Below are 72,089 nucleotides of genomic sequence, written 5' to 3' on the forward strand. Positions count from 1 at the left end.
AAAACTTTTTTATCAGTTTCTAAGTGACCTCTGATACAGCATGAAGCATGCAAACATACACATCGTGGAGGCCCCAGAAGGAGAAAAGAAGGGAAAAGGAGTAGAAAGCATATTTGAGCAAATAAAGGCTGAAAATTTCCCAATTCTTAGGAAAGACGCAAGTATACATTCCCAAAAGTGCAACATACTCCAAACAGAATAAATCCATAGATCTTCCCCAAGACACATACTAATTAGAATGCCAAAAGTCAAAGTTAAAGAGAGAATTCTGAAAGCAGCAAGAGAAAAGTGGTTCATCACATACAAGGGATCCTCAAAAAGACTTAGTGCCGATTTCTTATCAGAAACCATGGAAATGAGAAGGCAGTGGTATGATATATTTAAGGTACTGAAAAAGAAGACCTTTCAGTCCAAAATTCTTTATCTAGCAAAACTGTCCTTCAAAAATGAGGGAGAGTTTAACAAATTCACAGATAAACAGAAACTGAGAGCGTTCATCACCAAAAGACCTGCCCTACAAGAATTATTAAAGGGTGTTCCTCAGGTTGAAAGGAAAAGACAGGAGAGAAATGACTTGGAGCAATATATAGAAGTGAAGATCTTCAGTAAATGTAATGAAATGGGTAAATGCAAAACCCAATGGTACTGTATCCTCAATACATAATTCTACTCTAATTCCTATAAGAGTTAGAACTCAATTGAATAAAAAATAAGAAATAACCACATTCCCTGATAATGACATGCAAAATATAAAGAGGTAATGTGGGATGAAAACAATATAAATAGAGGAAAAGGATTTTTGGAGCACAGAAAATGTATGCTAGTGAAGTTAAGTTGGTATCTGTTCAAACTAGTAGGTAATAGACTTGGATCATATAATGCAAATTCCAGGGTAGCCACAAAGAACATATTTAAAAATATACAGAAATGGAACACGGTGACATAAACAGCTACTGAAAACTTCTCTCTAGAGATTCAGTGAAAAAAAAAAGGACTATTCTGAATTGTTTTAAACTCTGGAGAAGTATATAGACTGGAGAAAGGCCCTGCAAATGCTGAATTGAAGAAAGAGAAGAAATATCAGGTAGGAATCTCCCATCTCAGACCAGCCAGTCCTCTCCTCTCCCCCTCCCATCAGGGACAGAGATTTTTAAATCTCTCGTAGCAGTGAGACATACCTTCACTGTTTGAAGACCCAGTAGACAGGGGAGGACATTTCAAGTCCCAGATCAGTGAGGGACAAAGAGACTGAGAAAACATGAACAGAAACTATTTCCAGCCCCAAGTCTGAAAACCCTTACCCCACCCTTGAGGGAAGCAGCAGCCAGAGGCCTTTTCCTTGCCTTGGAGATGGCTGGAGTGCTGGTTTGGCTGAGGGAGTACTTTGCCACAGGCGGAACCCCACATCAAGCCAGATTTTGGCCATCAAAGTGACGGCATAGGAATCCCACAGTTTCAGCCCCACTGGGTCAGACATAGCCTGTGCACAGAGGTGAAGCAGCCTCTGAGGATGATTAGGTTATCAAACAGCACCATCTGCTGGACCGTCCAGAAAGTGCAAGGGAAGTAAAATACTTTTTGAAAAATGCTTCAGACTCTTTCTTAGCAGCACAGGAGTTGGTTTATATGCCCTGTATGGAAATCCAGCCCTGTTTGGGCTGAGAAATAGGGAAGACCCAACTGTTGAAGCAGGGCTCCAAAACAAACCTTGGTCTTGCTGGCCAGTGGAAAGTACAGCACCACTGGAAGCCAGAAGATTTTTATTACCACACACAGTGAACTTTCTGGGGTGCCCAGTGCCTACCTCCCATCCCTATGGCAGATCACAGTGGGAAATTGATTTTGGGGGCAAGACAGGGTCAGAGCCAATCTGACAACTGGCCAGGGAGAGAAACAATGAAAAGATAGAGATCAAAGACTACCAACAAGAAAACCGTAGGCAAAAGAGACAAAACAACATGCAGAATAAACCAATCAAGAAAATCAGATGCCTAGATGGCAAAAAATCATGAGCCACATCATGAAATGGGAAATATGACCTAATCAAAGGAAGAAACTAACACCTCAACTGGGATTCAGGAGTTGAAACAACTAATTATAGATGTTCAAACAAATATTTTAAATCAAATCAATGAGTTGAGAGAGAATGTGACAAAAGAGATGAAAAATATAAGGGAGACACTGGGTGATCATAGGAAGAATTCATAAGCTTGAAAAAACAAATGGCAGAACTTATGGGAATGAAAGGCACAATAAAAGAGATGAAAAACACAATGAAGACATACAATAGCAGACTTTGAGAGGCAGAAAAAGGATCAGTGAGCTGGAGGATAGGACATCTGGAATCCTGCACACAAAGGAACAGTTAGGGAAAAGAATGGAAAAATATGAGCAGGATCTCAGGGAACAGAGTGACAACATGAAGCACACAAATATACATGTTATAGGTGTTTCAAAAGGAGAAGAGGAGGGAAAAGTGGCAGAAAGAATAATAGAGGAAATAATCCATGAAAATTTCCCAACTCTTATGAAAGACATAAAATTACAGGTCCAAGAAGCATAGCATACCCCAAACAGAATTGATCCAAATAGACCTATTCTGAGACATTTACTAATTAGATTTTCAAATGTCAAAGACAAAGAGAATTCTGAAAGCAGCAAGAGAAAAGCAATCCATTACATACAAGGGCAGCTCGATAAGATTAAGTACAGATCTCTCAGCAGAAGCCATGGAGGTGAGCAGGCAGTGGTTTGACATATTCAAGATACTGAAAGAGAAAAACTGCCAACCAAAACTCCTATATCTGGCAAAACTGTCCTTCAAAAATGAGGGAGAGTTTAAAATATTTACAGATAAACTGACACTGAGAGAGTTCATGAACAGGTAGACCTCCTCTGTAAGAAATACTAAAGGGAGTGCTACAGACAGATAGGAAAAGACAGGAGAGACAGGTTTGGAGAAGAGTGTAGAAATGAATATATTAGAAGATAGAAAGAGGGTAGAGATCAGACATTTGATGTTGAAGGAGTATAGAATGCTTTAGAGGATTGAATGTATAGATCAAGAATGAATAGCACAATACTGTGTGATGTAGCACAATATTATAAGTATACTGTAAAAAGATGACTGTGAATACAGTTGAAAGAGAAAGGTTAGGGTCCATATGACACCAGAAGGAAAGATAGAAGATATAGGTTAGGACTGTATAACTTAGTGAAACCTAGAGTGGTCAATGGGTGTGATTAAGTGCACAAATATAAGAATGTTTTTACATGAGTGAGCAGCAAGAAGGAATGAAGCTGTGCGGTATGCAACTAGGTGAATGGACTGTGAGGACAGTAGGTTGAGTGAAATAAGTCAGAAATGAAAAGACAAATATTATAATGCCTCACTAATATGGACTAATAATAGTGTGCAAACTCTGAAAATTGAATCTGGGAGCATGGGTTATGAGGGGAAGGCTTATGTAAAGTTTCCTAGATTGTAAGCTCTTACAGCGGTCACATCTATTCATGAGTTGTAAGAGTTATTTCTAAATTTTGAGATGCTGAGCTGTTTGTGTGTGACATGGTCGGTCCCTGGGGCTTTGGGTGTCTGTGTGGCACCTGGGACTTGGAGCCAGAATTTGGCAGCTGTGAGTGTTGGCATTGCTCCATGAATCAGCTGTTAAAGAGGCTGAAAAGGAGATCAGACTTTGATTGGAGATATAAATGAAATGGAATTGGATGAGATTGAAGTAGATCAGACTAAAGAGTAGAGGATGATATTAACTGTGTTTTAAAACTTTGACTTCTGTGTGGGACCAAAGGAAGAGATGTTTATTTGGTGCAAAATCTGTATTTTCTGTAGCACAGCATAAAATTTAACTTGTCTGGTCAGTTTACTCAAATACCATAATTACATGGAAACTTGATTAGGAAATGAGACCTTGTTGGTTTGTACAGGTTAGCATGAAGCCCTGATACAACCAAGAGTAATTTAGGCAGAGAATAAAAAGTATTTACAAAGCCCCATTGAGGGACTGGGGAAAATGTGGAAATATTAAACTTCCCCAGCTGGGGAATTCCTATTCCTGCAAACATTGGGGACTACCAGCTTAGTAGGCTGAGACCTCAATCTTGGGGCTTGCCCTTATGAAGCTTGTTACTGCAAAGGAGAGGCTAAGCCTACTCATAATTGTGCCTAACAGTCACCCCCATAGAACCTCTTTTGTTGCTCTGATGTGGTCTCTAAGATCTCTCAGCCAACTCAGCAGGTAAATTCACTGCCCTCTCACCTACATGGGACATGATTCCCAGGGGTGTAAATCTCCCTGGTAATGTGGGACATGACTCCTGGGGATGAGCCTGGACCCTACACTGTGTGTTTGAGAAAGCCTTCTGGACCAAAAGGGGGAAGAGAAATGAAAGAAAATAAAGTTTCAGTGGCTGAGAGATTTCAAATGGAGTCAAGAGATCATTCTGCAAGGAACTCTTACACGTTATGTTGATATCCCTTTTTAGTTTTTAGTTTACTAGAATAGTTAGAAGGAAATATCTGAAACTGTTGAACTGCTATCCAGTATCCTTGATTCTTGAAGGCGAGCATATAACTATATAGCTTGTATGGTGTGACTGTGTGATTGTGAAAACCTTATTGGACACAATCCCTTTACCCAGTGCATGGACAAATGAGTAGAAAAATAGGGACCAAAAGTAAATGAATAATACAGGGGAGGAGGGTTTTGGGATGTTTTGGCCATTCTTTTTATTTTTATTTTTGTTCTTATCTTTATTTTTTGGAGTAATGAAAATGCTCAAAAATTGATTATGGTGATGAATGCACAACTATGTGATGATACTGTGAACAGCTGTTTTACACTTTGGATGATTGTTTGGTATGTGAATATATTTCAATAAAAAAGAAGTAAATTAGAAGAAAATATACAGAAATGGAAAGGAGAGATTTCAAATGGAAAGGGATCCATCAGATAAATCACAAAAGATCAACTATACAGAAAAGGAAGCTGCAATAAAGGAAAAGACAGACAAAAATGATATAATGTATAAAAAACAAAGAATAATATGATAAATGAATTAGACCTAACACACATGTACAAAACATTGCACCCCAAAACAGCAGGAGATACAATCTTCTCAAGTGCACATGGATCATTCTCCAGGGTAGACTGCATATTGGGTCACAAACAAGCCTCAATAAATTTATAAAGATTGAAATTATACAAAATATCTTCTCTGATCACAATGGAATGAAGCTGAAAATCAGTAACAGCCAGAGAACTGGAAAATCCACAAATTATCAAAGTTAAATTACACACATTTAAACAATCAATGGGTCAAAGGAGAAATTGCAAGGGAAATCATTAAATACATTGAGACGAATGAAAACAAGAACACAACATATCAAAACTTATATGGGACACAGCTAAAGCAGTTCTAGAGGGAAATTTATAGCCCTAAATGCTTACATCAAAAATGAAAAAGAGCTCAAATCAAGACCTAACCACACATCTTGAGGAACAAGGAAAAGAACAGCAAACTAAACCCAAGGTTAGCAGAAGGAAAGAAATAACATAGATTAGAGCAGAAATAAATAAAATAGAGAATAAGAAGCAGTAGAGAGAATTAACAAAACCAAAAGTTGGTTCTTGGAAAAGATCAATAAAATTGAGAAAACTTTAACTAAATAGACAAAGACAAAAGAGAAAAGGTGCAAATAATTAAAATCAGAAATGAAAGGAGGGACATTATTACTGACCTGACACAAACAAAAATGACCATAAGATGATACTATGAAAACTGTATGCCAGCAAATTAGACAGCCTAGATGAAATGGACCAATTCCTACAAACACAAGCAACCTACACTGAATCTAGAAGAAATAGAAGACCTCAACAGACCAATTACAAGTACGGATTGAATCAGTCATCAAAAACTTCCCAACAGGCAGCTTTGAGTGAATTCTACTAAACATTCCAATAATTAACACCAATCCTACTCAAACTCTTCCAAAAAATTAAATAGGAGGAAACACTCCCTACCTTTGTTCTGTGAGGCAAACATCACCTTCACACCAATGCCAGACAAAGATATTAGAAGACAATAAAATTATGAGCCAATATCTTTTATCAATATAGCAGTAAAAATCCTCAAAAAAAAAATACTAGCAAACAAAATCTAACATCACATTAAAGAAGTATACATGGATGACTCAACATATGAAAATCAGTTAATGTAATACACCACATTAACAGAATGAAGAAAAAAAACACATGATCATCTCAGTTGATGCAGAAAATACCTTTGACAAAATGCAGCACATCTTTTTTTTGATAAAAACACTTAGAACACTAGGAATAGAAGGAAACTTCCTTCAACATGATAATGAGAATATATGAAAAACCCACAGCTAACACACTCAATGGTGAAAGACTGAAAGCTTTCTGTCTAAGATCAGGAGCAAGACAAGGATGCCCATTGTCACCACTGTTATTTAACATTGTGCTGGAAGTTCTAGCTAAAGAAATTAGGCAAGACAAAGAAAGAAAATGTATCCAAATTGGAAAGGAAGAAGTAAAACTTTCACTGTTTCCAGATGACATGATCCTATATATATAGAAAATTCCCAAAGCTAATAAACCAGTTCAGTAAAGTGGCAGGTACAAGATCAACATCCAAACTTCAGTAGTATTTCTATACACTTGTAATGAACAATCTGAGGAGGAAATCAAGAAAAATTTCCATTTACAATAACAACTAAAATAATCAAATATCTAAGACTAAATTTAGCCAGGGATATAAAGAACTTGTACACAGAGAACTACAAAACCTTGCTAAAAGAAATCTATGTTTCTCAATATTTGATATTTGGAACCCTTTTATGCACTTCTTTCCGATATGACAGCCAAGTCACCACCAGTGAAAGTTTTAACCTTTGCACCACCACCTTGTTCCAGAGGCTATGGATGCTCCATCTATCATTAGCAATGGGTTCTCACTCCCTGAGGCTGCAAGGATTCAGTGCTGGGAGCACCTGCTGATTTGGACTACTCCTGATACCAACCGTTGCAGATTGGGTTTCTGAGGAAGCAGACTCTGAGATGAAGACTAGCATGCAGAAAGTTTACTATGGAATGCTCTCAGGTATAACACCTGAAGGAAGGGGTCTTGGCAGAGGAAGAAGTCCTTAGTCAATCCCACAGCAAGTTCTGAGGCTGGAATGTCCTGCAGAAGTGTCCCAAGTTGGGTCTAGGGGACCAAATATGAATACCCCCACATTAGGCAGTGATTGAGATGCAGGCTGTGCCCAGGAAGAGGGCAGGACCCTGTGGTGGTGGTTCTCTGTGGCCAAGAACAATTCCTGGGGGGCTGAGAGCTCATCTCTGTCAGCTGCAGCACTCCCAACCTCCAGCACCTGCATGGCTCAACGGCATTGACTATGGTCCTTATGTCTGTTTCCACAAAGGTGGTAGAATATGATATTATATTATCTTTCCTGAGGCTCCTGTAACAAACCACTACAAACTAGATAGCTTAAAACTATAGGAATTTATTCTCTCACAGTTCTAGAGGCCAGAAATTCAAAATAAAGGTCCGTGATCTCAAGACCCTCTGGAAGAATCCTTCTCTGCCTCTTGCCGTCTTCTGCTGGCTGCTGGCAGTCCTTGGTACTACTTGGCTGCAGCTGGCTGCATTATTCCAATCTCTGCCTCCATTATCACATGGCCTTCTTCCCTGAGTGCCTCTGTCTCCTCTTCTCTAAGGACAACAGTCATTGGATTTACGGTACACCCTAATTCCGTATGACCTCATCTTCACTAATTACATCTAAAAGCCCTATTCCCAAATAAGATTGCATTCTGAAGTTCCGAGTGGACATGACTTTAGGAGGGACATTATTCAGTCCACTACAGTCCACCAACTGACCCTTCAAAATTCACAAATGTCCCATGTGCAAAGTACATTCACTCCATCCCAATATCCCCCAAAGTCTTAGCCCATTCCTTCATGAACTCTAAATCCTAAATCTCATCTAAATGTCATCAACTTAAAGAGTTTCAAATCTCATTATCTTAATCATGGGTGAGACTTTGGGTAGGATACATGCTAGTGCAAAATCACTCTCCCTCCAGAAACCAGTGAAATTAGAAAACAAGTTATCTTCTTCCAAAATAGTGATGGGACAGACATAGGATAGAAATTCCCATTTCAAAAGGGGGAGATTGGAAGGAATAAAGGAGTCACTTGTTTAAAGCAAAATTTCAACCCAGTAGGGAGAATTCCACTAGGTTTCAAGACCTGAGATTAATACTCTCTGGCTCCAATGCTCTGCCCTCAGAGCCACAAAGGTGCCCTTGCCCTCTAGATCTGCTGGAGACACTGGGGTCCCACCCTCCAGATCTGCTGGAGACACTGGGGTCCCACCCTCCAGATCTTCTGGAGACACTAGGGGTCCCACCCTCCAGATCTTCTGGAGACACTGGGGTTCCACCCTCCAGATCTGCTGGAGACACTGGTGTCCCACCCTCCAGATCTGCTGGAGACACTGGGGTCTCAGCCCCCAGATCTGCTGGAGACACTGGTGTCCCACCCTCCAGATCTGCTGGAGACACTGGGGTCCCACCTTCCAGATCTGCTGGAGATACTGGGGTTCCACCCTCCAGATCTGCTGGAGACACTAGGGGTCCCACCCTCCAGATCTGCTGGAGACACTGGAGTCCCACCCTCCAGATCTGCTGGAGACACTAGGGGTCCCACCCTCCAGATCTGCTGGAGACACTGGAGTCCCACCCTCCAGATCTGCTGGAGACACTAGGGGTCCCACCCTCCAGATCTGCTGGAGACACTGGTGTCCCAGCCTCTAGATCTGCTGGAGACACTAGGGGTCCCACCCTCCAGATCTGCTGGAGACACTGGGGTCTCAGCCCCCAGATCTGCTGGAGACACTAGTGTCCCACCCTCCAGATCTGCTAGAGACACTAGGGATCCCACTCTCCAGATCTGCTGGAGACACTAGGGATCCCACCCTCCAGATCTGCTGGAGACCCTGTGGTTGCACCCTCCAGGTCTGTGGTGGCAGTGAGGTCCCTGGCCCTCAGAAGCATTCTCCCTTTATTCTAGAAGGATAACAAATTACCACAAACTGGGTAGTTTAAAACAACAGAAGTTTATTCTCTCACAATTCTGGATGACAGAAGTCCAAAATCAAGGTATTGGCAGGGACATGCTTCCTCCTAAGGCTTTTGGGAAAAATCCTTCCTTGCATTGCCGTAGCTTCTGATGGCTCCCAACACTCCCTGGCATTCTCGGGTTGTGGCTGCATCACTCCAATCTCTGCCTCCATCCTCACATGGCCTCTTTCCTCATCTGTCTCTGTCTCCTCTTCTTTAAGAACACTGGTCATTAGATTGAGGGCCCACCATAATCCACGATAACCTCATCTTAACTTAATGAATTGCATCTGCAAAGACCTTATTTCAAATACATTCTGAAGTTCCAGGTGGACGTGAATTTTGGGGCAACAGTATTCAACCCACTACAAATATATAATATAATATAATAATATAATATAATATAAGTAATATAATAATATAGTATAGTATAGCATAATATAACATAACATAGTATAGTATAGTATAATTAATATACAACATGATATGTTATATCTCATTGAATTTTTTAAAATATATTTAGTTCTTAAAAATAAGATCTCTGAGATCTTAGGACCAAGGACATCCTTGAGTTGGACGTAGAGAGACTAATAATTGCACTTAACATCGACAGAGTCAAAAGGAGCATCAGCAATTACCCCCCATTTTCTCTTGATTTGGGGACTGGAGTCTGGCATGAAAACTTCCAGTTCCCTTATCTTAGGCAAAGCCTATGCTGGGTAGCCAACGAGAACACACGTTAGCACCTTTTTCAGACACCCTTGTTGGCTCCAACATTGGCAGTACATGGCTGGATCGTGGCAGTAAGTGTCTGGCAAGCTGCCAAGCACACGTTTCCTCAGACCCAGTGAAAAAGGGAACTTTATGGTCAACTGACAATGACCTGGAGACTAATTTTTTAAACACTCTACAGTCCATTCTCAGCATGCTTGGGAACAGAGCAGATCATCTAAAAGGCATTTATTTCTGGCTTTATGAGCCATCGGGCACATGGGGAAATAGATTTTTGTTTTGTGTTTTTCTGGTTTCTTCCAAATTTGACATCTCAATCATAATTTGCTTAGGCAAATTGTCAAGTTTGGGGTCACTCCCTCAGCGCTCACTGACTGGAAGATGGAGCAAAGTGGCCAGATGTTAGCCCGGAGTTACAGTTAGACAATGATTCCTCCAAGAGCAAATAATGCTCTGACTGATAACCAAGAGTTTGCTAAGTAATTTCTGGACTTAGTTCTTCTGGACGAGGGGAAGACTTTTATTTTTAGCTCACAGATGCACCTGTGTCTCTAGCCTGTCTTATATAAATTTTGCAGGTTTGCCACACAGTACAACTTGTGAAACTTAACACTGAGGTGTAGCCTGGGATGACATAACAAGGGCAGTGGCATCATTTTCCTTCCCTCCAACTTAGGTGATTGCACGATTTCCCCTCTGGTTCTTATTTTGCACAATAGGGCAAGGCAGTAGTGCGGAACACTGATTACGTGCTTCAACTTGGCGGGCCTGGGCTGGGGGACCTGATCAGCCCCTGGGGAGGGTGGTGGGCACGGGCGACAGCGCCCTCCGCAGCCCCCCGGGCCTGGGAAAGTGAGGCCGGAGGCAGGCCCCATTTCCTCACCCAAAATACCAATGTTAGGGGAGGCTTGCCGGAGGGAACCGCCTTTTCCCCACCCCCTTATCTTGCCCGGACACTCCCCGTTGCCAGTGCAACTCCCATTACCACCAGTGCGCATACATTGTTGCCAGACACCGTTACCGGAGCAACTCTCGCCCCTTTTCAATCAACCTCCGCGCCCTCTCAGAACCAATCCAAGCCTTTAACCCCTACAGCTACCCCGCCCTCTAAACGCCCAATATAAGCTTGTACTCTCCCCTAATAAAGCTCTCTCTCTCTTGGCTTCTTCACCCTAAAAGAACCGTGTCCCGCCTGTTCCTTTCTCGCCGCCCTCCATACTTTGCACGCCACCCCGCCGGGGACCTGGCCAAGTCCCCCGCCTCGCCTTCGCCTCCGGGAAAGAGCCCCCGCCGCCGGTACCCTCCGAGCAATCCTGGGAGCCTAGGATTTAGCAACCGGCCGCCACCCCCCCCCCAGACGAATCAACTGCGACCGCACAGTAGCCTCCAAGTGTGACTGGAATCTTCCAAAAGTGGCTGCAAGCACCTTTCTGAAAAATGACATCTCTTGAAGGCAGACTGTGCCCCTTTGCCCCTTTGTCCGTCCAGCACAATCATGTAGACTTCCTTTGCTGATACCTGGTCCACTCTGACTGGAAATATGTACAGATACCACAGACCAGGAAACAACACGTCCACTTCTGTCTCCCATCAACCCCCAGTCTTCCATTTAGTACTTAAGCCAACACACCGACTTTAGCTAAAGATACAAACTTCTATAGGATTGAGTGACAAGGTAATCATTCTACTTTTTTGTTTTTTCTTTTCAGTAACGGGACTTCCCCTTTAAAATTTCCTTTTCTTCTGTTTTCTTGTTTGAAGCCAAAATCAGTGTTCTTTATACTCAATGTCTACCTTTCTAGTTGCTTTTTTTTAACTTGCTGGGGTCCTAAATCAGTGAGTTACTTGGAAGGAGCTGGAGGAGAGGCTGATTGGTGAGTGGGTCTTAGGTTTGTTACATGGCATTGGACTAGAGAACAGGAGACAGGGAAACTCAGTGGTTTAGTGTCAATGATGGCTGAGTTGATTGTGGGGTACATTTTGTACCCATGCCCAGATTCTATACAATGGCATATTTTATAGATAGGAAAACAAATAAGGAAGCAATGAATAAATCAGGAGAGATACTATCGGTGCCCTTGGGCTTGATTGAAAAAACAATAGAATATGCAGGAACTCTGAACTCTCATGGTAAGTTCCAGACTGGGAAACCTAGTGAGAGACGGGAGAGCTGTTTTTGCTTGTCTTCTAAGGCATGACATGTTAAAAGCATCTCAGTATTTTGGCTTCTTTTTTTCTGTCCTTAATTTGCTTCTATTTGATTTCTCCTTTAACTTTGCCTTTGAGTACAGTTTTGTTTGATGAGAAATGAGTTTGAAATTATGACTCAGAAACAGAAGGATTCTCCACGTGCTTTGTTCCTGGTTCAAATAAAATCCTCCAATGGCTGTTGCCACGTGCTAGGGTTTCGGGTCTTCTCTGCTGCTCTCCGTTCTCCTCCTTCCTTCTAGTTCCTTCTCACATATTGTCTGAAATCCTGAATTTAGGAGACATCATAATTTCTCTATCAGATGTCTTCCACTTACTTTACACATTCCCCACAGTCAAATCAAATCAAAACCTTCCCTGAGGTAGAATTTCAGTAGATGCCTGTGCCTCCTAGGAAGGTTTGCCCAGGGCAGCTGCCCTTTTTCCTTCTCTGGAGGCTCTTAGAATGTTAAAGCCCTAGAACATTGTTTTCCTCATTGCAGCTAATGAAGTCTTCATTTCTCCCGCTCCCATACAAAGAGTTCAGAAATTAATCAATACATAAACACTCACCTAGTTCCCGGCATTTGCCCAGCCTTGTCCAAGATGCTGGGACTGTGTGGTTGTGCGAGGTGCCAGTCAGGGCAGAACACAATAGAAAGACATCACTGCTATTGTTGTTCCAGAACTTGCAATTTAGTGGGGTAGACAAGACGGCCACATTAAAGCAAACCAACAAACAGGGAAGAGCTGAAATGGGAGAGTGAGAAAAAGTGCAGCAGCAGCATAAGAGTTAGATGAGTGATTGTTAATAGCCAGGCACTGCACTAAGCAAATTATGTGTAATATCCATGCTTTTCATAATCTTCTACATTTGTTCTGTTATTAGTCTTACAGATAAGACAAGGAAGGCTCAGAGATGTTAAGTAACTTGGCCCAAATGGCACAGCTATGATTTACTGGCAGCACCTGGCTCTGGGGCCTGAGCTCTTAACCATCCCCATGTCGTTGCTGTAGATGCAAAAGTAAAGTCAGAGCAGGGGCAGGTCAGGAAGGAACCACACAAGTCAGAGCTGCAGACCTGAGCTGGGCTTTGAAAGATACGTAGTGTTCAGACGGAAGCAGGGGGGCTTCTTGGAGGTGGCAGGGGGAGCGTGTTAGAAAAGGAAAGTTCAGGCAGGGGTCAGGGCACGCACGGGAGGCAGGCACAAAGCTCCGGACTCCGTGGAGTAGGCGTCAGGCCCCAAGGAGGACAGACCGCAAGAAAGGGGGGCTTTGGTTTGGGGACAGACATGGACTGGGCTGGTGACCACAGGAAAAAGAAATGGGAAGGTCCCCAGTGTATTCCGATTTAGGTTTCTTTATCCTGTTTGAAATTCCTTTTCTTTTATGGTTACTTTAATTTTGCTCTCTTTTGTGAAGGATGATTTTTGAAACCATGACTCAGAAGGGCAGACTGAGAAGCATCTGGAGACAGGCTCACCAGCAGGGGCTGGGGAGAGATTAGATAGGAAGGAGGGCAAATCAAAGGTTTCCCCAAAGACCCCAGCCTGGGTGCACGGAAGGATCGTTTCCACCGACAGAATTAAGAAGAGAAGACAGTTTGGGGGAGGATGAGCTCAGTTTTGGATACTATGAGTTTGGGGTGACATCAGAAGAGCCAAGTGGCCTTGCCCAATCGGCAGCCTGGGGCACAGAGAAAGGTTAAGGCTGAGGACAGAGATTTGCTATTTTCCTTCTCTTCGTTTCCAAGAAATTCCACACTACCACCGCCCACATCCACACTCCCTTATTTTTTCTGTTAAATCTGACTCTCACATTTTTCCTGGACCATCTGGGCACTTCCACAGCCCAGCGTACTTCTATCTCCATCTCTACGCCTCTGTCTCCATCACAGTCTCAATAAATCCACCCCTCCGGAGAAAAATGCTCTGACTCCCCGCCAGGACGCCTCTTCCCTTGGCGGCCACAGACTCCTCCGCGTTTGGGAACGCGGTGCTCGTTATGCACTGTCTGAAAGCGCCTATCTGCAGAGGGGGAACTGGAAGTCCAGTTAGGTCTGCAAACGGCGTACCATCCCTGCAGGGTTGGCTGCCAAAACCCAGCAGAAACATACGGTGACAATTTCCACTAACAGATAATCCTGTGTGTGGCTGACTGCTGAAGGGAAATGTGTGTCTTGTCAGCCCCACTGAAGTCACCCTGGAAACTTGGCTGCAATGTGTGAGAGCCGAGATCCAGCGCTGGCCAGAGGCCGGGACCCCGTCCACAGGACTGTGGGAGCTGTGAACATACTGAGTGAAAATGTGGGTCCCGTCAGAAACACTTAATTCATTCAGAAAACATATGGGCCGTGATGGCACCTGGTCAGGCGCAGCCAGGGCCTGGACGGCTCGCGGAGTTGTGAGAGCCTTGCTTTGTGCTTCCCTGTGCTGAGATGCCACAAATAAACATGCTTATATGCATGGTCTCCTGTTTTCCACCCCAGCCGGGCAAAGACCGGGATTCCTCTTCTGAAAATGTGTTAGAAAAGCACCTGTTGGGTTTTTTTGTGGGTGATCTGGAGTTGGCGCTCAGGTTCCCTGTAGCCTTTGGGGACGACGCCTTCAAACCCAGGGGTGAGACCTTGGCCAAGGCAGGGTGCAGGTCTGTGGCTTCTGCAACATTGCGGTGCTGTCCTGCAACTAGGATAGCCCAGTCTGAGTTGTTACAATAGTAGCTGGAAGCAGCCTCAGAGGGCATCAAACCCAGACCTTTAGTTTCAAAGCTAAACAATTTGAAGCCCATAAAGATCTTGCAACTTGTCTAGCTAGGAGTTGCAGGGAGAACTTGGACTCAAATTTTTATCTAAATTCCCTGCAGTACATCCTAGCCACCTATTCAAATTCTTTTCAAAAGGATAGAGAAGGGAGGTTAACAAGTTGTTCCTTTTGGAAAATAGAACCTCTGAGTTCTTGGTGACTCAAAGGAAATTGCACTTTTCCCCTTTCTCTTAGCACTGCAACTTCTCTTTGCCATGTTATTTACAAACAGTAGACACTGCTTTTCTGAACTCGTGTGAAGCAAGCATTTCTGCAGAGCTCCAAAGTTTGGTTGGTGACTGTCTGTCTCTCTGCTTCAGGCAGAAGCCGCAGTTCCATCCTGGAAACTGCTGGTTCAAACGATCCTCTGTGATTACTTTTCTTCTCCTCTATAAAATGTAAGTAGTGGATTAGGGGACCTCTCATGTTTTCCTTGGCTCTCAAATTGTATTATTCCATAAAAGCCAAGTGGGCCTTCAGTCTCCGTGGGGAAACACTATTTGTGGCAGATTTTACATGTGACAGCATTCAGAGCTGTAAGAGTGACAGTCTCCCTCTTATAAACTGTGGTAGAAGTGTAAATGGATTCAGTCTTTCTGGAAATCAGTTTGGCAATGTGTATAAAGAAACTTAAAATGGCACACACATATTTTTTAAACTTCTAAGAGTGCATCCCAGGGAAACCAGATATACCTATAAGTATATTTGTTTTAACATTATTGAGAGAAGCAGAGAATTAGAAACAACTAAATATCCAAAATTGGGCAACAGTCAAATACAGCCATACTGACAACATTATGCAACTATTAAAAGATATATTTTCGGATTCTGTTTATAAGGAAAAAAAGTGAGTTTACAGAGGACCCCATTTTTAGAAAAAAGTTTATAATTTACATATGGGCATTAAAAAGCTGGAAATAAATAAGGCCAAATGCTAACAGTGCACATCTCTGTAATCATAGTTGACTATTGTTAAAATTCTCCGTGACTTCTGAATTTTCTCCAATAAATATGTATATCTTTTATACTCAGAAGAAAAAGGTGACAAAAATGACTTGATAGGATTTTTGTTTCTGGGAAGCTGGAATGATGTACTTTCCCCTATTCTATGCTCTAAGCACAACTAAAAATCCTGGACATTATACATAAAACAAATATAAGAAAAATCTGAATGGTGGGGAGAGGAAGTCAGATTAACTAGGTAAACTGAGACCCATGAGAAGCATGGTGGTGAGATCCCTGGGTTTCCTTTTTGCCTCATCCATCCCAGAGTTAGAGCTGAAGAAGCCCAGCAACCCAGAACCATCAACAGGCGCAGAAAAATAAGTGTGCCAACAAAATTGCTCTCTCTAGCCAAAGAACCAGGAAAAGGGCAGTCTATCATGACAGAAAACTTTCAGACAGCAACCACTCTACACCAGCCAAACTTCACATAAAAATCTTTGGCCCACCCTCACTCACATTAGTGAAGACTGAGTAGGGAGCCCAGACTTTCATCCTTGCCAAGGTCTAATGAGCCCCCACCTCCTGCTGGGGTGGTATCAGAGGAGACAGAGTGGGGGGCTGGTACTTTCACCCCAGCCAGGAGAATGAGCTCCCTCTCCATCTCCACATCCTGCAGGGTCAGTGGACAACATGTGGAGAACCTGGACTTCTACCCCACCTGTCAGTAATGAGGTAATCCCCTTCCCCTATTCCCTTCTGGAGCAGTGTCAGAGAAAGCCAGCTAAAATAGATGGTTTAAATAAGGTCCAGAGTCTCATAACATGATAACCAGAATGTCTGGGTTTCAATAAAAAAATTGCAGTCGTAACAAGAATCAAGAAAACAACAATTTGAATGAAAAGAAACAATTGGTGGATACCAAGATGACAGAGGTGTTAGAATTATCTGACACAGATTTTAATGCAGCCATCATAAAAATGGTTCAATGAGTAATTATTAACACATTTGAAATAAATAAAAAATAGAAAGTCTCAGAAAAGAAATAGAAAATCTAAGCAGAAAGAAAATACAAAATATAAAGGAGAACCAAGTGGATATTGCAGAACTGAAATATATAACAACCAAAAAAACAAAAAAAACAAAAAAAAAATCTCAATGAATGGATGCAACAATGACAGAATGGGAGGGACAAAGGAAAAAAATCAATAAACTTGATTTTAGAACAGAAGGTATAACAATAGTAATTATTTGATTGGAACAACAGAAAGAAAACAGGCAGAAAAGAAAGTGAAAAAGGCCTGAGAAACCTGTGTGACTATGACAAAAGATCTAACATTTGAGTCATCAAGCTCTCAGAAGGAATGACAAAAAGGCAGGGCTGAAAAAGTATCTGAATAAATAATGGCTGAAAATTTCCTAAATTGGGCAACAGACATAAACCTACAAATTTTAGAATCTGAGCAAATCCCAAACTGGATAAATCCAAGGACCAAGACACATCATAGTCAAATTTTTGAAAACTATGAAGAAGAAAATATCTTAAAAGCAGCAAGAGAGAAATGACATCTCACCTAGGGGAAAAGCAATGGAAATGTCGGTACATTTCTCATCAGAAACCATGCAGACCATGAGGAAGTGGCACCATATTTTTCAAGTGCTGACATAAAAGACCTGTCAACCCAGAATCCTATAGCTCATGAAAACATCCATCAGTAATGAACAGAAAATTTACACTTTCTCAGATAAAAGAAAATGAGACCTATCCTAAAGGAATGGGTAAAAGGAAATTTTCTAAACAGTAAGAAAATGATTATAAAACAAATCTTGAAACATCAAGAAAGATGAAAGAACAACGGAAAGAGTAAAATATGGGTTAGTGCAATATGTTTTCTTTTTCTCTGGAATTTTCTAAATTATCTTTGACAATCGATGTAGTTCTAAATGTATTTAGAAGAAATGGTTAAGACAATTACAATTACACTATAAATGAGGAAAGGTAAAGAGACATGAAAAAAAGTAAGCGTTTTGCACATAATCAAAACAATAAAATGTCAATACCATTGGACTGTGTTGTTATGTATATAGAATATAGTCCCTAAAGTAGCTACTAAAAAAGCTATGCAAAAAGAAGGATGTGGTCAAAAAAATTATAGACAAATCAAAATGGAATTCTAAAACATGTTCAAATAAGTCATGGGAAAGCAAGAAGAAGAAAACAAAAATGAAAAAGAGAGAACAAACAGGAAACAAAAAGTAAAATGGCAGACTTAAGCCTGATGTGTTAAAAATTACACTAAATTTAAATCATCTAAATACACCAATTAAAAGGCACAGATTGACATCCTGGATTTTAAAAAATCTAGAAGAAACTTACTTCAAAATATAAAAATATAGACAGATTGAAAGTAAAATGATGGAACAAGATATATCATGCAAGCATTACTAAAGAAAATCAGGGGTAGCTGTATTAATATCAATAAAGTAGACTTTAGAGAGAAAAAAATTATGAGAGACAGAGAGGGACATTACATAATGATAAAAAGGTCAATCCACTAAGAAGTTATAGCAATCAAAATGTGTACATAACAAAAAGAAAAATGTATACATATCAGACAATAGAACTGCAAAATATGTGAAGGATAAACTGATAGAAAGAAAAGGGTAAATAGAAAAATCCACTATTATACTTAGAAACTTCAACAATGCCACTTCAGGAATTGATAGAACACTAGATAGAAAATCAGCAAAATAAAAGAGACTTCAACAGCATCATCAACCAACAGGATTTAATTGACATTTATAGAACACTGCACTGAGCAATAGCAAAATACACATCCTTCTCAAGCATCCACAGTTTTATACTGAGACAGCCTACATGCTGGATCATAAAACAAGCCTCAGCAAATTTAAAAGAATTGAAATCATACAAAGTGTGTCTTCTAACCACAATAGAATTAACAACAGAAAGATAGCAAGAAAATCTCCAAACCCTTGGAACCCAAACAACACACTTCTAAATAAGGCATGAGTAAAAGAGCAAGTCTCAAAGGAAATTTAAAAATATACTGAACTGAGTAAAACTGAAAGAAGTGCTGTTAGGGAAATTTATAGTCCTAAATACTTATGATAGGAAATATGAAAAGTCTGAAATCAATAATCTAATCTCCAAGCTCAAGGACCTAGAAAAAATAAGAGAGAAATAAACAGAAAACAAGCTAGAAGAAGAAAATAATAAATATAAGAGAATAAATCAATAAAATTGAAAAGAAACAAAAAACACAGTAAAGTCAATTGGACAAAAAGCTGGTTCTTTGAAGAGATCAATAAAATTTACAAACCTCTTACCAACACTGACAAAAAAAGAGATGACACATATTACTAATATCAGAAATGATTCAGGAGATCACTACAGAGCCTACAGTCGTCAAAAGGATAATAAAGAAATACTACAAACAACTTGACAAATGGACTGATTTTTTGAAAAACACAAACTACTCCAACAAACCCAAAATAAAATAGGCAATTTGAATAGTCTTTTAACTATTAAGAAAATTAAATTCATAATTTAAAAACTCTACAAACTGAAATCTCAAGGCCCAGATGGTTTCACTGGAGAATTCTACCAAATGTTCAAAGAAGAATTAACACCAGTTCTTTACACTCTCTTCTGGAAGACAGAAGAGGCAGGAACACTTTCTGGACAGGCAAGAACTTAAAAAGGAGAAAAATAAAGACTAGTATCTCTCATGGATATACACACAAAAACCTTTAAAAAATATTAGGAAAGAGAATTCAACAATATATTAAAAGAATTATACACCATGAACAAGTAAAGTTTATTCCAGGGAGAAGGCTGATAAAATATTCAAAAATCAATCAATGTAATCCACCAAATTAACAGGCTAAAGAACAAAAAAATCACATGGCCAGATCAATCAATGAAGAGTAAGCGTTTATTAATTCATGATAAAAACTCTCAGAAATATAGGAATAGAAGGAAATCCTTCAACTGGATAAAAACCATTTACAAAAACCTTACGGCTAACATTATACCCAATGCTGAAAGACTGAATTCATTACTCTTAAGACTGGGAACAAGGCACGAATGTCCTCTCTCTCAGCTTTGACTCAACACTTTACTAGAAGTTCTAGGCAGTGCAATTAGACAAGACAGTGAAATAAAAGACATACAGATCAGAAAAGAAACAGAGACGTACTTATTTGTAGATGACATGATGGCATACCTATAAAATCCCAAGGAATCTACAGAAACTCCTAGAGTAATACTTATAAATTAATATATGAGTTCAGCAAGTTTGCAGGGTACAAGATCAACATACAAAAATCAATTGTATTTCTATATACTAGCCATGAACAAGTGGACACGAAATTAAAAATGCAATATTATTTACATCTCTAAAAAAGAGAAATATTTAAGTGTAAATACAACAAAACATACACAAAATTTGCATGCCAAAAGCCACAAAATGATAATGAAGGAAATCAAAGAAGATCTAAGTAAATGAAGAGATATATTGTATTCAAAGATTGGAAGATCCAATATAGTAAAGATGCCAATTCTCCCAAAATTGATATCAAGGTTGTGATGGGCTGAATAAAGTTCCTAAAGATATCCAGGCCTAAAAACATGTTATGTAGGAAAAGGAACTTTGTAGATGTGGTTAAGGATCTTGTATTATTTGGTGGGTTCTCAATGTAATCACAAACGTCCTTGTATGTTTGGGCAGAGGCAGATTTAGCACAGAAGGAGAAGTAGGGGATGTGATGATGAAAGCAGGGGCCTGGAGTGATGTGCTTTGAAGATACAGGAAGGAGCTACAAAGCAACTAATGCAGGCAAAATTAGAAGCTGAAATAGGCAAGGAAACAGATTGTACCCTCAGAGCCTCCAGCTGAAAACAGCCCTGATGACACCTTGACTTTAGCTCAGTGAAACTGGTTCCAGATTTCTGTCTACCAGATCTGTAAGAGAACAAATTCATGCTGTTTTAAGCCATTAAGTTTGTGGTAATTTGTTATAGCAGCAATAGAAAACTAACACACAAGTATACCAAAAACTCAGCAAGATTTTCTTGTAGATATAAAAGGCTTATTCTAAAACTTATATGAAAAGACAAAGAAATTAGAGAAGCTAAAAGATTTTTAAAAGACAAAAAAAGTGGGAGAAATCAGTCTGCCTGGTTTCAAAACTCATTATATAGCTAAAGTAATCAAACCATGTCATTTTAGAGGAGAGATAGACAAATAGATCAATGGAACAGAAGAGGGGACATAGAAATTAACCCAAACGAATATGCCCAACTGATTTTTTGCCTAAGTTGCAAAAGCAATTCAATGGAAGAAGGAGAGCTTTTCAACAAATGGTGCTGTAGAAAATAGACATCCATAGGCAAAAAAATGAACCTCAACCTAACTGTTGCATCTTATACAAAAAATAACTTAAAACAGATCACAACCTTAAATGTAAAATGATGAAATTTTTACTAAAAAAAAAAAAGAAAGAAATAGGAGAAAATCTTTGGGAACTAGAGTTAAGCAGAGTTCTTCAATTTGACACCAAATATGTGATCCATATGAGAAAATATTGATAAATTGGACTTCATCAGAACTAAAAACTTTTCTTTGAGAAAGACTCTCTTAAAAGGATGAAAAGACAATCTACAGACTGGGTTAAAATATTTACAAACAACATATCTTACAAAGGGCTAGTATCTATTACAAACTTTCAGAGCTCAACAGGGAAAAACAAACAATCCAATCAGAAAATAGGTAAAATCCATGAACAGAAATTCACCAAAGGGTAGACATAGATGGAAAATAAGCACATGAAAAGATGTTCAATATTATTTGCCATTAGGGAAATGCACATTAAAACTGCAATGAGATATCACCACATGTCCATTAGAATGGCTAACATAAAAAATAGTGACAACACCAAATATTGATGAGAATACAGAGAAACTTGATCACTCATGCATTGCTGGTGGGAATGCAAAATTGTACATTCTGGAAAACAGTTTGGCAGTTTCTTTTAAAAAATCTGAATGTTCAACTGACATACAACCAAGCAATTGTACATCTGGTCATTTATCCCAAAGAAATGAAAACTTACATTCACACAAAACAGCTTACATTCACATGAATATTCATAGCAACTTTATTTGTAGTAACTCCAAACTAGGATCAATCCAATGGGTGAATGGTTAAAAAAAACTGTGGTAAACTCAGGCCATAGAATACTACTCAGCAATTTAAAATCCAGACTATTGAATATGTATAAAAACCTCGATAAATCTCCCCAAAAATTGTGTTCAGTGAAAATAGATAATTCCAAAAATTATACACAGTTTGTTTCCATTTATATAATATTATTGAATAGACAAAGCTATAGAAATGGAGAACAGATTAATGGTTACGAGGGCCCAAGGTGGGGGAAGTGTGGGAGAGAAGTTCATGTTGCTATAAAAAGGCAACATGTGGGATTCTTGTGTGATGGAAATGTCCTGTAACTGATGTATCAATGTCAGTATCTTGATTGTAATGTACTATATAGTTCTACAAGATTTTACCATTTGGAGAAAATGTATAAAGGTACATAGGATCTCCATTTATTTCTTATGACTGTGTGTGAATCTATAATCATAAAAAATAATTTTATTAAACAAACAACAACCATAAAAACAAGTCAGGATTTCCAGTTTCAGCTCTGACATGTAAAGATCTTGGAAGTCATCACTCCTGCCCTTATTCTCAGAAAAGGCTGAACTGAAAACCAACAACTTTTCTTGGACCCATCAGAGAACTGACATCGTAGGACAAACCACCACCCCCATAATCTGGAGGGGCAGGCAAATCCAGAGAGATACAGCCAAGATCTGTTTACCTGGAGCAGAAGCTGCTGGAGTCATAAACTGGTAGGAACATGTAAATAGTAATTTTGATATATTGCTGGAGTCTGGGTATTGACTATCATTACATCAATGACAGCCTTCAGTGGGCTCATCAGTAGATTTAAAACAGCTAAAGGAAACAATGAACTAGAAAATAGGTCAGGCGAAACTTTCCAAACTAAAATGCAAAGAGAAAAAAGAATGAAGTAACAAAGATGAGAACATAGAACTGTGGGACAACATCAAATGATGTGACATACATATAATTGGAATAAGTAGAAGACATAACAGAGCAGAAGAAATATTTAAAGCAATAATGGCTGGGAGATTTCCAAACTTACAGAAATCAAACCACAGATCCAGGAAGCTCAGAGAACACCAAGTATGATAAATACCAAAGAAAACCTCCAACCAAACAAGCAAAAAAAGTAAAAATCCAGCATAGCCTATCCAAACTGCTGAAAACCAAAGACGAAGAGAAAATATCCAAGTCAGAGAAAAAACACCTCACCTACAGAGGTACAAGGATAAGAATTACAGCAGACTTCTCATCAGAAACCATGCATGCAAGAAGGTAGTGGAGTGAGATATTTAAAGTATTGAAAGAAAAAACCACCAACCTAGAATTTTATACACAGTAAAATTGTTCTTCAAAAGTGAAGGAGAAATAAAGACTTTCTCAGACAAGTGAAAATGAAGGGAATTAATTGCAAACAGACCTGCCCTGCAAGAAATTTTAAAAGAAATTCCTTAGGCATAAAGAAAATGATACAGATTAGAAGCCTTGATCTACATAAAGAAAGAAAGAATGTCAGTGAAGTAATAAATGAAGTTAAATAAAATGCAGTTTGTTTTTCTTAATTGATCTACAATTTTACTGTTTATTTAAAGCAAAAATGACAATGCAGTGGGAGAATATAACATGTGTAAGTAAAATAAATGACAGTAATGCCATAAGGTGTTAGAAGGAGGAATTTGGAATATTCTGTTGTAAAGTATCTTCACTATATGTGAAGCAAAATAGTGTTATTTGAAAGTGGACTTAGATTAGTTAAAAATGTATATTGTAAACTCTAGGACAACCACTAATTTTTTAAAAAAGAAATATAATTGAAACTGTAAGAGAGGAGATAAAATGAAATCACATCAAATCCTCAATTAAAACCAGACATCAAGAAAAGATGGGAGTGGGAGAAGCAAAGTACAAATGAAATAAATAGAAAACAGTTACAAACACACTAGATATTGATCCAACCTATATCAGTAATCACTTTAAATCTGAGTGATATAAATACACCAATTAAAGACAGACTGTCCAAGTGGATAAAAAATAAGACCCAGAGGCGGGGCAAGATGGCGGAGTGGTGAGGAGCAGAATTTCGTCTCTCCCCTAGAGCAGCTGGCAATTACCCAAGAACTATATGAAACAGTGTTTTCGGGGTCTCCAGTAACCAGTCACACATTGGACACAAGTTTGGAATTGGAGGAAAAGCTGAGATCGCAGCGAACATTGTAAGTTCCCCGGACCAGGGGTCTGGTGCCCCTCCCCACCCAGACCTCACAGACTGTCTTGCTGCCGGATCCCTGAAAGGGGGGAAAAAAACCCAAAAAACAGCAATCTGCTGAGGGCAAGAAGGGAGGCTCAACCCAGCCTCAACTGCAGAATTAATTAAAAAATTAATTAACTAACTTTGGGAGCTGGGGTGCTAAAGAAGGGCTGGGCTCCAAGAAGTGGGGGCACGTAAAAGCGGGCACCCATTCCCAGACTCCAAAAAAGCCATTTTTTTTTTCCCCTACATTTTGTCCCTTCTGGCTTCTCACTGATCCCTTATCTTTTTGCATTTCAATAGCCCCCGGCAGGGGTGGAACTGAAGCGGTTGGAGAGTAATTATCAGACAATAGCCCAAAGCATATCTTTAAATGCTCTATTCTGACACTGACAAAACTTCCAGGCTGGGGAAAGACTCTTAAAAGAGACTTTTTTTTTTTTTTTTAAATCTAAAAGTAATATATGTGGTTATTTTCTATCGGAAAGCCCAGGTTGAGGCTGGGCTTGAGGGGAGACAGAGTACCCACAGTGTCTTTGAATTCCGTATTCACTACTGAAGGCCTCCACCCCCGTCTTTAATTGGCAACTCAGGCTGACCAAGGAATCTACCTGGAGAGGCCCCAAAGAGGAGAGAGGAGAAGGGAATAGTGCCCCTGAGAGACAACTGGAATTCTGAAGATTGGGAGAGTGGAGGGAGGCCCAGCTCAACTGGCAGTCCTCCTTCTGGGAATTCAGACCCCAGGGGCTGGAATTCAGATTCCAGCTTCAGTCAGCCATGCCCCTGACAGGATCAGAGTCACCAGGAGAACTAAAGGCTCCATACCTCCTTACACTGGTGAGGGAGCTGCAGGCTGGCCAGCGCCACCTGCTGGACAGGAGAGGAAAAGCACCAATTCTAAAGGCCTCATAGGAGGGTCTCATTCTCAGGAAAACTCCATAACCTCCCAATGAGACCTGGGCCTCACCAGACTGGGAAAATCTGACTAGGGTCGACCATATCTGAGGAGACCCACTCACAAAAAGGTTACATAGAGGCAGAGCAAGAAACAGAAAAAACAAGAGGGGAAAAATTCTGATCAACTAAATAGAACCTAAGTTAGAGGTCTAGAATAAGCTGAACTGAATAACAGAGGCCAGAAAACAAAGCCAACCAACAAGAAAACCACTAGGTAAAAGAAAACAAGCTCCAAAATAAACTAATCAAGAAAATCAGATGCCTAGACAACTTAAGATAACAAGCCATACCAGGAAACACGAAAACATGGACCAGCCAAAGGAACAAACTAATAGCTCAGCTGAGACACAGGAATGGAGGCAACTAATGCTAAATAAATTTGATGAAATGAAGGAAGATATAGCAAAAGAGCTGAAGGATATAAAGAAGACACTGGCTGACCATAAAGAAGAATTCATAAACTTAAAAAAACAAATGGCAGAACTCATGGGAATGAAGGCCACAATGGAGGAGATGAAAAACACAATGGAGGGACACAACAGTAGATTTGAACAGGCAGAAGAAAGGATCAGTGAACTGGAAGACAGGTCATTCGAATTCATACACACAAAAGAACAGATGGTGAAAAAAATGTAAAAATATGAGCAGGGTCTTAGGGAGACGAGTGACAACATGAAACACACAAATATACGTGTTATGGGTATCCCAGAAGGAGAAGAGAAGGGAAAAGGGGCAGAAAGAGTAATAGAAGACATATTCACTGAAAATTTCCCAACTCTTATAAAAGACAGAAAATTAGAGATTCAAGAAGTACAATGTACCCCAAATAGAATAGATCCCAATAGACCTACTTCAAGACACTTACTGGTCAGATTGTCCAATGTCAAAGACAAAGAGAGGATTCTGAAAGCAGCAAGAGAAAAGCAATCCATCACATACAAGGGAAAGTCAATAAGACTATGTACAGATTTCTCTGCAGAAACCATGGAGGCAAGAAGACAGTGGCATGATATATTTAAGATACTGAAAGAGAAAAACTGCCAACCAAGAATTCTATATCCAGCAAAACTTTCCTTCAAAAATGAGGGAGAGATTAAAACATTTTCAGACAAACAGACACTGAGAAAGTTTGTGAATAAGAGACTGGCACTGCAAGAAATACTAAAGGGAGTGCTACAGGCTGATAGGAAAAGACAGGAGAGAGAGAGTTGGAGAAGAGTGCAGAAATGAAGATTATCAGGAAAGGTAAAAGGAGAGGAAAAAATAAGATATGACATATAAATTCCAAAAAAAACAAAATGGTAGTAGAAAGTACTGCCCTTACAGTAATAACACTAAATGTAAATGGATTAAACTCCCCAATAAAAAGACACAGACTGGCAGAATGGATTAAAAAACAGGACCCATCTATATGCTGTCTACAAGAAACTCACTTTAGACACAAGGACAAACATAGACTGAAAGTGAAAGGTTGGAAAAAGATATTTCATGCAAACAACAACTAGAAAAAAGCGGGAGTAGCTATATTAATATCAGACAAGTTAGACTTCAAAAGTGAAACAATTAAAAGAGACAAAGAAGGACACTATATATTAATAAAAGGGTCAATTCATCAAGAAAACATAACAGTCATAAATATTTATGCACCAAACCAGAATGCCCCAAAATTCATGAGGCAAACACTGCAATCACTGAAAGGAGAAATAGATACCTCTACAATAATAGTTGGAGACTTCAATACACCACTCTCATCAATGGATAGAACATCTAGACAGAGGATCACTAAAGAAACAGAGATGTTGAATTGTATGATAAATGAACTAGACTTGACAGACATTTATAGAACACTACATCCAACAACAGCAGGATACACTTTTTTCTCAAGTGCTCATGGAACATTCTCTAGGATAGACCACATGTTGGGTCACAAAGCAAGTCTCAACAAATTTAAAAATATTGATATTATGCAAAACACTTTCTCAGACCACAATGGAATGAAGTTGGAAATAAATAAAAGGCAGAAGGTCATAAAATTCACAAACATATGGAGGCTAAACAACACCCTCTTAGAAAACCAGTGGGTAAAGGACGAAATTACAAGAGAAATTAGGAAATACCTCGAGGCAAATGACAATGAAAACACAACTTATCAAAACTTATGGGATGCAGCAAAGGCGGTGCTGAGAGGGAAATTTATTGCCCTAAATGCCTATATTAAAAGAGAAGAGAGAGCAAAAATTGAAGAGTTAACTGCTTACCTGGAGGAATTAGAGAAAGAACAGCAAACTAACCCCAAAGCAAGCAGAAGGGAAGAAACATAAGACCCAAATATATGTTGTCTAAAAGAAGCCCATGGTCAATATAAAGAGTCAAATAGGTTAAAAATATATGGATGGAGAAAATATCCCATGCATATGGTAATCAAAGAAAGCTCTAGTAGCTATATTAATTTCATACAAAACAAGTTGCAGAGCAATGAAGATTATCAGGGACAAAGAGGAGCATTAGATAATGATTAAGCAGATAATGCTCCAAGAAGGCATAACAACTCTAAGCATGTATGCACCCAACAAAAAGAGCATCAAACTACATGAAGCAAAACTGGCAGAGAAATAGACAAAGTCACTTTTATTTGGAGACTTCAACACTCCTCTGTAAGTAATCAATAGATCAAGCAGGCAGAAAATCAGTGAAGATATAGATGACCTGAAGGGCACTATTAGTCAACTTGATCTAATTGACATTTATAGAATACTCCATCAAACAACAGAAGAGCACACTTTCTTTCCAAGCTCATATGGAACATTCACCAAGATAGACCACATTCATAAGGTACACCTCAACAAATTTAAAAGGATACAAATCTTATAAAGCATGTTCCCAGACCAAAATAGAATTTAAGTAGAAGTCAGTAACAGAAGAATAGCAAGAAAATCCCCCAATACTTGGAAATTATATAATACCCTTATTCTGGTTTGCTAATGCTGCCATTATGCAAAATGCTAGAAATGGATTGGCTTTTATAAAAGGGGTTTATTTGGTTACAAATTTACAGTCTGAGGGCCATAAAAAATGTCCAAATTAAGGCATCAACACAAGTGTACCTTCACAGAAGAATGGCCAATGGCATCTGGAACACCTCTGTTGTCTGGAAAGCACATGACTGGAGTCTTCTTCCTTTGCTCCCGGGCTATATTTCAAAATGACTTTCTCCAAGGACATTTCTCTCTAGGCATCTGGGGGTATTCTCTTAGTGTCTCCCAGGCAAACTCTGGAGTAGCAAAAGTCTACTTTCAATGGCTGTCTTCAAAATGTCTCTGTTGGCTGCAGCTAACATCAGGGGTCGGCAACTCGAAGCATGTCTAAGCATCAGCGTCAGCAAGCATCTGGGCCTATGTGGCTCTCTTTTAAAGTCCTACAGTAATTAAATCAAGACCCACCGTGAATAGGTGGGGTCCACATCTCCATGGAAATAATCCAATCAAACATATCACCTACAGTTGGGTGGGTCACATCTCCATGGAAACACTCAAAGGATTCCAACCTAATTAACACTAATACATCTGCCCCTACAAGATTGCATTAAAGAACATAGCTTTTTATGGGGGACATAATATATCCAAACTGGCACAACTCTTATAGACAACCCATGGGTCAAAGAAGAAATCTCAAGCAAAATTTTAAGATATTTTGAACAAAATGAAAGTTTAAATCCACCTGTCAAAATTTGTGGGATGTGGAGAAAGTAGTGCTTAGAGGAAAATTTATAGCATTAAATACATATACTAGAAAAGAAGAAAGATCTAAAATCAATAACCTAAGCTTCCACCTTTGTAAACTAGAGAAAGAAGATAAAATTAAACCTGCAGCAAGCAGAAGAAAATAAATAATAAAAATTATAGCAGAAATAAATGAAATTGAAAATAGGAAATCAATAGAGAAAATCAACAAAACCAAAAATTGGTTCTTTGAAAATCGTAATAAAATTGATAAACCTCTATCCGGGCCAACCAAGAAAAAAAGAGTTGAAACACAAATTAACCATATCAGAAATGAAAGAAGGGTTATAACTATTAGTCCCATGGACATCAAAAGGATAATAAAGGAACACTACAAATAACTCTATCCCCACAGATTTGATAACCTAGCTCAAACAGACCAATTCCTTGAAAGAGACAAACTAACAAAACTCACACAAGGAGAAATATATAACTTGAATAGCCCTACATGCATTAAGGAAATTGAAACAATAATTTATAATCTTCCAAAAAGAAAGCACTAAGCCCAGATTCTTTCACTGGTGATTTCTATCACATATTTAAGAAAGAAATAGTACCAACCTCCCACAATGTCTTCCAAATAATTTATGCAGCTACTTCCCCTCAAGGATGTGAGGCATGGCTCCCCACTCCTTAAGTGTGGGCTGCCTAGAGTGGTTTCCTTCCAAGGGGCACAGAATGGGGTAGTGGGAGAAAGAGTCACTTTACATTGAGAGAGCTGATGAACAGTGATCTGGTCAACATCAACAGTGACAAGTCATGTTGATTGGATGGACCTTTGATATGATGTGATGGGAAGGGCACTTTACCTCTGTGGTCTTTTTCCCTGAACATGTAACTCCAATTCAATCATGAGAAAAAGACCAGGCAAATCCCAAATGAGAAACGTTCTATCAAATACCTGACCACTACTCAAAACTGTCAAAGTCATCAAAAAGAAGGGAAGTCAGAGTCTGTCACAGCCAGCAGGAGTCTAAGGAGGCATGATGACTATATGCAATGTGGGATCCTGGGACAGAAAAAGGACACTGGGTAAAAGCCAAGAAAATCTGAATAAAGTATGAACACGAGTTACTAATAGTGTATCAATACTGACTCATTAGTCATTACCAATGTACCATTCTAATGTAACATGGTAATAATAGGGTAAACTAGATGTATTAATTAGGGTTCTCTAAGGAAAGAGAACTTATTAACTTATTCTATGAAATCAGCATTACCCTTATTCCAAGACCAGAGAAATAAATTACAAAAAAAGAAAAGAAAAGAAAATACAGACCAATATCCCTCAGGAACATAGACACAAAAATCCCCAACCAACTATTAGAAAATCAAATACAACAGTGAACAAAAAGTTATACACATGACAAAGTAGGATTTATTCTGGATATGCAAGTCTAGCTCAACATTCCAAAATCAATTAATGTGATCTACCATATCAACATGATATGATATGATTGTAGGATCATATCAATTCATGCAGAAAAGAATTTCACAAAATCCAATGCCCACTGATGATAAAACTCTCAGCAAAACAGAAATAGAGGAGAACTTCCTGAATATGGTAAAGAACATCTGTAAAATACTTACAACTAACATGTTAATGTTGAAAACTAGATGTTTCCCCTAAGACTGGACCCAAGGAAAGGATGTCTCTTCTCTCCACTCCTGTTCAACACAGTACTGGATCCTAACTAGTTCAATAAGACAAGAAAAGGAAATTAAAGGTACAGATGGAAATGTAAAAATAAAACTTTTTATTTGTAGGTGACATAATTATCTATTTAGATAAACCCAAATGCTTTACAAAAACTCTCCAGAAACTAATAAAGAAATATACCAAAGTTTCAGGATGCAAGGTCAATATACAAACATCAATTGCCTTACTGTATATAGCAATGAACAAACGGAATTCAAATTTAAGGAAACAATACCATTTACAACAGCACCAAAATTAAATTAAATATGTAGGTATAAATCAACAAAAGATGTACAGGATCTGTATGTAGAAAACTTTGAAACACTGATGAAACAAGTCAAAGATTTAATAAATAGAGAAATTCTTAATACCTTGATAAAATCAACCCAATCCAATCTAAATTCCATCTAGCTATTTTACAGATATCAACAAACTATTTCTCAAATTTATATGGAATGGCAAAAAGACCTAGAATAACCAACACAATACGAAAAAAAAAAAAAGAACAAATTTGGAGGACTCAACTACCTTATTTCAAGACTTATTATAAAGCTGTGGTAATCAAGATAGTATGGTAATGGCTAAGGAATAGACACATACATCAATAGAACAGAATAGCAGAATAGAGAGCCCAGAAATATATTCATACAAACATTTGCATGTGCTCTTTGATAAAGAAGCAAAGACAATTCAGTGGAGAAAGGATAGTCTTTTCAGCAAATGGTACTGGAACAATTGGACATCCACATGCAAAAAAAAAAGAACCTAAACACAGACCTTACACAAAAATTAAATCAAAATGGATCATACATCCAAATGAAAAATGCAAAATTATAAAATTTCTAGAAGAAAACATTGGAGACAACATATATGACCTTGATCAGTGATGAGTTTTCAGAAACAATGCTAAAAGCATGATCTATAAAAGAAAAAAAAAAAATAAGTTGGATTTTGTTAAAATTAAAAATATTTTGTCTTCAAAAAACATGTTTAAGAGAATTAAAAGACAAGCCATGGACTGGGAGAAAATATTTGCAGAACATGTATCTGATAAAGGACTTGTACACAAAACTAAAGAACTATTTAAATACCAACAATAAATACACACGTATACAAAATTAAAAAGTAGATAAAATTTCTGATGAGACATTTCACCAAAGAAGGTATACAGATGGCAAATAAGCATGAAAAGACATTCAACATCATTTGTCATTAGGGAAATACAAATATAAAACAATGAGATGCCACTACTCGTCTTTTGAATGGCTGAAATCCCAAAGCTGACAATATCAATTGCTGGATGCCGAGCAAAAGGAATTCTCATTCACTGCTGGTGGGAATGCAAAATGGTACAGCTACTTTGGAAGACAGTTTGGTAATTCCTTACAAAGCTAATATGATCTTATGACTTACGACTACCATATGATCCAGAAATCACACTCCTGGGTATTTACCTAATTGTTTTGAAAACTGGTGCCCACACCAAAGCCTGCACACAAATGATTATTGTGGCTTTATTCGTAATTGCCCCAAACTGGAAGCAATCATGATGTTATTCAATAGATGAATGGATAAACAAACTGTGGTGCTTCCATATAATGGAATACTATTCAGTGATAAAAAGGAATGAGCTATCAAGCCTCACAAAGATGTGCATGGATTTTAAATGCATATTGCTAAGTGAAAGACGACAGTCTGAAAATGCTACATACTGTATGACTCAATTTATGTCATTCTGGGAAAGACAAAACTACAGAAATAGACAGATCGGTGGTTCAGCGGCAGAAGAAAGTTGAATAGGTGAAACACAGGGAATTTTCTAGAGTGGTGAAACTACTCTGTGTTCTGCGTGATATTTTTTTTTTAATCTTCATTTTATTGGGATATATTCACATACCACGCAGTCATACAAAACAAATCGTACATTCTATTGTTCACAGTACCATTACATAGTTGTACGTTCATCACCTAAATGAATCCCTGACACCTTCATTAGCACACACACAAAAATAACAAGAATAATAATTAAAGTGAAAAAGAGCAATTGAAGTAAAAAAGAACACTGGGTACCTTTGTCTGTTTGTTTGTTTGTTTCCTTCCCCTATTTTTCTACTCATCCATCCATAAACTAGACAAAGTGGAGTGTGGTCCTTATGGCTTTCCCAATCCCATTGTCACCCCTCATAAGCTACATTTTTATACAATTGTCTTTGAGATTCATGGGTTCTGGGTTGTAGTTGGATAGTTTCGGGTATCCACCACCAGCTACCCCAATTCTTTAGAACCTAAAAAGGGTTGTCTAAATTGTGCATAAGAGTGCCCACCAGAGTGACCTCTCGGCTCCTTTTGGAATCTCTCTGCCACTGAAGCTTCTGTGTGATATTTTAATGGTGGCATATTAGTTAGGGTTCTCTAGGGAAACAGAACCAATGAGAGATATCTATAAATATAAGATTTATAAAAGTGTTTCACACAACTGTAGATATGCGCAAGTCCAAATTCCAGAAGGCAAACAGCAAACTGGCTACTCCAATGAAGATGTTCAATGAACTCTTCAGTAAAGAACTGGCAACTTCGATGAATGTATTCGATGAACTCCTCAGGAAGTGCTTCGCTGGTCAGCCAAAGAAGTGAAGGTCCTTTCTCTGTCTTGCTTAAAAATCTTCAACTGATTGGATTAAATCCAGCTCACTGCATTCTCTCATTGTGGAAGACACACCCTTCATTGAGGTCATCAGTCACAGCTGCAGCCAATTGACTGATAATTTAATAAACCAGCCTGTTGGTTTATTAACCAGCCACAAACGTCCTGGCAGCAATGGTTAGGCCAGTGCTTGCTTGACCAGACAGCTTGACACACTGGCCAAGTTGACACATGAACCTAACCATCACAGGTGGACAATGATACTTTTGACATTTGACTATACATTGGTCAAATCTTATAGAATTTTACAGCAGGAAGAGTGAAACATAATGTATGCAAAAATTTTAAGAATCGTTTAGTAGGTTGGGTGTCCTAGTTTGCTAATGCTGCGGAATGCAAAACACCAGAGATGGATTGGCTTTTATAAAAAGAGGGTTTATTTGGCTATACAGTTACAGTCTTAAGGCCATAAAGTATCCAAAGTAACACATCAGTAATCGGGTACCTTCACTGGAGGATGGCCAATGGTGTCCGGAAAACCTCTGTTAGCTGGGAAGGCACATGGCTGGCGTCTGCTCCAAAGTTCTGGTTTCAAAATGGCTTTCTCCCAGGATGTTCCTCTCTAGCAAGCTTGCTCTTCTTCAAAACGTCACTCACAGCTGCACTCCGTTCAGTCTCTTTGAGTCAGCATGTTTTATATGGCTCCACTGATCAAGGCCCACCCTGAATGGGTGGGGTCACACCTCCATAGGAGTATCCCACCCAAGTCACCACCCACAGATGGGTGGGGCACATTCCAAGCAAATCTAACCAGCACCAAAACGTCTGTTCCACAAGACCACAATGATAATGGCATTTGGGGGGCACAATACATTCAAACCGGCACATTGGGGGATCGTGGAATGGAATGCAGCCTGTGACAAAATAACCTAACTGTATTACAGAGATATGCAAGAACCTCACTGAAGTGGTGGGGTAAAAAGTAGCTGACCCAAGTAACTTTGGAAATAAGTGAAGTATGTAAGACGAAAGTCAAAAGAAACCACACATGTGCACTGTATTCTAGTTGATAAAGTTGATGCCCATGGGGGTATGGGTTCATAATTCTGAAACCACTGTACATATATCCTGAAATTGAACAGTTAAGTAAATGGATGGCAGATGACAGAGCCAGGTTTCTCACTAAGGGAGTGGGAGATTTTATAAACAAGCAAAGGGAGGAGGCTACAATGGGCCAGGTGATAATGGATTAGAGTTGGAGACATCAGTATGATTTCATGTTTCACTTACCATAGATACAGTGAGAAATAGTTATAAAAATGTGTATATATACATCCCAAAGTAATTTGGACAGAGAATAAAACTATATATGCAGGGCACCCCCAACGAGCTGGGGGAAATGCGGAGGTGTTGGGCTTCCTCACCTGGATTATTGTTGATATTCTCACAAATATCAAGGACTGGCAATTTGATGTGCTGAGCCCTCTATCACAGGACTTGCCCATATGAAACTCGTTACTGCAAAGGAGAGGCTAAAGCTACTTATAATTGTGCCTAAGAGTCTCCCCCTGAGTACCTCTTTGTTGCTCATATGTGGCCCTCTCTCTCTAAGCCAACTCAGTGGGTGAACTCAGTGCCCTACCCCCTATGTAGGATCTGACTTCCAGGGGTGTAAATCTCCCTGGCAACACAGGATATGACTCCTGGGGATGAGCCTAGACCCGACATTGTGGGATTGAGAACATCTTCTTGACCAAAAGGGGGATATGAAATGAAACAAAATAAAGTTTCAGTGGCTGAGAGATTCCAAATGGAGTCGAGAGGTCACTCTGATGGGCATTCTTATGCACTAACCCTTTTTTATGTTTTAATGCATTGGTATAGCTAGAAGTAAATACCTATAACTATCAAATTGCAACTCAGTAGCCTTGACTCTTGAAGACTACTGTATAACTATGTAGCTTACATGGTGTGACCATGTGATTGTGAAAACTTTGTGGATCACACCCCCTTTATCCAGTGTATGGATGGATGAGTAGTAAAATGGCGACAAAAAACTAAATGAAAAATAGGGTGGGGGGGGGATGATTTGGGCATTCTTTTTTACTTTTATTTTTTATTCTTATTTTCACTTTTTCTGGTACAAGGAAAATGTTCAAAAAATTGGGGTGATGAAGGCACAACTATATGATGGTACTGTGAACAACTGATTGTACACTTTGGATGATTTTATGGTATGTGAATATATTTCAATAAAATTGAATTTAAAAAAATGTGTGTACATATATATATATGTTAGTGTACCTATGTATATTTCCTTACTCTGTTTGCTGAGAGAGGCTGGAAGTAATGACATCACAGTAGCAATTAGCCCAACTAGTGTCTAGTTCTTGGTTTCTAATACCTTTCACTAATAAAATCAATTAGGGCCCCTTGGAGAAATGGCTGATTCTAAGACTGTGGCAGGAAATATACAAGATGATCCTGGAGCAAGTTGTAGTGCCAGAAAATAGGGAAATGCTAAAAAAAAAAGTTATGGAAGTATGTCAAAGGGGCACAGGAGCCAATCGAAAGAGCTCCCTATGGCCAAAATGAATAAAGTAATATTGGATTAGAACCCAAAGCATAAAATAAATACTGATGAGTCCATACTGACATAAATAAATGTTAGAATAAATCAACAAATCCCCCAAGCACAAGTATTCCAAATAATTTATGAGCATATCTTCTCACTCCTTAAGTGAGGATTGCCCACAGTGACTTCCTTCCAAAGAGGACAGTATGGAAAGGGGGAAAAATAGAGTGGTTTTGCAGTAGAAAGACCTGAAGCCGGCTAATCATGGCTAACACCCAGTGATAATTCATGGTGATAGCATGTACCTTTGATACGATGTGATGAGAAAGGCGCTTTACCTCTGAAGTCTTTCTCCTCACAACACATAACCCCAGTCTAATCATGAGAAAAAATATCAGGTAGATCTCACTTGGGGGACATTCAACAAAAATACCTGGCCAGTACTCCTCAAAGCTTTCAAGGTCATCAAAAAAGGAATCAAAAGACTGAGAAACTGTCACAGCCAAGAGGACCCTAAGGATTACATGACAACTAAATGTGATGTGGTCCTGGAACAGAGAAGGGTAAAACTAAGGAATCTAAATGAAGTGTGAACTTTAGTTAATGACAATGTATCAATATTGGTTCATTAATTGTGACAAATGTCATACTAATGTAGGATGTTAATATAGGGGAACCTAGGTATGGTGTATAGGGAAACCCTGTATTATTGTCACAACTTATCTGTACTCTAAATCAATCCTAAAGTAAAAAGTTTAATTTAAAAGTTAAAAAAAAGTCAATAAACTGTCCCTTTTCTGAAAAAATTATACTATTTTTGTTTTGTTTTATCTTTTCAAATGACCAGCAATTAAGATATCTTTTAATGGATGGATGATTACAAAGTTAATCACAAGTTTATCTTTTATGAAAGCATATATATATAGCTCCTACTGAGTCTGACCCCAATCTCAGGTACTATGGGGACAAAAATGAGTTAGAAATAATGTCTATCCTTAAGAAATTCACAGATTTCCTTAACCTTGTGTCTGAGTTTCTACAATTCTGGTTGTTCAGGGTTAAAATGTTGCATGTCCCTCTTCTTTTCAAGACCATAAGCTTATAACCCAGTTATAGGGACACATGCAGCATTCTGAGCCTGGAGTTATTTTGTTTGTTTGTTTTTTAATATATTGGTAGGAATTCCAAAAATTTTCAATCTGTGAGGCTAGAAACTTTGGAATGCCAGATCATAGCACTGCTCTTAGGTCTTGCATAAACTTCCTGCATCTCAGAAGGCTGTATGTTGTGATGGTCTCTAAAGGGCCTCCTATAAAGCTAGTTTGATTTTTACATCCATGTCTTTGAGATGTCATGGGGACCCTCAAGTTTCAGAGCAGTAAGCCTGGTCATGCCTGGCACATTTTCCCATGATGTCCTGAAAGGGTTTTCAGACCCTCTGCTTTGTCTGAACTTCTCAGGGGCCAAAGGAAATGCTTCATTCATTGAACATTTGAGTAAGATTTTGTTTGAACAACCCGAGCTCTCCTTTCATCTCAGATCCCGTGGTGTGCTGGAGCTGACCAGCGTTGCTTTTGGAAGCCTGTCATGACATCTCTTCTCAGCTCAGTGACTTCATGTTGGGAGCTTAAAATTGACCACAGTGGAAGTTTTACATGGAAATTGGCAAACACAATAAATCAGGGGTGCTTTTCCCCCACCAGAAAGCCAGTTGTTAAGGGTTTATCAGCACACCACTGCCAAGGTGCTGTAGCGCTAGCATTACTTGAGGCAAAGATCTATGAACTCTGTATGGTAACAGCCTCCACATTGTAGCTGGGTGAACTATTTGAAAGGTAAATCTGATCATGACTTTTACTTGCTTAAAACACTTTCTATTGCTCCTAGGATAGGATATTAACATGACTTTTCAGGCCCCAACTGGTCTCTCATTGGATCTCATCTAAGGTGGGGAACTGCCAACCTTTTCCAGCAACTCTAGCCCTCTTTCAGTTCCTTAAATGCTCCATGTTCCCTTCTGCAATAGGGTCTTTGCACATTCTGTACCCCTAAGTGTAGGTTTACCTGTTATCAGCCAGGTTTAGCATTGAAAGTCCTGCATCCTGGGAACTCTCTCAGTCGCCAGAAAACCAGGGCTGTTGGTCACCCTACTTATGAGCAAATGTCCTTCCCTCCTCAGTTCATGTAGCTATTTCTTGCTAGACCTCTGCTCAAGTATCACCAAGGAAGAGAAGTTTTCCCTGACTCCCTTAACTTTATCCATATCCCTCACTCCAGGCAAGGTTAATTCCACCAACATCATACGCTTCGATAACACCGAATGCTATCATAATACATCATGATACCTATTGTGGTTTAAATTATAAATTCATTCTTGCAATTATATGATTAAAGTCTGCCTCCTCCACTACAAGGGAGCAGAGACCATGCCCGGCCTGCTTACATTGCAGCTCTAATGCTTTGTACAGAGCCCAGCATCCAATAAGTAGCCAAATATTTGCTCAATATATGAATGAATAAAAGAACTCCCCATTCAATGGTCTTTCCACTATAAGATCCCCTTACCCCCCAATGGACTGGAGCAATGAACGGCTTCAAAGTGGGAGAGAGGAGAACGGAAATGATGGCTCTCATTGGATGGAAAAGAAGAGAACCAGGGCTCTAAAAAAAAAAAAAAAAAGTGTGTGTGAGAGAGTAAAGAATGCACCAAAAACAAAATTTCTGCCTCCTTTGCACTTTGGGGCATGTAGCAAGCCCCAAACATGGCAGGAGCCAATCCTGTAGCTCATTGTGTCAACATCTCACCATTTTATTTGGAACCTCAAACACATGCTTTCATTTTTGGTAAGGCTATACTCCTATTTGAGGCTTATCTTGTAATGTCTGATCCACCACAATGTAATTGAAATAGAAAAGCATCTCATTTGAGAACCACAAACCAATACTGAAACACATCATCCTATACTCCAAAGTAGCGTGTGATCAAGAGTTCACGCCGGCTGTGAGTAGTCTCCGAGTGCCATTCCCAGGCCCAGGCAATAAACACCATGCCCTCTTTTAGGCCCAGGGAAAGGCTCTGGAAAATGTAATCCTATGTGCACTTTCCGTTTAACGACAAGGACAATTAATTAGTGTTATAATGGGAACAGCAAATGTTCTTTGTTTGAGGCTTGTTCTTCATTAATTTTCCATGCCCCCCAGTTAGGCAACACTTGGAGGGGGGAGATGTTTTGCTTTAAAGAATTAGTTAAAAACAAAAGAGATCTTTTACAAAAGAGCAATGGTCTGGGGCATACTGCAAGGAAAAGCAGTTTTTCCCCAACAATCACTTCATACATCCCATCGCTGTCTTCTGGAATCACAGGACAACGTGCCAACTGGCAAGCTAGTGTCTGCATTTGTAATTCACTGGGGAGCAAAGCAAGGAAAACATTTTCGTAAGGCTGATTAAAAATTATTTGCAAGGGAAACAATTAAAAAAATGTGTGGCCATTTTCTGGATGTTGAAGAAATGCTATATTCAACGTCCAATTCCAGTGGGCTAATTTTCTCCTGCAAGATTTATGAAGCAAAAGCTGCCAAGCAGACAGAAATCTAAATAGTAACATGTTTCATTTTAGTAGAGCTTTAATTTAATAATAATAATACCCAAAATACCCAGACAGTTTTATAGCCCTCTAGTCGTGGTATCCCGCTTTCTCTTCGGAGCCCTTGGAATGATGAATATATTCTTGTACATCACCACCAGAAGCTGCCTGGTAACCAGCTGTCAGGTTGGGCCTGGCTGGGGCTTCAATCTTCCAAAATTAATTGGGAATTCCATTTCTCAACAAGAACACACAGACCAGGTCTCTAGGCAGATACTCTAGTTTCTACTCAGAAATTCCCACTTCTTGTTTGGTAAGTCTGAAGTTTGAAAATAATCCCCAGTCTATACATACTGACAGGCCCTAGCTCATTTGGAAAGTCTTGCAGCAATGTTGGGGGGAGTTATTATTTTTGTCGTTCTTTGGGAGAGAGTATCTGAGCACTGTAGAGATCTATAAAATGACAAATTGGAGAGTCTAGAGAGACACTGATATTCTCATGTATTGCCTCTTTGACTTTTCTGCTATGTCTTTTTAATATTTCAGGAACTAGCATTTGACCCCCAGTGTGCCCAAATCAGTGTAAGAAGAATCCTTGTTCCAAAGGGGTTCCTCTGTAGCTCACTTTGGGGGCCGTGGAGGTCTGCGTTTTGAGCTCTGCTTTAACTCTGCATTGATTCCCACTTGGGCTGTATCTACCTCAGGGTTGGCATGTTTGTGGTGTGCTTGCTTTATTTCCTCCACACCGAGCATCAGGGACAGACAATCACAGCTCCATTTCCCACTGAGACCAAATACAACCTCAGAATCTTTCACAACACAGCGCTTTGGAGAGCTATCACCAATCCACTAAATGAGCTCCGCATCAAAGCCTACTTGCTATTACCTGGTCTACACAGTTAGACTGTTTAAACCAAACAGGATGAACTACTTCCTAAAACAACTGGTATTTTGGGAAAAGAAACTTATAATCCATCATTTAAATAATAAACAATTATTAACTCCTTATGCATCATCCTATCTCCGTGTACTCCCACTGTGCTGACACTGAGCTGTTGATATTACTTATAATATCATGTAAAAGTGAGTGGACCTGCCTTTTCTGTTAGGCTGAATCCTTTGAATTCGGGGATATCAGGCTCCATCCCCATTCCCAGAGGGAGCCGAACGTTGTTGATGTTCAACTGATGCTTATTGACTTGAATCAAAAGCATCTCCTCAACCACACTCCAGTGAGGTCAGGCTTATCTGCCTCAATTCCTGGAAGGGAAGCTAAAAGCTTTAGGGGTTCCAGGAAGTACTTCTGCCAAACCGAGGAAGGCAAGATGCAAGCGTAGGGGACTGGGCTCCCAATCACTTTAATTGCAATTATAGAACTAAGAATCCACATCTCAAAGTGCAGTTGCTAATCCAAAGTTCATCCAAACTGGGGGAAAGCTTTGGTCAGCAAACTGGGCAGGAAAATCTCCAGAGAACAAGCTGTCTCCTAAAATTTCCGTTACCTGCTGCTTCCAGGACTGAAAATACCTCTGGGGCAGCCTGTCCGATGGTGGTTTTGGCACTCCTTCCCCCAGATGGAGCCCAGAAGTGCAAGAGTGCACAAAAATCAAATGTCCTGAGAGGGAAGTTGATTAAATATTTTCAAACCTCAAGAAAAAAAAAAAAGTGAAAAAAATCGGTTCAGGTAGAGTTCAAGTTTGGAGGTCAATCTTCAGGAACCCCTGAGACTCTTTTGTAGTGCGGCCATTAACTTGCTCCTTGAAATCATACCCCGGAGAGCTTCTCAAAAGCAACAGTGTCAGTTCCCAGCACTGCTGCCTCTTTGTTTTGTGTGGTCCGTTTGTGTGCAGCGAGCCCAGAATCATGCTGTACTCTGTCTGCTAAAGAAAAAACGTGAGCCAAGTCACAGAGGAATTTCGCCTTCATCCAGCGTCAGATGCCCTTCTTTATTTTCCACACTTCCTTTCACTTTCCTCTTGAAATCAGAACTTCAAATGACTGACCCTTGCACAGATCTGTTTTTCCTGTGGAGATAAGTATCACTTCAAGCTGCTTTTTTGCATGGAAATCTTTAGAGGTGCTTGGTGACACCGCCACCACACTCCCAAATGCTGATGGATGAAGCTTTTAAAAAAAAAGGCCAGTGCATATTTGAAAACTGAGAAATTCTGAGACTTTTACCCAGTTTTGAGCTCTTTGCAGATGTTATCTACTGCGGTTGACTTGAGGGATGGATTGTTATTTGTCCAAATAGGAAAGCAGGCTTGATTTTCACTTGAATGCAAGAATATTCATGAAATAACTGCCAGAGACATTTTAACTGCCTGAACATCAAGGAGATTCTCCCTTCTGCTCCCCAATCTTTTTCTCTTTGTGAAAGGGTCTGCTTTTTCCCCCTGGGAAAGAATTATGGATATTGATTATTCCTTACAAAGGGAGGCTAACAACTCAACTGGCTAAGAGGACAAGCTGATGAAACTGAAAGAGAAAAGGGGGTTGGAGGAGATGAGGAGGAGACCCCCAGAACCTCAAAGAGCTGCTGTGATTCAGAGCTGGCAGACAGCACCCCGTATGTGATAGAGGAAGAAAGAAGGGGTCAGAACAAAGACCTCCAAGGCTTCTTCAAACCTGGGTTTATTGCTCACTCACTAACTTATTCTCTGAATAAATATCCACTGAGAAATCAAGAGACGAACGTAGAGTCTTCTCCTCACACGTCATGAAAAAAGGAAAGTAATAACAGCATTGAGGCTGGGTCAGTGTGAAAATGCATCCTCATTTTGCTTTCAGAAACCAGTTCACCAAACTGAAAGCTGCTATTAGCGCTGGCAAATGGAGCTCCAATTTCATCTGTCCTCAGTGCTTGGAGGGAGCAAAAGGAGGGAGGGGAGAAAGGACCTGTCCTGAATCTTTGGTTAAAAGGATGGACAGATGATGAGGGCATGCCTCTTTCATTTTTATATTTTTGAATACACATACACACACATATGTATTTCACATATACATATATTTCACATATATATATTTCACATATATGTGTGTGTGTATATAATTTTTTCTGCCTTAAGCCCACAAAATATGATTCCAGCAAGAAGGGGAAAGGACTGTACAGCTGGATGACTTTATAGAATTCTCTATCTGAGCAAGCTCACAGCCTGTGACACCATGTGGCAAAAGCAGAAATGAAATGGAACTCAGGTATTCCAAAATTCCCAGCTCCCTCCCTTTCATTCCAGCCACAATAAAGCTTTGCTTTCCTTGCTAGATTAATTGAGGTTGTGTGGTTGAAATCTGAGCTTCATTTTGACAGGAGAGAGAGACAGTGGGCTAGGTGGAGAGAAGGAATTGGAATTTTAGAAACATTGACATTGACTTTGTCATATGGCTAATGCACCAGCCTACATGTCTGAAAAAGGCTGTTGTTTTATTCCGTGGCAGGTCCATGCAACACAGCTGCTGTGAGCCATGTTGGATCAATCATGTTATAACTTGGAGGGAGATGTGACCCTACTCCACGCAGTCCAGAATCTGCGGACTAAGCAGACACACAATGAGAGACGGAGAAACTTAAGCTAAAGGACTGCCAAGAAGTTGTCAACAAGATTTTCCATGAAATGCGGTTCCTTGTATGTTTAACATCCTCATACATCTAGAGACCTCTGGGATTTAAAAGAAGGTTGTCTTTTACAAAGAGGAAGCAAACAGAGACATACATATATCCCCAAACTCCTCACTGAGTTTGTTCAGGGGCTATGCTATCTCCACACTTTCTAAGTTGGCCTTGTCAACAGGGTTTCTTCTCATCTTGGGTCCCTTTGGATCTGTCAGAGCTCTGAATGCCATCCTTTAACCAAAGGGAAACAGAACCACCATGTTTTAGAGCAGGGGTTGGCAAATGTTTTCTGTAAAGGAGCTGCTAGTAAAGATTTTGGGCTTTGCAGTCTCTGCTGCAACTGCTCAACTCTGCCATTGAGAAAGCAGCCACCAAAAATACCTAAACTAATGGGCCATATTCCAATAAAACTTTATTTATAAAAACCGGCTGTGGGTCAGATTTGGCCCTTGGGCCATAACTGGCTGATGCCTGTTTTAGAGGACTCAACTTTTGTTTTGCTCTTTTGACTTGTAGTTTTAATAAGGAAAAATAACCGTGATGACAAATGACAGTTCTCCAAAGATGTCCATGTAACAACTACAAATAGCAATATTTTTTGTTCATAGGCAGGTATGTAACTCTTATTTCTTAATCCCCAGTTTGATGACAAGAGTGATTTGTTCAAGACCTGACCTCTGAAATGAGGGGAAAAAGTCTGAACATTTTTCTTCTGAGGCCTTGCTCCCTTGACCCAGCAGCCTCAAAGGAATTTTTTTTTTAACAAACACCCTCCCTTCCCTGCTCCTGCCATCTCCCAGTAACCTCTAATCTTTCCATCACTGCAGATTTGCTATTTCTAGTCGTCTCTTGTGAGTGATATCATGCAATATTTGTCTTTATGTTCATTGCTTATTTCACTGAATATAATGTTTTCAAGGTTTTTCCATGTCACAGCATGCCTCAGAACTTCATATTTTCTTATAGCTGAACAATAGTCCATTCTGTGTATATATCACATTTTGTTTATCCATTTGTTTCTTGATGGACACTTTGGTTGTTTCCACCTTTTGGATATTATGAATAATACTACTATGAATTCAAGGGAAATTTTAATTTTAATGGCTCAGATTCAGACCTGATCCACCCCTACTCCCTAATTCATTACAAAACTTCCTTTTCCCTTGACCCTATCCTGTTGGGACAGTGGACTGGACAACATATTCAGAACTATCCCATCTGAGACAAGCTGAGGACTTGCACCTGCCCTTCCTGGACCCAGAATCACTGTCCCCATGGTTGCTAGTTGGCAGGGACCCAGGAGGGTAAGTGATGGAAGAGATTGGTGAGAGGTCAGCTCCCACCCTCCTCTTGTCTGCTCACATTAGAGTGGTTCAGACAGCTCTCTGATTGCACCGATAGCTTTCATTGTGCTACCTTGTGCTCATTTAGCCACACCAGTGAGGCTGATTAGACCAGGCTCCAGGGATGGGGGAAGCTGCCCAAGCAAAAATGGGTCTTGTATGAGATGACCCAGAGTCCTCTGGTTTAAAATTGGTGAGAAGCTCAATGTGAGTGTGTCTCCTTTTCACCTCTGAGGCCAGCCCAAGGCCACCTGAATCAAAACCAGATGGCCTTTTCAGGCTCAGACCACAAATCGCAGTGGGAAACTGCAGGCAGAAGGCCACCAGAGCTAATGGCAAAAACGCCCTCTCGGGAAGCTCGGCCAGGTTCCCTCTCAGGAGACTGTACAGTCCAGCTGCAGCTATTTTTCTCCTCCCCAAAGCCCGGTAAAAAATGCATCATGGCAAACCGGTCATTAGAGACTGTTCCAGGGGAGCCCAGAGCCCCTGGGCCTCCTCCTTCCCGCCCCGGGGCTGACAGAGGCCTCTCTCTGAGGGTGCCCTTGCAAGGCTGGTTTGTTTTGGCGAGGAGAGCAGGTGCTGTCCGGGCCCTGAGATCCGAGCTCCATCGGGAGTGTCCGCGGCGACCCCTTAGTCTTGGGTGGCCGCCTTCACACTTCCACTTCCCTGTCAGCTGATACATCTACCACCCACACGCTGCAAGATTCCGGTGAGCCCCGAGATTCCTGCAGGAGGGAGCGCTGACCTCCCTGCCCCCACCCCTCCAGCCCGGCCCTCTGGAAGAGCCGGGGCAAACGCTGGAAACCTCGGCTTCGCTTTTTTATAAACAAACGAGGGAGGTGAGTATTTAAACATTTGGTCTGTGAAACATTAGCCTCCAACGGGTAATTAAAATAAGGCCTTGTGAACAAACGATGACTCAGATGCCTGGAAGTTTCTTCTGAGTCTCCTTTGGAAAGACAAGCGGGATCGCAGGGCTATTTTTCAGAGACTGGGTTTGTTTGGGGAATCCTGGGGGCAAACAGAACATCACCAGGGTGGCCTCATCTCTCGCTCGGGACTCTGAGGACTGAATTCACACTCATCCCGCGGTGGGGAAATCCCGCACCCCGGAAGTTTCCACGTGGCCGTTTCCACTGCCCTGAAAACAAGGCCTGGGAATGCCCACGGCCATGGGCTCGGTTGGTTTCTGTGTCTCTCTTCAAGGCACAAGGCATTCTCCAGATTGCAGAGTAAGATCCTCGAATTGACTTCCATCTATTTCCAGAGCGCTGCAAAAGTCCTGACCTTAGCCCCACTGCGGTGACTTCGGTGGGAAGTTGGGGGGTGGGGGCTGGGGTGCTGGTGCTGCAGCCTGGCCGTCTGGGACCTGTGCTTCCCAGTGAGAGAATGAAGGGTGAAGTGGGGCTCCCTGTTACCTCTCTGTCCCAGGGGCCACACTGCAAGCAGCGGGTCCTGGAGGACAGCCCCTCACCCACCCAAGGATGGTGTGGTACCCAAACTAGGAGAGGGAGCACCGTATCCCCAAGCACCAAGCTCGGGGCTCTGTTAGAGCTGGAGGTCGACTGACAAGAGTCAACTTTCCTCCAAGTCAATTCTATGACAGACAGAACGACTGCGGGGGGTGGGAGCTCCAGGGCACTCGTGGAGCAGGCGATCATTCTGCAGAGCAGGGGAAGCAGATTCATTTCTGTAGTGCTTCCTGCATACCAGGCACTCTGCTACATGCTTTGATACGTTCTCTCATTCCGTTCTCAGTGCTGCGTTGATGTACACCCATTCTCACCGGAATAACGGAGGCTTAGAGAGAGTGACCTGCCTAAGATCACAGGGTCCTGGGACAAGACTGGAGACGACTGAAGACACCTCCGTCTCCCCGCACCCACTCCCCGAGGTGCCCGTCTGCAGCAGCCAGCCACGAATTGGGCAGTCACATTTTCCCACCTGTTTCTCTTGTCTCCAAAGGGTTGGCGATCCATTTACGGCCACTCCTACACGCTGGAAAGCTACATGGCTGCTAAAGTCACAGGAAGGCGAGGGGAAGTCCGGGTGCTTTATCCAGGAGGAAATCTAAGCACAGGTAACTAGAGACATGACAGGGACTCCCGGGACCAAGGGCGTGGGTGCCAAAAAGCAGACACACAGACACGCACAGACACACAGAGATACAACCCCCATCCCCACCCCACCCCCACGCCATGATTCCACTGTGCGCCAGGCTGAGAACCATGGACAAGATAGGGTTCTGGGGCTCCATAAGGAATGGTCTGGCAGTCAGGAGCCAAGGGAAACACTTGGATAAGGAAAGAGCTTCAATTCCGGTCAGGACAGTTCTGGCAGTTTGGTCTGAGACCCTGAGCTGGGGAACGGATCCCCACCCAACCACCTCTGAAAGTCCATCCCGCTACCCCCACCCATCTCCCCACTGTTAATTCTAAGTAGAAGGCTTGTGTAACACCCCACTTGAGCTACAGAGGGCGCTAGAGAACCCACAGCAAGCAGCAAGGACAGCAGGATCCCTCAGGAGTTCGCAGCTTTTTTACTTTTGGAAGAAGGAAAAGGCAGGAAGGAAGGGTGGCAGGGAGAGAAGGAGAGAGAAAGAATCCCCTCGCAGAAATTCAGACCAATTAGCTTCCAGAAAGCTACAAGTTTAGTGAAAAGACCAGCTACAATGTGTGTCTGGGGGAGGTGGGGGGCCGGGGGTGGGGAGCGTGATCATCTCTAAAGAATCCCTGTCTGAAAAGTCTTTCAGGAAGTCCTGCTTTCAGCCCAGGGGAATTTAAGGCGCCTCCCTGGGAGGAGGGGCTAGACCCTGGAGACTGCGACTGATCAAAGGAGAGGCTTGTCTATTCCAGACTCGATAGCTAAGAAGCCAAATTTGTCTTTTAGTTATTTTAAGACGTATGTATCAGGTGTTGTTTGGAGAGGTAACATCTGTCAGAGAGCCTTCTATGTTCATTTTAAAAAGCATCCATACTTTGCAAGAGAGAAGTTGCCAAACTCAGTCTGTAGTGGTGACTCAGAGGTAGAAATGGCAATTTGTAAACCCCATCTGTGCTCTCATCACCCCATCACGAAGCATTTGCTTTGCGTTTTATATCAGCAGTGTACTTCACATTGCATCAATTTTCTTGAAGATTTACTATTTTAAAGATTTTGCTTGGTAAAATCACACAAGTAATTTAACAAAGCAGTCTCATATAACCTCCCCACATTCTGAATATGTCATGAGATATGTGGGCTTCTTTGTTATGGATAACAGAACTGAGGCCCCAGGTCGTTAAAGTGTTCAGTAAGTTTCTACACACATTAATCTCTAAACTGGGATTTGGAAGCTTTGGCCCCTGACTTTGTACTTTCTCTTTTCACTCATAGAGCCATCCATTCCTCTTTATTTTCCAAGGCACGGCCAACCAATTTTGCTTTTCTTTTGTACCTTTTATTTTGTACTTTTAGTCAATGCACAGCACCTTTATATTTTTCTGAATGCTACTTTGAATCTTTGAAGTGTCAAAGTGTCACCGATGAAAAGAAAAAGTCCCATTTTGATATCATTCCATAGTTTTAATATGCAGAATGCAATACAAATAGTACAAATTTTGCTATTTTAATTTTTAAATCCTCTTTTGTTGTTTTGCTTTTCAGTGAAATTATGATTGTCCCTGATGTGTGTGCCAACCACCTCAAACCCTTTTTATAAATAGGAGGTGTGTGTATGTGGGTGTGTGTGTGTTGTGTGTGCTCTGTTTTCAGACTGATTTGTTTGTCTTCATAATACCTCTGTGAGTGAGACTGGGAGAGAGTCATCTTCAAAGTTCAAACTGGAACTGAAGCAAAGATTGATTAGTCAGTGGCCAAGTTCGTGAAGGATCTTAGGGAAGCCTTGTGGTGGAGGGGAACACCATCTAATAACCAGTAAATGGGGCAGGTGACCTTGGTTGGCTCCCTTAACCTTGAGTCTCCTTATTTTCACCAGCAAAGCTGAAGTAATATCAGCCACACCTAATGTTCTGTTTTTATGATGATCAAAAGAGGTCAAGGTTGGAAATGTTTTGTAAACTACAACTGCATGCTTAATAGTTGCCCAAAAGTAATGCATTATGATTAAAAGTGGTACTGAAGTCATTTCATTTTAGAAACAGCAGATGCATTCTCTAAATCTGGTAAAAACAAGCTTTTGTGCTAGTCCTCTTGCCCACACTCTAACTGATTTTTTATATTATTTATAAAAACAAACCTCAAATAACTCCAACTAAAGGTTGTTGGAAGGAAAAAACACATTTCATCAACTGGAATAAGATTCCAAAGGACACTAGTCCTTCAAAGATGTGTGACATTAGATCACAAACAACTACATTGTTGAAAAAAGTCTTCTTTCAGGGAATAATATACTTTTCTTTCCTTTTATCCTTAGCTTATGGAGTGACTATTGGAGAAGTTCTCTCTTCTTTAGAAACCAAGGAAGTTAAAGAATTAAAAGAGAAGCTCAATGATTTTATGGATCTAGATTCTTGTGAGGCCTGAGTAGGGACTACACCCTTCAAAGGCGGCCTGGTGATACCCAATCATTGATCTTTGCAGCTTCACTTGAAGGGATGAGGGCCGTGTGTTCTGTTGATAAGATTTTCTACTTTCTGGGAAACTGCCTCAAGAAAAAAACCAGAATTTGGACAAGATTTACATGCAAGGATAGTCATCAGGGTGTTATTTAGAAGAATTTTTACATATGTTTTGTATATGCATATGTGCAGTTATTGATATGGTGTTTTCAGAGAATGTTTGTTAATATTGGAAAATACATTATGATAGAACTTTAAATGAAAAGGCTAAAATATAAAATTACAAAAGCAATGATTACAATTTTATGCATGTGTATGTGCATAGAACAAAACAGAAGAAAAGAAAGTATGTCTAAATAGTAGCCTTGGCTATCTCCCAGTAATAGGTATGAGGAAATTAAATTCCCTCTTGTTGCTTTCTGTATCTTATGCATTTCTGCAATAATCACTTATTATAATCAGAAAAAGTTTGTTATTTTTATCAAGAAAGTCTTTTCCAAGGAAGTGAGGTCTGTACTGATTAGGAATAAATCTATGTAGAATAAAAACTCAGTTTTTCAACCTTTGGTTACCCTTATAGAGCCATTATTTTGAGAAAATGATCCAGTTCCTGGTTATAACTTCTGCCTGTCTGTGTGCTGCAGCTCTAACCAGCCCACATCAATGTGATTCAACTTCAATAAGGAGGCAAGTAAAGGAAAATTTAAAAGAAAAGATGAATTCACTTGTTAACTAGTTCAAACAATACTCATTGATTGGCTGCCCTTGCAGGCCCGTTACATTCAGGAACTCACTCCGATGGCAGGGAAGAAGAGGTCTAAGGCCAGGCATTGGGGGTTCTTTCCTTTGGAAGCTGTGTGCAGCTAACCATTTCTCAAATCTGTCAGTTCTTAATCTGGGCAGACTAGGCAGACTCTCCAAACGGCGACTTTGAGTTTTTAAATCCAAAAAGCATTTATTAAGCATATTCCATGTGTCAAATACTAGCTAGGGACCTTGAATATGAAAAAGAAGTAGTGAGTGATCTCCTCTTTCAGGCAAGACTGCAATGTTTCCCCGTCGCTTAAACTGTCCAGTCTGACCATCATGAATAATTATTGCTTATTGCATAGATATGCTTAGGCAATATTGTTTGGTTCCTCCATTGGATGAGTCAAACTTAGCCCATATGAGTTTCTACTCTATCAATTGCTTGATATGCAAATACCCCCTTCTTAATTCTTTTGGTAAACTTTAAATGTACCTCAAGAAATAAAACAATGGCTGATTTCCCTTCCATTTCATGAGTGCTTTATAAGTTGTAGGAAGTCTATGTGGATCACAGAACATCACAATCTGGTCTTCTGACTGTTGTAAATAAAGCTGCATTCATGTAGTACATATTATTATTATGTACATATTAACATTAGATTAATCAAGATCACCCAAGAATTAAAGAATTTGTCCCAAACAGTATACAAAAGCAGTCCACAAGTTTCCCCAATACTGCCACTTCTTCAGAATTCTTGAGCCTAATCATTGATTCTGAGATCCAGACTCAATGTCCTTTATAGTATTACAGGTGGATGACAGTAAATAATGAAAACCTTCTGCCCCCATCTTACTACAAGCTAAAAAATATCTAGAGTATCAGTTACTATCCAGTAACCCAGAAAAGCTAACAAGCAAAATCTGTGGGATGAATGCTTACAACATACTGCATTTATCAACAAAATAAAAAAAAAAAAATTTCTGTGTGCATTAACATTTTTCATATATTTAGAACCATTATAATAGAACTTCTTAAACGTTAATATGCATATCACCTGGTGCTTCTGCTAAAAATGCAGATTCTCATCAGCAGATGTGGATGGGGCCTGAGAGTCTACATTTTAACAAGATTTCAGGTGATGCCAATGAGGCTGGCCCCATGGCCCACACTTTCAATAGATGAGATGTTTAAAGTTATTTCATAGGGAGAAATATGAGCATTGGGAGTAAACTTCTGAGCTAGCAACAATAAAGAAATATTATTTTACAGCAAAATAATATGCTTCAGATAATATTTTGAGGTGTGGATCTGAACCTTGTCTTTAGAAAACCATGCATGTTTCTTCAGACTGAAATGAAAGGTCACTAGACAGTAGTTCAATGTGGCATAAAGAAATAAGGACCACTGGTAAAGTTACCGTTTGGATATTATAAATGCCAGTACTATTGTACTGTATTTTTTTGGTATGCAACTCTACTTATTACTTCCTACAGCTGCTAAACTACAAATGTATAAGAAGTAATGATAAATCTATGGTTTGAAACATACAATGTACAAAGATATAATTTGCAACAAGGGCAAAAATGATACATGGAGGGGTATACGAAAACAGTGTATGTGTATGCTATTGAAGTCAAGTTGGTATCAAATCAAATATAATCATTATATATTTAGGATGTTAAATATTAACCCCATGGAAACACAAGGAAAATATGTGAAAAATATATCCAGATAAAAATGAGAAGAGCCTCAGTGTAGTTCAATACAAAACAACAAATAAATATGAAAATAAAAAATAGGCAATAATGGAAGAATAGAGAGACAAAAAAGGTATAAGCCTTACAAAGACTAAATACCAAAATAGCAGAGGAAAGCCCTGCATTATCAGTAATGACTTTAAGTGTAAGTGAATTAAATTCTCCAGGCAAAAGAAAAAGATTGGCATAATGGGTAAAAAAGCATGATCAACTATATGCTGCTCACAGAGGCTCAATTTAAATTCAAAGATATGAGTAATCTGAAAGTAAAAGGATGTAAAAAATATACCACACAAGTAGTAACTAAAAGGGAGCTGGGGTAGGTACACTAATATTGGGTAAAATAGACTTTAGTCAAAACAGTTACTAGGGACAAAGATGGTCATTATATACTGATCAAGGGATCAATTCAACAAGAAGACATAGCAATTATAAATACCTGTGCACCTAACAGCAAAGCCCCAAAATATCTGAAGCACATACTGACAGATATGAAGGGAGAAATTGACAATTCTACATTAATAGTAAGGAGACTTTAATACACCACTTTCAATAATGGATAGAGCATCTATCCAGAAGATCAATAAAGAAATAGAAGATTTGAATAATACTCTAAACCAACTAGACCTAACAGACATACATAGAAGACTTCATTCAACAACAGAATACACAATCTTCTTGAGTGCACATGGATCATTCTTTGGGATAGACCATATTTTAGGTCACAAAACTAATATCAATAAATTTTAAAATGTTGAAATCATATAATGTGTTTTCCCTGACTACAGAAGAATGAAGCTAGAATCCAATAACAGAAAGAAAAAATGGAAAGTTCACAAATACATACAACATACTCTTAAACAGCCAAAAGGCTAAAGAAGAAATCACAAGGGAAATTAGAAAATATCTTGACTAGAATGAAAATTAAAATACCACCTATTAAAACTTATGGGATGCAGCAAAGGCAGTGCCGAAAGGGAAATTTAATACTTATATTTAAAAAGAAGAAAGGTTTCAAACCAGAGACCAAACCTTATAATTTGAAGACCTAGGAAAAGAAGATCAAACTAACCTAAAGGTGAGCAGAAGGAAGGCAATAACAAGTATTACAACAGAGATAAATGAAATAGGGAATAAAAATACAATAGAGAGGATCAACAAAAGTAAAAGTTGGTTCTCTGAAAAGATCGATAAAATTGACAAAACTTTAGATAGACTGAAGAAAAAAAAGAGAGAGGACACACAAGACTAAAATTGGTAATGAAAAGGAGGGCATTCTACCAACCCCACCAACTAACCATGTACAACTATCTACATACTAAAAATGTGCAAAGACATAATTTGCAACAAGGGGAAAAATGGTACATGGAGGGATATAGGAAAACAGTGTATGTGTATGCTATTGAAGTCAAGTTGGTATCAAATCAAATATAATCGTTATATATATAGAAGATAAAAATATAAAATAAAAAGGACTATAACAGGATTCTATGAAAACTGCACCCCCCAAAAATAGATAACTTGGATGAAATGGATAAATTCCTAGAAATATACAAACCACCTACGCTGACTCAAGAAGAAGTAGAAGATTGCAACAAACCAATAATGAGTAAAGAGATGGAATCCATTATCAAAAACCTCATGACAAAGAAAAATCCAGGGCCAGATGGCTTCACATGGAAATTTTACCTACCATTCCAAGAAGAATTAACAGAAATCCTGCTCAAAAAACCAAGGAGAGAACGCTCCTTAACTCATCCTATGAGGCAACATCACCCTCATACCAAATCCAGATACAGATATCACAAGAAAAGAAAATTACAGACCAGTATCTCTTATAAATATAGATGCAAAATCCTAAACAAAACACCAGCAAACCAAATCCAACAGCACATTAAACAATTATCCACCATGATCAAATGGGATTTATACCTGGCATACAAGGGTGATTCAAAATAAGAATATAAATTAACGTAATACCACATTAACAAAATGAAGGTTAAAAACTACATGATCATCTCAATTGATACATAAAAGGTATTTGACAAAATCCAGTATCCCCACTTCATAAAAACACTTAGAAAACTAGGAATAGAAAAAAGCTTCCTCCTCGTGATAAAGGGCATATAAAAAAGACCCACTGCTAACCTCATAATGGTGAAACACTAAAAGCTTTCCCTCTATGATCAGGAACAAGTCAAGGATGCCCACAGTCACCACTGTTATTCAATATTGGACTGCAGGTTCTATCCAGAGCAATTTGGCAAGAAGAAGAAATGAAAGGCATCCAAACTGGAAAGGGAGAAGTAATACTCTCTCCATTTGCAGATAACATGATCCTATAGACAGAAAATCCACAACAAAGCTCCTAGAGCTAATAAATGAATTCAGCAAAGCAGTGAGGTATAAGATCAACCCCCCAAAATCAGTAGTGTTTCTATACACTAGCAATGAATAATCAGAAGAAGAAATCAAGAAAAAAATTCATTTATAATAACAACAAATACAATCAAATATCTAGGAAAAATTTATCCAAAGATGTTCTGATTTGCTAAAGCCACCATTTCGCAAAACACCAGAAATGGATTGGCTTTTATAAAGGGGGTTATTGGGTCACAAATTTACAGTCCTCAGGTCATAAAAGTGTCCAAACTAAGGCATCAACAAGAGAATATCTTCACTGAAGAAAGGCCAATGGTGGCCAGAATACCTCTTTCAACTGGGAAGGCATGTGGCTGGTGTCTGCTGGTGTCCTTTGCCCGTGGGTTCTGGATTTCAAACGACTTTCTCCAAAATGTCTCTGGGATTCTGTCTCTCTCAGCTTTTCTGTCTCAGCCTCTGTGCATCCTTTCTTGTTCTCCCAGGGCATTTCTCTCTAAGCATCTGGGAGTCTTCTCTTAGCTTCTCCAGGGCAAACTCTGGGTTTCACCTCTTAGTTTAGCATCTCCAAACATCCTTTTGTCTGTATCTCCCAGCATCTCCAAGCATCTGGGTCTGTGTCAGCTCTTAGCTTCTCCTGGGGGCAAACTCTGGATTACATATCTTAGCTTCTCTCCAAAATGTCTCTCTTAGCTTCTTAAGCTCTTTATTCCATGAGCTCTCTTAAAGGACTCCAGTGACCTATTTAAGACCTACCCTGAATGGGCAGGGCCACACCTCCATGGAAATTATCAAAATGTCTCACCTACAGTTGGGTGGGGTCACATCTCCATGGAAATATTCAATCAAAAGTTTCTACCCAACAAGAATGGATTAAAAGATCATGGCTCTTCTGGGATCCATAACAGTTTCAAACCAGCACAGATGCAAAGGTCTTGTACACAGAAAACTACAAAACATTGTTAAACATAATCCAGAAGACCTAAATAAATGGGAGGACATTCATGTTTATGGATTGGAAGACTAAATATTGTTAAAATATCAATTCTACACAAAGTGATTTACAGATTCAATGCAATCCCCCAATCAAAATTCCAACAACCTTCTTTGCAGAAATGGAAAAGCCAATCATCAAATTTATATGGAAGGGTAAGGAGCCCTGAACAGCCAAAGCCATCTTGAAAAAGAAGAATGAAGTTGGAGGACTCCTACTTCTTGAAGTTAAGACTTATTAGAAAGTCACATAAATAAAAGAGCAAGTTATAGCACAGAGACAGACATATACACCAATGGAATCAAATTGAGAATTCAGCAATCAACCCTCACAATTGTGGCCAAATGATACAAGGGGCAAATTTAGGAAAGAATAGTCTCTTCAACAAATAGTGCTGGGAAAACTGGATCTCCATTTGCAAACTATGAAGGTGGACCCTTAACTTATACCATATACAAAAATCAACTCAAAATGGATCAAAAACCTAAATATAAGAGCTACAACCATAAAACTCCTAGAAGAAAATGTGGAGAAGTAACTTCAGGACTTTGTATTATGCAATGGTTTCCTACACTTTACACCCAAAGCAAAAGCAACAAAGTAAAAGTATATAAATGGGACTTCATCATAATTTAAATCTTTTATAATTCAAAAGCATTTATCATGGAAGTTAAAAAAAGCCTGAGGAGAAAATATTTGGAAATCACATATCTGATAAGGGTTTAATATTCAAAATATATAAAGAAACCCCACAATTCAACAACAAAAAGACAAACAACCCAATTAAAAAATGGAAAAATGACTTGAATAGACATTTCCCCCAAAGAAGATACACAAATGGCCAAAAAGCACATGAAAAGATGCTCAACATCAAGAGCCATTAGGGAAAGGCAAATCAAAATCACAAAGAGATACCATTTCACAGCCATTAGAATGATTACTGTTAAAAACAGAAAAATATCAAGTGTTGGAAAGGATGTGGAGAAATAGGAACACTCATTCATTGCTGGTGGGAATGTAAAATGGTGTAGCTGCTATGGAAGACAGTTTGGTGGTTCCTCAGAAGGTTAAGTATAGAATTACCATATGACCTGGAAATCCCACTTCTAAATATATACCCAAAAGAATTGAAAGCAGGGACTCAAACAGATATTTGCACACCAATGTTCTGCGTGTCATTATTCACAATTGCCATTATTCACAATTGTCATTATTCACAATTGCCATTATTCACAATTGCCGAAAGGTAGAAGTGTCTGTCAGCTGATGAATGGATAAACAAAAGGTGGTATATACACACAATGGAATCTTATTCAGTCATAAAAAGGAATGAAGTTCTAGTTCACATGGCAACATGGATGAACCTTGAAGACATTGTATTAAGTTAAATAAGCCAGACACAAAAGGATAAATATTATATGATCTCACTGATATGAAATAATTAGAATAAGCAAATTCATAGACTCAGAATCTAAAATATAGGCTACCAAGGGATGGGGTGGGGTAAGGATAGGGAATTAAATCTTAAAATATGCAGAGTTTCTGTTTCGATCAATGGAAGAGTTTTGGTAATGGATGGTGGTGATGGTAGTACAACATAATGAACATAATTACCAACACTGAATTATGTATTTGAATGTGGTTAAAAGGGAGAAATATTAGGTTGTATATATGGTACCAGAATAAATTAAAAAAAAAAAAGTCCATGGAACTGCACAACACAAATAGTGAACACTAAGTTAAAACCATGGACTATAGTTAAAAGTACAATTACAAAAATGTGCTTTCATCAATTGTAATAAATGTTCTACACCAATGCAAGGTGTTAATAATAGGGTGGTATATGGGAATCCTGTATTTTATGCATGATTTTTCTGTAAACCCACAATTTCTCTAATTAAAAAAATTAAAGAAGGCTGTGCCGGTTTGAATGTATTATGTCCCCCCAAACGCCATTATCTTTGATGTAATTTTGTCTGGGCAGATGTATCAGTTTTGATTACATTGAAATTCTTTGAGCGTTTCCATGGAGATGCACCCCACCCAACAGTGGGTGATGACTCTGATTGGATAATTTCCATGGAGGTGTTGGCCTGCCCATTGGGTGGGTCTGAATTAAATTACTGGCGCACTATATAAGATCAGACAGAAGAAGCGAGCTTGCTACAGCCAAGAGGGACACTTTGAAGAAAGCCCAGGAGCTGCAGATGAGAGACAGTTTGAAAACAGCCATTGAAAGCAGACTCTTGCTCCGGAGAAGCTGAGAGAGGACGAATATCTCAAGTGCAACTAAGAGTGACATTTTTGAGGAACTGCAGCCTAGAGAGGAACATCCTGGGAGAAAGCCATTTTGAAACCAGAACTTTGGATCAGATGCCAGCCACGTGCCTTCCCAGCTAGCAGAGGTTTTCCAGACACCATTGGCCATCCTCCAGTGAAGGTACTTGATTGCTGTTGTGTTACCTTGGGGACTTTATGGCCTTAAGACTGTAACTGTGTAAGCAAATAAACCCCCTTATATAGAAGCCAATCCATCTCTGGTGTTTTGCATTCTGGCAGCATTAGCAAACTGGAGCAAAGGCCATGCATGGTGAAGTCATGTGTTGGTTTAGCATGTTACCAGGGACCCTGGGATGGCAGTTTCTGTGAATATGGGATGGCTTGGCAGACAAAAGCCTGCAGATGGGGTGTAGAAGCAACACATTTTGAAATAGGCCAAGTGAGATATGAAGTGTGAAAATGCTCCACAAATTACAGTATAAATGTCAGGTGATATTATCATCTTTATTTTGCACAACGTCCTGAATCCCAGGCCCAGACTTAATGGGTGCGAGAAATAAAAGAACATTATTTCTCTCCCAGAAAGCACTGGACAGCAATGAAGATCCCAAATGGAGTTTTCTTGGGGTGAAGGTGGGATGGAGCAGTGGAGCCCGGCCCATACTGGCTCTCACTCTCTCCCCACACTTGGCATCACCCCAGCCACCGCCTGCACCCTGTACCTACCTACAACACCTGTCCACCAACCCTGTCCAGCTCACAGTGAGCTTGTCCAAAGGAGATGGACTGAGCTGACGCACTGCATTCTTTACCCAAATTCTTTCTGCTGCTTCCGTCTTCTATCCCACTTCATCCAAGGCTCCTGCTCCCTACCTGTCATGGGGCACAAAGTGTGGAGAAAATCTGCTCATCTTATCATCAGCATCAAAAAAAAAAAAATGAATAAATAAATAAAGCAGGCTGGCTTCCCCATTATATTTTACATCTAACCATCTGTCTATCATCTATCTATCTATATTATGCTTTATCATGTATCCATCCATCTGTCTGTCCATCCATATCTATGTATCATTTATGTGTCATCTATCTATATGTCTATCTATGTTTATATACATGGATATGTGTGCACATATATATACATATCTACATATACATAATCTACATTTCCATCTTTCAATCTTTCATGAAGTTGAAACCATTTAGTTCATGAAGCTTTATTTTTAGTTTTGATTTTTATCTATATTATGGTTTGATTGTAGACAGTTAGCATCAATATGGTGCATCGTTTGTTGGGATATGCTAAACTGTCTATGCTCATGTTGACCTATTAGCAATATGAGCAATTTTTGCTTAAGAATGGGAATTGCTTGGTTTTGATTCATTTGTTTGAGTCTCTGGCAGAAAACTACTCAGAAGATGGAATTAACTTGCTCTTGGCAGCTGTCTGATCTTGGACAGTCTAACTTAATCCAAGTGCAGTTTGGGAACTGGAAAGAAGTAATTGGGCTTCAAAGTCCGAGTTGTGATCTGTGTACTCTCAACTAGAATCCAAATGAAAGGAAAACTGATCAAATATTTAATGGCAGGTGATCATAGGAAGTTCCTACTTGTGCTCCATTTCTCATTCAAAATTTATTCCACAAATATTTATTGACCACCTACCGTGAGCAAGGACCTAGATGGGCCCTAATTCCTGAAGTGAACTAGACACAGTGCTGGCCTGAAGGCTCTGACCACCCTGTGTGTACGTACTCTAGAGTGTGTGTCTAAATGCATGTCTGCCTCAGTGTGCATGTGTGTGGCTGAGTGTGAGGTTCTAAGTGTGTGTGTTGAGGGGACAGAGAGAGTAGTCACAGGGTGACCAGATGAACAGACTTTTTCTAAATGATAAGTCAAAGAAAACCAGAAACAACACAGAACATTAAGTGGGTGCATGGTGTAGGCACGCAGCCCAGTGCTGGAGACCAGGTACTTCCTGCTGGGAGTGATGCCAAACTGAGATGTGAAGGATGAAGAAGACCCAGCCAGTCAAAGGGTAAGATGAAAAAAGGTTTTGCAGTTGGAGGGAAAGGTATATCAAAGACCAAGAACAAGGCTATTTCAGTATGAATGGAGTTTTTTGTGTAGGACAGGAGGACCAGTGAGAGACCAGATCATACTTCTCGGGTCCAGGTATGAGATAGATTCTCCACATCAAACTTCCCCCATGCATCCTCTGCTGGAATAATCTTCTGCAATGCATTCACTGGAAAAACCTCAAAATCCTGGGACTTCCCCTCTACCCCACTTTTTCCTGCTCTGTATTATTGTGCAATACAAAAAGAAGATGTAATGCTGGTAGGTGTGGGAGAGAAGGAAAGCTTGTCCTCTCTTTCCTCTGAAACTAAAAGTGCTTTGTGAACAAGGGCTATTTCTATCTCCAACTTATGAAAAATTCAAGCACATTGAGGCATCTTAGCAAAGGTTTATAATCAACACCACACTCCACTCTCCAGCAGTAAGGCAAGAGCACTAAGGCTTATTTCCTACAGCTGGTGGTTTGGATTCCAGATTTAGGTGAGATGATGTAAAAGTTCTGATGGGCCTGCTTGACAGATGTCCAAATAAGTGATCTCCTATAAACATGGGACCCAAAAATGTAGAGACCAACAACATGAAGAGAGAAGCCCAAGACAGCATCAGAAATGACTGAGTAGAGAGGAAACTAGGGAAAAGTCATCAGACTCCCGTTTTGCTAAATTTAAAATGACTAGCTAAGTAAGAGAAGTCATTACTGAGAAAATGTGGAATTCCAGCCAAGAGTTTGGATGATGGAAAATTAAATATAGTTGAGACATAAAATCTTGCAATATAGGGATGGTAGAATGATTGGAAATCTTTCATATTTTAAAAAGCAGTTCAATGGACCATCTCTTGGCATTATCTTGAAAGCTTATACTTTTGCTTAAAACCATAAAATCTATTTTTAGAAATCCAAGAAAGAGTCTGCTTACCCGAAATCCAAACTTTCTACCACCTGGACCATCTAGTATTCTTATTTTCTTTCCACCTTTAAATTAATTGAAGGAGCCATGGCCAAGCCATAAGTCATGTATTTGAATTTAGTTTAGGAAATTCAAAGAAATTAAAGAGTTACAAAGATTATTTAAAAGTTTACACATAGGATTATTTTCAGGGTATAGAAAAATGACTGATGAGTTTGCCTTGGTGTTGCCTACCTGGAGGAGCCAGCAATGTCTTGTGGTCCAATATCTGCTGATTTGGCAGAGGACAGTGAGAGAGGAGGGAGGAGGTTAGCTGGAGACTGGCAAGATTTGTGTCCTGGCTCACATCCTCTCCAGATGTTTCTCTGCTTATTTCTACCTTGTCTGCTTCACTTACATCTGCTCTCCTAACTCAGCCAGAATCCCAAGTACTCCAATAATTGCCCTGGGTGGACAAGGAGAGAAAGTGAGGTTTGGTGTTACTAAAGCCAAGATCTGTCACAAGAGAACTCATTGTGTACCATGAACAAGAAGAAGCAGCCCAAAGGAATAGAAAAGGAATAAAATAATAATCGTGGTTATTAGGTGTTTAACAAATCCAAATTTCCATAACATAATAAAAGTGCTTCTCAAGAAACATCTACTTTAATAGAAAAGAATCAGTTGAATTCAGATCAACAAGCATTCATTGATAGGGTCACATGGATGACAGTTCTGTCCCTCCCAGACTCCAGCATGAATAGAATGACAACATATCGACAGAAATAGCAAATATTGATTGATTTCCATCTCTGGGCCAGACATTGCATTAAGCGGTGAAGCTATAACTTTTATTAAGACAAGGTTCTCTTCCTGAGGAGCTCATACACTATTGGGCTATTGTCTGTTTCTGCTTCTCTATAAGAACACCCTCATCATCAAGACGGTAATCATTTGGTACAGGAATGAAACTCTGAAAGATGCTATAACTTGGACTAGCTATTTGGGAAAGTGATCAAGAGAAGCAATCTATGCAGAAAAGATAGAGTATCTAGAAAAGAGAAATGGAGAGAAAAGAAAAACTCACTTCCTTAGCCTCAAAATCTAAGGTACCACTTATATATTCTGGTTTGGCACACTTTCATTTTGTATGGCTGTTTTAATCCCAGATCTTCAAAATAGCGCTACACAAGTTAGCAAATAAAAACACAGGACACTCAGTCAAATATTTTATCTGGCAACCCTAATTAGAAATTATCCCTGAATTTATAGATATACTGTCTTCATTTCTAATGGGGAGGCCTCGTTGTGAAGTCTAGACAAGTTCTCTGCTTGAAATTCTCTGTGGTTCCCTGCATTAGCTTAGTCTTGTTGTTCAAAACTTTAGTTTTATTAAACTTTCATTTATAAGAAAAATCTTTGCCTGTTTCTTTGAAGAATTTTATTAGCTTTTTTGAGTTTTTACCTAGCTCTCTCATTTTTTTTGTTTTTTGTCTTTTAATCCATTTTTTGTTGTGATATCTATATCCCACAAAATTTGCTATTTTAACCAGTTTAAGTGTACAATTCAGTGGCATTAATTACACTTACAGCATGTGTTACTATCACCACCACCTGTTATCAAAACTTCTTCATCACCCAAACAGAAACTGCATTCTTTAAGCAGTAACCCCCCCCATTGCCCCTTCCACTCAATCCCTTGGTAAACTCTAGCCCACTTTCCATCTATTAATTTGCATATTCTAGGTGTTTCATACTCAAGGACTCATACAATATTTGTTATTTTATGTGTGGCTAGTTTCATTCAACATAATGTCTTCACAGTTCATCCATGTTGTAGCATGTATAAGAACTCCATAACTTTTGGGGGCTGAATGATATTCTGTTGTGTGTGTGTGTGTGTGTGTGTGTACAGATATATGTATGTATATGTGTATATATATACACATTTGTATATATATATAATATATATATGTATAGATAATATATACCACATTTTGTTTATATATACGTATGTATATATATATTATATATATATATATATATATATATATTTGTACCATATTTTGTTTATCAATCCATCTGTAGATGGCACTTAGGTTCTTTCCACCTTTTGGCTATTGCGAATAATGCTGCTATGATCATTGGAGTACAAGTATGTGTTTGAGTCCCTGCTTTCAATTCTTTTTCATATATATGTAGGAGTAGAATCTCATCATTTTAAATTTTCATTTAGATTCTATTATATTAATAATTTCACCCTTGGTCTCATTTTCTAAAAACTATTGGATACACGTGCTACCCATATCAAGGTGCCACTAGAGAATTTAGTGAATCAGTGAATCAGGCAACACATTACACAGTAAACCCTGGAAAGTTAGTCATAACTGACTCACATTTCTCTGCCAAAGGAGGGAAAAGCAGCAGGAAAGACCATAGCACAGTGTATTCTGCTGAGTATGTGCTACCAACCAGGGAAATATTCTTTACACAGGGCATATGGTTGTAAATATATAAACCCGGTGGTCAAATTCAGATTAGTTAAATTCATTTATTCATTCACAAGTATGTGAGTGCCTACAAGGAAGATGTTTTAGTTTTCCAGCTGCTAAAACCAATACCCTACAATGGGTTGGCTTAAACAACCGGAATTTACTGGCTTATAGTTTTGAGACTAGGAGAAATGCAAAATCGAGGCATCAGCAAGGCGATGCTTTCCCAAAGGAGCCTGTAGCATTCTGGGGCTGGCTGACAGCAATCCTTGGTCCTTGGCTTTTCTGTCACATGGCAATGAACAAGGCACGTCTTCTTTTTCCTCTTCTGGGTTCCTTTGACTTACAGCTCCTTGCTCTTCCCATGACTTTCTCTCTGTGTATCTGAATTTCATTCTGTTTATAAAGAACACCAGTATCGGGATTAAAGCCAGACCTGATTTGGTTGGGCCACATCTTAATTAAAAATAACATCTTCCAAAGGTCCTATTTGTAATAGGTTCACACCTGCAGGAATGGATGAAGATTAATGATCTGGTTTGCTAATGCTGCCATTAAGCAAAATACCAGAAATAGATTGGATTTTTTTAAATTCATTTTATTGAGATATATTCACATACCATGCAGTCATACAAAACAAATCATACATTTGATTGTTCATAGTACCGTTACATAGTTGTGCATTCATCACCAAAATCAATCCCTGACACCTTCATTACCACACCAACAAAAATAACAAGAATAATAATTAAAGTGAAAAAGAGCAATTAAAGTAAAAAGAACACTGGTTGCCTTTGTTTGTTTGTTTGTTTTTTTCCTTCCCCCATTCTTCTACTCATCCATCCATAAACTTGACAAAAGGGATTGTGGTCCATATGGCTTTCCCAATCCCATTGTCACTCCTCATAAGCTACATTTTTATACAATCATCTTCAAGATTCATGGGTTCTGGGTTGTAGTTCGATCGTTTCAGGTATCTACCACCAGCTACCCCAATTCATTAGAACCTAAAAAGGGTTGTCTATATTGTGCAAAAGAGTGCCCACCAGAGTGACCACTCGGCCCCTTTTGGAATCTCTCTGCCACTGAAGCTTATTTCACTTCCTTTCATGGATTGGGTTTTATAAAGGGGGTTTATTTGGTTACAAGGTTACAGTCTTAAGGCCTTAAAGTGTCCAAGTTAAGGCATCAGCAAAGAGTATCTTCACTGGAGGAATGTTCCTCTCTAGGCTGCAGCTTCTCTCCAAAATGTCACTCTCAGTTGTTGTTGGGGTATTTGTCCTCTCTTAGCTTCTCCAGAGCAAAAGTCTGCTTTCAAAGGCCATATCCAAAATGTCTCTGTAAATTGCAGTTCCTCTCTCAGCAACTGTGCTTTCTTCACTGTCCCTTTTGGCTGTAGCAAGCTTGCTCCTTCTGTCTGAGCTTATATAGTGCTCTAGCAAACTAATCAAGGCCCATGCTCAATGGGTGGGGCCATGCCTCCATGGAAATTATATATCAGATATCAGAGTTATCATCTACAGTTGGGTGGGTCGCATCTCCATGAAAACAATCAATCAAAGAATTACAGTCTAATCAACACTAATATGTCTGCCCACACAAGATTGCATCAAAGATAAGGCATTTTGGGAGACATAATACATCCAGACCAGCACAATTAAGAACATGTTTTTTTTCTGGGGTACATAATTCAACCTACCACAGAAGCCATAATTCAAGACATGGTGGTAAGCAACAGAGACTTCCACCTGCCTTTGTAGAGCTGGCAGTCTATGTCTGCATTATCCAATTCCATGTCTACCAGCCACAGGACTACTTAACTTTAAATTTAAATTAGTAAAAATCAAATGCAGCACTAGCTAGATATGGGAATCTGGAGTTCAGGTGAGAGGTCTAGGCTGGAGAGTTACATTTGAGGGTTGTCAACATGTGGAATTTAGGCCATCAGATCACCAAGAGGTGAGTGTGAACACAGAAGAGAACAGGATCAAGGACCAAGCCCCAGAACACTGAAATATTGAGAGTCCCAAAAAAGAGGAACCTGCAAAAGGAGACTTAGAAACAGCAGTCAATTTATGCAAAAGAAAAACCCGGATTGTCCTGGAAGTGGAAGTCCTCCATGGGTCACTGGAGCATGTAGTAAGTAAAATTATGTACCCCAATTTAGATATGTTCTTAATCTTAATTCACATTCTTGTGGGTGAATCATAAATAGGACCTCCTAACAATATTATTTTTAGTTAAGATATGGCCCAATTGAATGAATGTGGGTCTTAATCTATATTACTGGAAGCCTTATAAAGAGAAGAAACTGGAAGTCAGAAGTCAGAGAAAGCCACAGCAGAAACTAAAAGAGCAGACACAAGGAGAGAGATGTCACCAGGTGACAGAGGATGAGATACAGCCAAGGAACCCCAAGGACTGCAACAAGCCGGCACCAGAATGCTGGTCTTTGGGAAGAAAGCATATTGTAACCAATGCCTTCATTTTGGACTTCTAGTCTCAAAACCATGAGCCAATAAATTCCTGTTGTTTAAGCCAAGCCAGTGTGTGATATTTGTCATAGCAGCCTGGCAAACTAAGATAGAGCAGTTAGCTAATAGGACTGGGGATTCACCTTGGATTTAGCATTGGTGGTGGCTCCAGCTGGGTCAGAGAGTTTTAAGAGAGGGGGAGAGAAGGATTGGAGAGAGCAAGTGTAGACAGCATTTATGAGACATTTCCTTACCAAAGAGCACAGAACAATAGACTAGTAGCTGGGAGAAGTGGAGCCCAGAGAAAGGCTTCTTTTTTTCAGATTGAAGAAATAGTGAAATGCTTATATGCTAATTCAAATAATCCAGTAAAGCAGGAAAATTGGGTGATGTAGGAAACAGGGTAGGATGGCTGCAGTGAAGACCCGGTAAGCAAGAGGAGATGGACTCTACTGCCATGTGGAGAGGTAAACTTTAGATGGGGTCAGTGCTGGTTTGTTCCTCTATAGTAATAGGTAGGTTACCTGTGTGCCAGACAGTGTTTTGATTGGTTTACATATATTTTCTCACCTAATCCTTGCAACAACTCTATGAGATAGGAACTATTATGCCATTTAACATGAGGAAATGGCCTTTGAAAGGTTAAGTAATTTAATCAAAGGAGCAGCCATTCATATCAGGTCTGACTCAATGCCCTTATTTAATTATTTTAAATATACAAATATATTATATTTATTAAAATATAACTAAATGCAAATAGTTATTACATTAAAGACAAGAGGTTGAGGCATTTTTTGCAATATTGTTCAAATTTAAAATTCATTTAAAAAACCATTAAAAAGGAAAAAAATTTGGTATTTCCACATATGGTTAAACATAGAACCACTACAACTTCTTGGTGTATATCCAAAAGAACTGAAAGGAAGTACTCGAATAAATAGTTGTACATGAATGTTCATAGCATTATTCACAATAGCTGGAAGGTAGAAATAACCCAAGTGTCTGTCAGCCATTGAATGGAGAAACAAAATGTGGCATATCCATACAAAGGAATATTATTCAGCTACAAAAAGGAATGAAGATCTGGTACATGCTATGACATGAATGAAATAAGCCAGAAAAAGGACAAATATAGTATAACTTCACTAATATGAAATTCCTAAAATATGCAAATTCATAGATAGTAGAGAACAGTTACCAGGGGAAAGGGAAGTTTGTGGGAAAGGGGCAGTTATTGCTTAATGGGTACAGAGTTTCTGTTTGAGGGTAATGACAAAGTTTTGATAATGGAAGATGGTGATAGATGTGAATGTAATTCACAGCACTGCACTGTATATCTGAAAGTGATTAAAGTGGGAAATTTTATGTTGTATATAGGTTACTACAATAGAATTTAAAAAAAAATTCTAAATCTATACCCAATGAGAACTATGTTACGTCCGAGTGCTGATACAGGATAAAGGAACCAGTTGATTTGAAAATTTGTTGTGTTCCCTCCTAGGCATCCACAGCCTCGTGTTTCTTCCTGCTTTTTTGTGTGTCCTGATTATTCTAAGGGCGAGACTTGATAGCCCATAACCATCTGCATTAAGGATGGAGCATCGAGCCACACCCACTACACCTAGAGCATCACAGCGTGGGGGTCGGAAGCCAGTCCACCTCCCCAGCCGCAGCTTCATCTTCAAGAGCTTAATGGGCCCACCGGTTCTGGAATGATCTTGGCTTCACCCCAGTCCCACCGTGAAGGTCAAGTTGCCCTCCCCAACCAACCTGTCTAATCTTTTCTCCTCAGAGGCTCACAGGCTCCTTGAACGAGCTTCTCAGGGAGCTCTTGGAAAGGACTGTGAATTCTTGCTTAGGAAATTAGAAATTCTCCCAGATGACCCTGAGTTAGAAAGAATAATCAGGTTCAGAAAGCACTGAGATCTAGATGACTTCTAACCTAATCACCTTTTCCATGAGAGTTCTTTCAACACCATCCTCAAATCTTTATTATTTGTAGCACAAAGCTGTGGACAGCAGCAAGCTTATTTTGGGAGAAAGAAACATAAAACAGGTAAAACACAATAAAAATAAACGTTTTAGTTCTGCTATGCAGAACACATTTGGGGCACCTGAGTTTTGAAGTGAAATATAATAATACAATAACCTGACATGTTTCCCTACATTTTTGAAGAATATGGTAAATATTCTGCCCATTGACCTTCTACTGTAGTGAAACTTGGGATCCATTCAGGCAGAAACATAGGCAAAATCTCAATGCACATCAATCAAATTGGCAATCACTACCTTTGCTTTTGAAGACTCTCAGACTTCAAAAAAAATTGCCAAGTTTTCAGAAAGTCCAGAACATAAGATACATTAATGTCATTTATCTTCATAAATATTTCTGTACCAAATGAAACAATTAATAATATGTTTAATTTATTAAACACCAACACTGTAGGGCATTGGTCTAAGAATTTAACATGACTTAATCCATTTAATCCTCATCACAACTTTTTGGAATATGTATTATTATTATTACCCATTGTGGCAGATATTAAGCTATTATAAATACCAGTTTATAAGAAAAGATCAAGAACCTTGAAAACATTATGCCAAGTGAAAGAAGCTAGTCACAAAAGACCACATATTGCATGATTTCACTTATATGAAATATGAAATGTCCAGAAAAGGCAGATCTATAGAGACAGAAAGGAGAGTAGTGGTTGCCAGGGCTGGGGATAGCGGGGAATGGGAAATGATTGCTAATGGGTATGGATTTCTTTTTGGGGTGATTAAAATGTTCTGAACTTAGATTGGGGTGATGGTTGCACAAGTCTGTGACTATACAAAAAAACGTTAAATTATGCAACTTAAGTAGGGTGGATTTTATGGCATGTGAATTATACATCAATAAAAATGTTTTGAAAATAATATCAACCTTAGTCTTATGATCAGTTACAGAAATAGGGATCATAGTAGCTATACAGATTTTTCCTTGATACGTTCTTCTTATCCTTCCTTCCCTTATTATTTTATACAAGTTTTGATGTAAGGCAACATTACAGTCTAGTCCTTAGGTAACAGAATATGCAGGTGGGATTGTTACTGAATTTGAGGAATATTAACTTGGCCCAGAGATGGATAGTAGGATTGCCTCCCAGAGGTGGCTGCAGGGACTGATCAGACCTTGCTTTTCCTCATTTTGAGGAAAGGGAAGGAGCATCCTTGTTTGTATCCAGAATAGATAGTGAGGAGATTCAACCCAAGTAGATGGCTGTGTATGGGTGCTGGGTAGCCAGTGGGTGGACTGTCCCCACCAAATCTGCCCTTATGTCCCCTGATCTGTGATCCTGGGGCTGGGACTCCACATTTCTGCTTTTCCAGCTGGCTCCATACTAGGTTCTGCCCCCTGGGGTGGAGAGAAATGACAAGAAGGGATTTGCTCTGTTCTTTTGCTTCCCATCTGCTCAAGGCTCTTGTGTTGCACCAGCAACACCTCAATATGCAGCACCAGCTTCCTTTTGTAGCAGCAGCTGAATCAAGTTTGCTACTTCCCCAACATTTGCAGAATGAGCTTTGTAGCACCTCCTCAGATCCTCTCGCACCAGCTTGCTACTGTCCCCTTTGTCTTGTAGGATACTGGAACCCCTGCTCTGAACTCAGAGATACCAGCACCAGGTTAGAGTTTTAACTCTACAGGGACCTTCCTCCAAACTTCCCAATGTAATTCCAACCTTTTCCCCCTGTTCCCTCAGTCTTAGGGATGGTAGCTACTCCCTGCAATCACTATCTCCAAGATAACATATTTTTCTATTTTGCCTTTTTGAGTTACCTAGTTAACAATTTTATATCAATCTAACAATTATTTATATGAAATTCTATCTGCTCAAATAACTTCTGTGACCTGATCTTCTGCTTGAACCTTGATTGGTGCACCAAGTTTACATATAAGACAACCAAGCATGGAGGTATTGAACAACTTGCCCAAGGCCACAGATCTAGCAAGTGCAAAGCTAGGAGAATGTGAGTATAGAGCCCAAGCTCTTAACCACAACACACAAATCATCTCCATAAACTAGACATCTGACCAAATTGGTCACTCTATGCATGTGAGACATAACATAGGATAACACACTTTCCTTTCAAAGCAGAGGACTGACTTCATCTACTAACTAGCTTCTTGGATTGGAAACTCATTGGTCTTTGAAGAAATTTGTGATCTGTGCCTGTTCAAGTCCTCCAAGAGGTAGATGCTGAGACAGGACAAGATGAGATTTATCAGGGAAATAGCCCACCAGGTGTAAATGGGAGGGAGATGGAAGGTAGGAATCGCCGTCAGACTGCATTGCAAGTGAAAGAAGCAAAGAAAGGAAGAATTGGGTAGCAGTCTCAGACCACAGTGTGTTTCTGAGAATGTTTCAGGAGGAATCCCAGGTCTGCCATAGTTGGTCATCAGCTTGTTGGTAGTATGGGGAGCCACAGCCTCAGATTGACCACCATGATGGGGCTGCTGGCAACTGCTCCTCACTGGAGGCTTTCTTGAAGGAGACCCGAGGGCTACCCCATATGGCTGCCCAGCTCCACCGTTGTGCCTACTTCCATTTGAGTATACTCCTCCATGCATATTTGGGTAATGGCTGCTCCATGTGGGTCTCTATTCCTGAGCAGGGTCTTAGAAAGAGAGGCTATTGGGTAAACCAGAGCCCTCACCTTTGCAGTCAGTATCTGGGCCACAGTTGACCTCACCATCCCTTCTCCGCTATTTAAATCCCCCTCAGCCTCAACAATCAGGTTGGTCTCAGTGGTCTTGGTTCACCGTGGTGTGATTCAAACCTTCGCTTCTGAAGGTCTGAGCCCTTGGTGATCATTCCCTTCTCAGGTCAGGGTTTCCATTCACAGGGACAATTGAGCAAGAGAGTACTAAGAAGCCCCACACATATTCTCCCCCACCCCTGCCTCAATGTGTAGCAGCAGTCGTACCTCCTCCTGCTGGGGGCACAGTGCCATATAAGGGCTGCCAATCTGTTAAATATATTGTGTCCTGAAGGATGACACCCTCCTTTCAGAGTTTCCTCTGAGTAGACGCTTCCATCTTGATTAAGAAGGCTGTAGACACTTAATGAGGCTGGTTGCTTCTGGACAGCACGGTTGTGGCACAACCAGTGGATTCCATGGTCCCGTGCTCTCTCCCACTCCTTCTTTACTCTGAAATGAGCCCCCTGCTGTGATGCTAGATTGTCTGGGGTTCCATGACAATTCTGGATAGTGGTGTTAGCTGAGCTTCTTCGGGCAGGAAAGGCACCCATGCTGGAAAAGGTCTCCATCCCATGATGACTAACCACCAGCTCTCCCAGGATGGAAGGGATCCAACATAGAAGACTTACCAGCAAGTGGCTGATTGGTCTCCCTGAGAAATAGTATCATATGCGGGGCTCAGCAAAGGTTTCTGTTGCTGACAGCTTGGCTGTTCAGAGGTAGCAGAAGCTAGACTGGCCTTGTTTAATGAGAGTCCCAGCAGTTGGGCCCACTGTGGCCACTCATTCCTGGGCCCACTGTGCTGGTTTCGTGGTGTCATCAAAAGGTGCTCAGCCTGAACTGGCTGAGTCATGTTGTCCACTTCTGTGGTATATCCTTTATGGTGGACATCAACGTGTGATGCAAAATTCTTAATATTTCTTGCCCACTCCCCAGACGTTGTTGTTTCTGATCTTGTCTTTTGCCTTCCATGCCCCTGACTATCTGGTGAAGCCTTTTGTCAGTGCCCAGAAAACTGTGTATTTTCTCACTTTGGGCCACTCCTCCTTCCACACATAGTGGATGACCAGATTCTCCACTCATAATTCAGTCCAATGGGAAGATTTTCCCTCTTTATAGTCTTTCAAGGCCAGCCTCAACTGTGGCTGGAGTGCAGTTGCCACCCATTTTTTGGCTTGCACCCTCATAAGTTGAATCATCTTTAACTAAGCTCAGGCTTTTTTTCTCTTCCTTCAGCTGGTCACAGAAGACCCCTATACAGATGTAGATACGAACAGAGGGAGGGGTGTAGTCCAACTATGCTTGGTGCCATGCAGGCCTGCCTACCTGCTCATCAGCTTACTTTTGCTCTCTGATCCTACCCAGGTGAGATCTCACCTGCACCATCTCATCTGAAGATGGACTACTTCTGGGCCCATCCAACAGTATGATGTGCATGATGGGTCTGACTGAACCCAACTCATAATGGGCAGGTGCTCTGTGTTTAAGTATTTATCTCTACCAGAGCTGAGTGACACCCCAGGAGCTGTCTCTCAAAAGGCATACAATTTTCCAATGCAGATGAACTGACCTTGCCCAGAGGCTGACATTCTGATCTTTCCTCTGGAGTTTACCATAAATTTCACGCAGTATCTCTCCCCAATGACACGTCTAACACCTTCAGTTTGGCCAGGTGGTAGGACTGAAGGATCCTTTTCCTGCTTCAGGCCCCACCTAAAGCTGGCAGCCCCCATGTCATCCAATGTGCAGGCCAGGGCATGTCTGAGAGGTGCATTGTTGCCTGCAGAACTCAAAGAGGCCGACAAGGCAATGCACTTCCTTCCTTGTGGTAGGAGATATGCAATGCAACAGCTTATCTGTTACTTTGGAGGGGTATCTGCGCCCCGTCACCCCACGACCACTAAAAACTTTACTCAAATAGCAGGTCCCTGAATCTTTGTACAGTTTATCCCCCACCCTTTGAAGGACATAAGTCTTACCAGGACCTCCAACATCCTAGCCATCTCTTGCTTGTCCTATCCTACCAGCGTAATGTCATTTGCTTAATAAATCAATGTGATGTTTTGTGGGATGCAAAGATAGTCTGTATTTCCTGGGACTAATACAGAGGACAGGAAAGTTAGCTTAGCCCTGGAATAGAACTGTGAACATTGTTGTCAATTCCATATGAATACATACTGTTTCTGATCCTCTTTTCTGATCAAAATA

The 72,089-nt window shown here is 39.9% G+C and overlaps 1 long non-coding RNA gene across 1 annotated transcript; it reads left to right on the forward strand.

Annotated features, from left to right (window-relative positions):
- Window positions 1-15,266: 15,266 nt before the first annotated feature.
- Window positions 15,267-43,090, forward strand: LOC119539531. The gene is made up of 3 exons (XR_005217899.1): window positions 15,267-15,288; window positions 16,512-16,567; window positions 42,972-43,090. It is a non-coding gene; the product is annotated as an uncharacterized LOC119539531 (long non-coding RNA).
- The last annotated feature ends 28,999 nt before the right edge of the window (window positions 43,091-72,089 follow it).

Source organism: Choloepus didactylus, chromosome 7, assembly GCF_015220235.1.
Source record: "Choloepus didactylus isolate mChoDid1 chromosome 7, mChoDid1.pri, whole genome shotgun sequence".
In the NCBI taxonomy this organism is placed as follows: domain Eukaryota; kingdom Metazoa; phylum Chordata; class Mammalia; order Pilosa; family Megalonychidae; genus Choloepus; species Choloepus didactylus.